Genomic DNA, 70,725 nt, shown 5'->3' with positions numbered 1-70,725 from the left:
GGTGTGTGGAATGAGTGGCCAGGGGAGACCTACGAGGATGTTGCCTGGGTAGGGAGCGTGCCTTATGAGAATAGGCTGAGTGAACTCGGCCTTTTCTCAGAGCGACGGAGGATGAGAGGTGACCTGATAGAGGTGTAGAAGATGATGAGGGGCATTGATTGTGTGGATAGTCGGAGGCTTTTCCCCAGGGCTGAAATGGTTGCCACAAGAGGACACAGGTTTAAGATGCTGGGGAGTAGGTACGGAGGAGATGTCAGGGGTAAGTTTTTTACTCAGAGAGTGGTGAGTGCGTGGAATGGGCTGCCGGCAACAGTGGTGGAGACGGATATGATAGGGTCTTTTAAGAGTCTTTTGGATAGGTACATGGAGCTTAGTAAAATAGAGGGCTATGGGTAAGCCTAGTAATTTCTAAGGTAGGGACATGTTCGGCACAACTTTGTGGGCCGAAGGGCCTGTATTGTGCTGTAGGTTTTCTATATTTCTATGAAATGGCACAGTGGGTACAACAACATTTAGAAGACTTTAGACAGACACACAAAAAGGAAGTTTATAAAGATAAACGTTATTATATAGCACTGTGCAATGGTGTTGGTCACTTACATATAAATTGCGAGGCACAGACCTTTGCTCAGCACTGTAGTAATTTTATGTATTGCACTGTACTGCTGCCACAAAAAAACAACAAATTTCATGATGTGCGAGTGATTCTGATTCTGATACGGGTCTCCATTGTGGACTGAGAGTGGGAAGGGGGCTGGGGAGGGGAATTGTGGTTGGGAAAAGGGGAAGGGAGAGGGAAGCACGAGAGAGACATTGCCCAGTGTCTCAGGGTTGGGTGCGTCTGCACCTGTGGCACACCCCTCCCTTGGCTCTCCTTCTCTGCCACACCCATCCCATGGCACTCCACCCTCGCCATTCCCAACCTTTGCCCCTGCCAGATTCGCAAACTTGCTCTCTGCTCCACGTTGACGAATGTGGTGCTGTTCTAGTGTCTTAGGCACCGGAGCTGTTTATATATACACATACAAACCCAAGACTTTTGCACAGTTCTGCAGATTAGAGGGAAATGATGTGAGTAAGTGGGACTAGGATCAGATGGGCACCCAGGTTGGCATCAGCGAGATGGGCCGAATGGCTGTATGACTCTAAAAATACTGACTTTTACACACAAATTGCTGGAGAAATTCAGCACATCAGGCAGCATCCATTGGGGTGTCAGCCCAAAATGTCACCTGTTTCTTTCCCCTCCACGGATGCTACCTGACCTGCAGAGTTCCTCCAGCATTGTGTGTGTGTGTGTGTGTGTGTGTGTGCGCTTGTGCGTGTATGTATGTGTGTGTGCGTGCGTGTGTGTGTGTGTGTTTGCGCATGTGTGTGTATGTGTGCGCGTGCGTGTGTATGTGTGCGTGTGCGTGTGTGTGCGTGCGTGTGTGCATGTGCGTGCGTGTATGTGTGTATGTGTGTGCGTGCGTGTGTGTGTGCGCGTGTGTGTGTGTGCATGCGTGTGTGTGTGCATGTGTGTGTGTGCGCGTGCGTGTATGTGTATGCGTATGTGTGTGTGCGCGTGTGTGTGCGTGCGTGTGTGTGCGTGCGTGTGTGTGTGCATGCGTGTGTGTGCGCGTGCGTGTGTGCGCGTGTGTGTGTGTGTGCATGCGTGTGTGTGCATGCGTGTGTGTGCGCGTGCATGTGTGTATGTGTGTGTGTGTGTGCGTGTGCGTGTGTGTGTGTGCGTGCATGTGCGTGTGTGCGTGCGTGCGTACGTGTGTGTGTGTGTGTGTGTGTGTGTGTGTGTGTGTGTGTGTGTGTGTATTGCTCTGGACTTCCAGCACCTGCAAAATCTCTCGCGTCAGCCTAGCGAGTCTGCTCCACCATTTTATCATGGGTGATCCCGGATCCGATTCAACCACGCACCTGCCCTCTCACCATGTCCCTCAATGGCCTGACCAACCAGGAATCTATCAACTTCTGCTTTGAATATACCCGCATGCTCGGCCTCCACCACAATCTGTGGCAGAACATTCCACAGATTCACTACTATCTGGCTAAAAAAACTTCCCCACCAGAGGGAACATCCTCTCCACATCCACCCCATCTAGTCCTTTCAACATTCGGTAGGTTTCAATGAGATCCCCCCGGCAGTTTTCTAAATCCCAGTGAGTACAGGCCCAGAGTTGCCAAATACTCCTCATATGTTAACCCCTTCTTTCCCAGAATCATCCTCATGAATCTCCTCTGGACTCTCTCCAATGACAACACATCCTTTCTGAGACATGGGGCCCAAAACTGTTGACGATACTCCAAGTGCAGCCTGACTAGTGTCTTATTAAACCTCAGCATTAACTCCTTGCTTTTATATTCTGTTCCCCTTGAATAAATGCCAACGTTGCCTTTGCCTTCTTTACTACAGACTCAACCTGTGAATTAGCCTTCTGAGAGTCCAGCACGAGGACTCCCAAGTCCCTCTGCACCTCTGATGTTTGAACCTTCTCCCCACTTAGATAATAGTCCATACTATTGTTCCTTTTACCAAAATCATACATTTCCCAACACTGTATTCCAACTGCCACTTTTTTGCCCATTTTTCCAATGTCTTGCTGCAATCGCATTGCTCCCTTAGCACTGCCTACACCTCCACCTGTCTTTGTATCACCACAAAGCCATCGATTCCATTATCTAAATCGTTGACAATGTGAGAAGTAGCGGTTCCAATCCGGATCCCTGAGGAACACCGCTAGTGTTCACTGTGTTTCACCGGTAGTTTTCTGGCAGCCAACCAGAAAAGGCCCCTGTCATTTCCTCTCTTGCCTCCTGCCAGTCAGCAATCCCTCTCTCCATGCTGGTATCTTTCCTGTGATTTTATCTTGTTATGCACCCTCGTGTGAGGCACTTTATCAAATGCCTTCTGAAAATCTAAGTTACATCCACTGCCTCTCCTTTGTCCACCCAGCTTGTTACTTCCTTGAAAAATTCTGACAGATTTCTCAGGCAGGATTTCCCTTTATAGAAACCATGCTGATTTTGACTTATTTTGTCGTTAGTCTTCAAGGACCTCGAAACCTCATCCTCAATAATGGACTCCTACACTTTCCCAACCACTGAGGTTAGGCTAACCGGCCTATACTTTTGTCCTCCTCCCTTCTTAAAGAGTGGAGGGACATTTTTTCCAGTCCTCCGGGACTGTGCCAGAATGGAGAGATTCTTGAACGATCATGACCAAGGCATCCATCATCTCTTCAGTAACCTCTCTCAGGACACTGGGATGCAGTCCATCTGGTCCGGGTGACTTATCCACCTGAAGATCTTTCAGTTTGACCAGCACTTTTCTTTTGTAATAGCAATGACACTCACTCTTGTTCCCTGACACTGATGGACCTCTGGCACACGGCTAGTGTCTTCCACAGTGAAGACTGATGCAAACTACTCATTCAGTTCATCTGCCGTTTCTTTGTCCCCCATTACTACCTCACCAGTATCATTTTCCAGTGGTCCAAAATCAACTATCACATCCCTTTTATTCTTTATATAACTGAAAAAATACTTTTTTATTGGTTAGTTTGCCCTCCTATTTCATCTTTTCCCTTCTTATAACTTTTTTTACCTGCTTTTTGTTGGATTTTAAAAGCTTCCCACTCACTTTTGCTGTCTTATATACTCTTTCCCTGGTTTTTATGAGGTCCTTAACTTCCCTGGTCAGCCCAGCCGTTTGAGAACTTTTTCTTCTGTGGGACATATCTATCCTGCGCCCTGTGAACTATTCCTTGAAACTTCAGCCACCTCTGTTCTGCTGTCGTCCTTGCCAGAGTCCCCCTCCAGTCGACCTGGGCAAGCTCCTCTCTCGTGCCTCTGTAATTCCATTCCATAGCTCAAATGGCATCTATAAATTTGCTGTTGGCAGAATTTCAGATGGTGATGAGAGGGCATACAGGAGTGAGCTTGATCAGCTAGTTGATTCTGCACTCATCATCAGTAAGACCAAAGAGGTCACTGTAATTCACATTTTTCTCTATTGTTATGTATTGCATTGTACCGCAGCCGCAGAGACAACAAACTTCACGACATATGCCGGTGATATTAAACCCGGTTCTGACCATGACTGCTCCCGCCACACAACACCCACACCCCTATCATTCAATTTGACCATGATCTGTAGTAGAACAAGAATCAGGTTTATTATCACTGATGTGCATCCTGTGGCCACTTTTTTTGGTGCCTCCTGCACCTAATAAAGTAGCCACCAAGCATATATTTGTGGCCCTGGAGGGGGCCCACAGGGGGTTCACGAGAACAATCCCAGCTATGGAGGGCTTACCATATTACAAATGTTTGATGGCTCTGGGCCCATATGCAATGTATTCAAAGGGATGCTGTGGGGTGAGGTGTACCTTGAGGCTTCTGAGGGACCGAAGGATCTGGATAGACTGGACGTGGAGAAGCTGTGTCCATTAGTGGGAGAGTCTAAGACCTGGAGGTGCAGCCTTTGTGCCATCTACAAGTCACAAGTGTGATGGGACTCTCCCCATTTACCTGGGCTGAGTTAGTCCATGCACTCCACATCCGCCACATTATCTGCCCCCATCGACAAGTTGGGAGCGTGACCTCCCTTCACTAAAGTCTACAGAACGGACAGCAGTTCCTCGCCAGCAACAGCTCTGACAACCCTTCCCAAACCCGACCCACTTCTGCCGAGGGCAGTGGGCACTGGGAAGCACCCCTCTCCTAAGTCTCAATCCAGATATCTATTCCTCCATAATTGCTGGGTCTACATTATGGAACTCCCTCCTCTGACAGCCCCTTACCCACACTGAAGGCAGCAGATAAAGTGGGGTGACAGCTCTCCACAACCCTCTCGAGAAGGTAGATGTAACAATGTTGGTGAAGTCGAGAGTCTTAAAACAAAACTAAATACTTATTTAATTGTGTTGTGGCTGAAGCTGTTTAAATAATACATGCTTCGTATTAATATGTACATATTAATAAGCTTAATATGAATATTTATTAGCGCTACGCCCGTTGCTGTGCCTGGGCTAAACCATGCGGTCTTTGAAAAGAAGTCAATAAAACTCCCTTAAGTGTACGGGATTAAATATTGCATCTTTTTATGTAATGTTCACATTTATTATTTTTAGTAGAATGCATTGATTCTATTTTAAAATGGGATTTAAAAGATATACAACAGGTGGTGTTGGTAGGTCACCCCCGCTGAGGAACGGGGAAAGCTAGTGCGCATGCGCAGACGGGAGAGGGGCGGGAAGGCGAGGGCGGTCCCTAGAACGGCGCATGCGCAGTGGGTGGCAGCGGCCGTTGGGATTCAAAGCAGGGAAGGAGAAACCGGTCGGACCGGGAGACGATGGCGGCAGCGGCCTTCCAGCGCTCGTTCGACCCCGAGGACCACGAGCTGGACAAGGGATTCCGGCTGACGGCTCTCTCCGATCTGAAAGGATGAGGCTGCAAGGTCCCGCAGGAGGTGCTGCTCAAACTCCTGCAGGGACTCGAGCCGGAGCCGCAGCCCGACGCCGGGGCTGGCGGCGACGACGACAACAGCCAGTTCCTGGGCACCGTCATGCCGCGGATCGGTGAGGACCCCTTCTCCCCCTCCCCCAGACCTCGGCCTCCCTTGGCGTGCCGGAGTGCGGCTTGTGGACCCGCCGGGCCGCGGAGCCGCCTACCGGCCAATCGGGATTCCATTGTGCGATAGATAGACAGATCAGCCAATGGGGGGATGCCACGTCTGTTTGATCGATGGCTGGCCGAGCCACCCAAAAGCGTCGGCGCCTGACTGACAGCAGCCGTACTCAGTGAGAACAGTTATCTCTTGATTGACGGGCGGCGCCACCAATCATCGGGGGCGGGAGTCCATGTACGAAGGGGATTGGTCTGATACCCTGAGGCGGGCGTTCAGGCTCAGGTGATGGGCAGGGCATGAATGCGCCCTTTGCCCCAGATGGAATCCAGGGAGGAATTTGGACCAGGGACCATCGATCCCCGTCACTGCCAATGCCCCTATCAGAATATTGCTCCTTGCCTCGTTTTTGGATGATCCCCAGCCAGGGGGACAGGAGCCTTCGGGGGGGGGGGGGGGCACGGCAAGATCTCAGGATAGCAGCCCGTTCTATGCTGAAGGGGGGGGGGGAGGACTTTGCCCCAGGAAAATGGCGAGGTTGTGGTTTGGTGGAGGGGACCTACCTCCGAACATGACTGCCATTTCCCTGAAAGGTTGGCCGCCCAACTGCCCTCTGAATTTAAAGGGTGAAGTCTCAAAAACTTGGTGGTTGGGGGGGGGGGGGGGTGATTGCAGTAATTTGTCAATTAGAGGGTCTATTCAATCTCCCAGCCTCTCTTGTGTCCCTGCAAACACTACTATTGATAACATTCGAGCCTGGTAAGCTCGAGTTTTCTCTTGGTGGGTTCTCAGGTGGCTGTATATTGGTGCAGTGTACTCGGAGTGGCAGCCTTGCACTCCCTCCTCCCCACACCGTGCATCTTATTGTCTTGAGGGCGGTGTAGCCAGTTAGCCAACTAGGCCCTGGGACTGCGGTGGAGCAGCCTGCAGGGACGCACATTCTGCAGCACCGAAGTGGTTCCCCTGCCCAGTAGCTCCCCAGGCATTCTGTCAGTCTCTTCATGGCTTCCCCCGCCTGCGGGAACTCTTGAGCAATGCGCACAAAATGCTGGAGGAGTCCAGCAGGCCAGGCAGCGTCTGTGCAGGGGAACGAACAGTCAACGTATTGGAATGAGGCCTTTCAACTCAAAGTAAACTCTCTGTTAAAGTGCATATATGTCACCATACACAGCCTGGGGGTTCATTTCCTTGAAGGCACTCACAGCAGAACAAAGAAACACAAAAGCATCATTGAAAAACTAAGTAAAAACACAAGTAGAGAGGGACAAGAAACAACGTGCAGAAGAAGAGTTACAAATACAAAATCCATGGTTGTGGAATCAGTTCAATGTTGGAGTGAGTGAAGTTATCGACAATGCTTCGGAAGCCTGATAGTTGAGGGGTAATAAGTGTTCTTGATGAGGGAGTGGTGAGGGGCCTGAGGCTCCTGTACCTCGTTCCCTTCATCAGTGAGGAGAGTGTGAACTGGATGGTGGGGGTCTTTGATGGACACTGCTTCTTGTCGATGTGCTCAGTGGTGGGGAGGGCTTTGCCTGTGACGGACTGGACTGCGTCCATCACTTGGGCTTCTCCGCTCTTGGGCATTGATGTTTCAATTACCAAACCCCATTATCAAAGAGTCGCCGTAATGACGGGTCTTAGTCTGAAATAGTGACGTTTTATTCTGCTCTATAAACGGTGAGTTGTGTGTGTGTGTGTGTTGTACCTGTAGCAAGCTTTTGCAAATGTTGACTGAAATGGGGGCAAATTAGATACATGGCCAACATTGTGCCCTCAAAGTGTCTGCTGGCTGCAGGAACTGCCCTTTCAAAATATCCACCAGCAGCCGGCATTAGGTTTCACACCCCTGCGGCGCGGCTGATCCCAGGGCCTGGACTGACATCAACCTGACCATCTGTTGCAGGGATCGGGATGGATTCCTGTGTGATCCCGCTGCGGCATGGCGGCCTCTCCCTCGTACAGACCACAGACTTCTTCTACCCGCTGGTTGATGACCCCTACATGATGGTAGGTTGCTGACGTTACCTGCGTCGTCTTTCCACTGGGTGGGGCAATTTGTTCACTTCAGAGTTTCCTTTCATACATCCAGCTATTGAACCGCATTCAGAGCCGCTCTGAAAAAACCTGCAGGGTGCACTGTATTAGGGGTGAAGTGTAAACTGTCACTGTGTAACACCAGGGATGGGTCAGTGTGACACCGGGGTACGGTACCGGTGGGGACGGGTCTGTCACTGTGTGACACCGGGGTACGGTACCGGTGGGGATGGGTCTGTCACTGTGTGACACCGGGGTACGGTACCGGTGGGGACGGGTCTGTCACTGTGTGACACCGGGGTACGGTACCGGTGGGGATGGGTCTGTCACTGTGTGACACCGGGGTACGGTACCGGCGGGGATGGGTCAGTGTGACACCGGGGTACGGTACTGGTGGGGACGGGTCTGTCACTGTGTGACACCGGGGTACGGTACCGGCGGGGACGGGTCTGTCACTGTGTAACACCGGGGTATGGTACCGGTGGGGATGGGTCTGTCACTGTGTGACACCGGGGTACGGTTCCGGTGGGGACGGGTCAGTGTAACACCGGGGTACGGTACCGGTGGGGACGGGTCCGTCGCTGTGTGACACCGGGGTACGGTACTGGTGGGGACGGGTCTGTCACTGTGTGACACCGGGGTACGGTTCCGGTGGGGACGGGTCTGTCACTGTGTGACACCGGGGTACGGTACCGGTGGGGACGGGTCCGTCGCTGTGTGACACCGGGGTACGGTACCGGTGGGGACGGGTCCGTCGCTGTGTGACACCGGGGTACGGTACCGGTGGGGACGGGTCCGTCACTGTGTGACACCGGGGTACGGTACCGGTGGGGACGGGTCCGTCGCTGTGTGACACCAGGGTACGGTACCGGTGGGGTGGGGATGGGTCTGTCACTGTGGAACACCGGGGTACGGTACTGGTGGGGTGGGGACGGGTCTGTCACTGTGGAACACCGGGGTAAGGTACCGGTGGGGACGGGTCCGTCACTGTGTGACACCGGGGTACGGTACCGGTGGGGACGGGTCTGTCACTGTAACACCGGGGTACGGTAACAGTGGGGTGGGGACGGGTCTGTCAGTGTGTAACACTGGGGTACGGTACCGGTGGGGACGGGTCTGTCACTGTGGAACACCGGGGTAAGGTACCGGTGGGGACGGGTCCGTCACTGTGTGACACCGGGGTACGGTACCGGTGGGGTGGGGATGGGTCTGTCACTGTGGAACACCGGGGTAAGGTACCGGTGGGGACGGGTCCGTCACTGTGACACCGGGGTACGGTACCGGTGGGGACGGGTCCGTCACTGTGTGACACCGGGGTACGGTACCGGTGGGGTGGGGATGGGTCTGTCACTGTGTGACACCGGGGTAAGGTACCGGTGGGGACGGGTCCGTCACTGTGGAACACCGGGGTAAGGTACCGGTGGGGACGGGTCCATCACTGTGTGACACCGGGGTACGGTACCGGTGGGGTGGGGATGGGTCCGTCACTGTGTGACACCGGGGTAAGGTACCGCTGGGGACGGGTCCTTCACTGTGTGACACCGGGGTACGGTACTGGTGGGGTGGGGACGGGTCTGTCACTGTGGAACACCGGGGTAAGGTACCGGTGGGGACGGGTCCGTCACTGTGTGACACCGGGGTAAGGTACCGGTGGGGACGGGTCTGTCACTGTGTGACACCGGGGTACGGTACTGGTGGGGTGGGGACGGGTCTGTCACTGTGGAACACCGGGGTAAGGTACCGGTGGGGACGGGTCTGTCACTGTGTGACCGCAGGGTTGGTCTCTGCACATTGCCTTGCCAGCCCCCTCACGGTTGAGGACCCATCTGCATCCGGTCAGCGCCTTGTCCTAACCATGTGACTTCTCCCTCTCCCTTGCCCCAGGGCCGTATTGCCTGCGCCAATGTCCTGAGCGATCTCTACGCCATGGGCATCACGGAGTGCGACAACATGCTGATGCTGCTGAGTGTGAGCCAGAAAATGACCGAGAAGGTGAGGTTGCCGAGGGGAGAGTGAGGGAGCCTCCACTCTCAGAGTGCCTTTGCAATGTACGGTGAACCTCAATGAGTCACAAAGATACTGGGGTGACCTGGTGGATGCATTGAGACCATTCCTGTCTGGGTACAGGAACTGCTCTGCCTGTGATATGAGAAATTGCAGCCCTGCCTATCACTTCTATCCAATACCCATTAACCAATTAAACATTGCAAAGGCTAGATCAGGGGTTCACAGATAACTCAGTTAACAGTAAGGCTGCATGGCAAAAAAAGCTGGGAACCCCTGGCCTAGATAGAGTGGATGTTTCCAGTAGTACGGGAGTCCAGGAACAGCAGTCACAGCCTCAAAATACTGGGACGTCCCTTTAGAAGAGAGAAGAGGGGTGAGCTTCTTCCACCAGAGGGTGTTGAATCTATGGAATTCATTGCCATTGATGGGTGTGGAGGTGAAGTCATTGGGTATATTTAAAGCAGAAGTTGTTGGGTTCTTGATTAGTAAGGGAGAAAAGGCGGGCAAATTGGTGGGGGGTGGTTCAGATGGATAATTCGCACTGCTGCATGTAAGGAGTTTGTACGTTCTCCCCATGACCATGTGGGTTTCCTCCCACAATCCAAAGATGTGCCTGTCGGTTAATTGGTCATTGTAAGTTGTCCCGTGGTTAGGCTAGGTTTGCTGGGCAGCTGGAAGGGTCTGGTTAACGCAGTATCTCAATAAAATATCCAGTCGGCCCTCCTTATCCGCAAGGGATTGGTTCTGGGACCTCCCGTGGATACCAAAAAACGCGGCTGCTCAAGTCCCTTATATAAAATGGTGTAGTATTTGCATATAACCTACACACATCCTCCCGTATACTTTAAATCATCTCTAGATTACTTATAATACCTAATACAATGTAAATGCTATGTAAATAGTTGTTGTACTGTAATGTTTAGGGAATATTGACAAGAAAAAGACTACATGTTCCTCTTGCTCACAACACAAGCAGCAAGCGAGGCGAACAATGATCAAACGACGAGTAAAACTTTTAACCATCTCTAGATTACAGAACTTGTAACACATAATACAGTGGAAATGCAATGTAAATAGTTGTTACACTGTCTTGTTTAGGGGATATTGACAAGAAAAAAATTGTACATGTTCCCCTCGCTCACAACACAAGGAGCGAACAATGATCAAACGAGTAAAACTTGTAATACCTGTACAGTAGTTGTTACACTGTCTTGTTTGGGGAATAAGGACGCTTTGGAGGAGGCTCAATAATACTAAAGTATTAATACGAGATGTGAGGCGAATGATGCTCGAAGAACGATGGACAACAATGCTGGAAGAACTCTTCTAGGTTTTCTCGATTTCCGGTTGGTTGAATTCACGCATGTGGAACTCGGATTAGGAGGGCCGACTTAATATTTAAAATATAGTAAATCAGCCAAGATAGAATAGCGGTGTAGACTTTATTTGGCTCCTTTGACAAGGTCTTCTCAGCAGATCAGGGAGGCAGCCAGCGTTATGAAGGACCCCTCCCACCCTGGACATTCTCTCTCCTCCCCTCCATCAGGCAGAAGGTACAAATTCTGAAACACCTTCCACCAGGCTCAAGGACAGCTTCATACCCTCCTGCTATTGAGATTCTTGAGCGGACTTTTCACACGCTTAGTGATGAATCTTTATCTCAGCCTACCTCATCCTGGTGACTTTGCAATCCAGAGTTTTGAAAGTCAAGAATGAGGCATAGAACTTTGTTTCTGGGAATTGTAAAGTTTGATGCTGAAAGTTTGCAGCAAGCTGTGGTGCAGAGGGACTTGGGAATGATTCGCGAAAGGTCAGTTTATCAAGGTTATACTGGACATCAAATAATTTCAAAATTGTTTCTTCCTTAGAAACTTGCTTTTGTTTATGATAGACCACTTGGAGCTGAACACACATAGATCATGTAGGAATTTGGAGAAATAACCGTTGAATGTAATTTGGATGTGTACATGGATATGGTGCTTCTAATGTCCAGGTGCATGTGGACGGGTCTAGGCAGGATAACAGATTGCTGTGGACCAGATGGGCCTGTTCTTGTGCTGTAGTGCTCTTGGCTGTAAGATCTGGCAGACCAAAGAGCACCTTTGATGATCTTCCAGGCGCTCTTGACGTTTGTCTCTGCACCCCCGCTGGAAGACAATCCGTAGAGCGCAGAGGCAAGTCTCAAGGACCTTCCTTAAAAAACAACTTGGTCTGTAAGGAGGGAGGTGCTCGTCTCAGCCTCATCACAGCCGGCCCAGGGAGAGCCCGTGCTTCGGAGAGGCGGGGGTTGAGATTCTGACTACACGGGAGGGCTCCCCTCACTGCCAAGTGGGGCCTTGGTGCTTGCTAGTGAGATGTCTGATACTGAAGGGGGGGCATTTAAGGTGGCCGGGGCAAAGTTCAAAGATGTATGGGGTCGTCCTCACACAGAGGGTGGTGGTAGAATGGGATTGCAGGGCAGGTGGTGGAGGCAGATACAATAGAGGTGTTAAAGAGCTGTTAGGCAGGAGCGCCAATGTGCAGAAAATGGAAAGATACGGGCGTTATGTGATAGATCGGCATTTTGTGTCACACATGCATCACAACATCTAGTGAAATGCATCTTCTGTGCCAACGAGCAACACAGTCGGAGGACAGCCTCCAGTTCCGTGTACGCGCAGAATAGACCCTTCTGGCCCTTCGAACTGTGCCGCCCAGTGATCCCCAGTTTACCCCTATCCTAATCACAGGAAAATTTATAATGACCAATTAACGTGCCCACCGGTAGGTCTTTCGAACACGGGGGGGGGGGGGGGGGGGGAGCAACACAGGCAGCGGCAGGAATTGAACCCGGGTCTTGGAATGTGGGAGGAAACTGGAGGAAACCCATCAGGAGAATGTACAGACTCCTTACGGGGAGCAGCGGGAAAGCGTTACGCTAACTGCTACCGTGCTGCCCTAACTGAGAAGCTTCTAGAAAACATAGATTCGGCTATATTACTGGCAAATTCACTAAACAATTATGCATATACACAGGTGACTGTGTAAACATTACTAGCAAGCAGAGGAAAGTGAAATTGCCAGAGAAGTAACAATTCTACACCCCAATCAACACGTGACAATAATAAATTTCTTCACATAAAAGAATCTAGATCTACCTCCGGGGTGGAGGCAGATCTGGAAATTCAGGATGGATTGGTGAGGGTGCCCTCCCACAAGGTGCGTCTGGGAGTGGCGCTGTTGGGGTGGGGAGCAGTTCTTGGAAGTGGGGGGGGGGGGAAACAATGTGACAGCGGTTAACGGCCTCTTCTGCCGCAGGAACGGGACAAGGTGGTGCCCCTGATGATCCGGGGCTTCAAGGACGCAGCGGAGGAGGGCGGCACCTCGGTGACCGGCGGGCAGACGGTGGTGAATCCGTGGATCATCATTGGCGGTGTGGCCACTGTGGTCTGCCAACCCAACGAGTTCATCATGTGAGTTGGGCTAGCGGCACTCTCGTGCGTTTCTCGCACTCTCTCTCGTAACGGGGGCTGCCAGAAGAGCCAGCAGCAGTGATTGGCTGCCGGTTCATGATGACCCCTTTCCGTTGGTAAATTTTTGTGTTCATAAACAATAGATTCAATTGTTATTTAAATAATGAAAGATTATACCGTGCTGTTAAGCGGAGGGACTTGGGAGTGCTGGTGCGTGAATTGCAGAAGTTTGCTTAGCGGGTGCAGTGGGGTATCATTGCCAGAGAGCTTGATAGAGGGAGGTTGTGCTGCAAATGGACTGGGTAGTGCTGAGGCTGCACCTCGAGTACTGCGTGCGGTTACAGTCTCTGTACTTGAGGGAAGATATATTGGCTTTGGAGGCACTGGTAAGTGAGACTGGAAGCAGGGGACACAGCCTAATGATTTGGGGGGAGATGAGGAAGAACTGCTTTTCTCAGAGAGTAGTGTACCTGTGGCATCCTCTGCCCAGGGAAGCAGCAAGGGCTACCTCATTAAACAGATTTAAGACAGAGCAGGAGAATCGAGGGTTATGGGGAAAACGAGCCAGCTCAACCGTGATCTTACTGAATGTCGGTGAAGGCCGACCTGCTCCTATTTCTTATGTTCTGCTGTTGTTTCCCAAGGCCCGACAACGCAGTCCCGGGTGACGTGCTGGTGCTGACGAAGCCTCTGGGGACGCAGGTCGCCGTGAACAGCCACCAGTGGTTGGAGAACGTGAGTTGCGGGACGGTGCTGTGATGCGTTTGTGGGGGGGGGAGAGGGGTAAGATGTGTGGGAGGGTGCCATCTTGGAGTGGGGATCCCTTTGCTGACTGACCCACGGATGATTTGCAGGTCTGACCTCGTCTTCGACTGGGGTGAGCTGCTGGTGATTCAGAAGGTCCGCCCCAGCCCCGGGATCTCCACGTCCCTCTGATTCCGGCTGCTCGCAGCTTTCAGCCTCAAAGTAAAGCTCACTCCCTGGTGCACAAATACGTGTGCGTACAGATGCAATTAAAAAAAAAATGCATGCTGCAGTCACAAGCACACAGAATACACAAGGACAACATCAGCTACGCATAAATTTTACAAGAAAAAGCAGAGTTAGAACAAAAAAATCATCTTTTTTGTGCAAAGTGATCATAGTGATCTATATTGTTGCCTGTAGTATTAACTGGCGTTTAGAAGAATGTGGGGTGGGGGAATCTCATTGAAACATTGAATATAAGGCCTGGATAGAGTGGGTGTGGAGAGGATATTTCCTGTAGTGGGGGAGTCTAGGACCAGAGGATGGTGAATCTGTAGAATTCATTGCTATAGACGGAAGCCAGATAATTTATATAAAGTGGAGGTCGATAGGTTCTTGATTAGTTAGGGGATCAAAGGTTACGGGGAGAAGGCAGGAATAATAAATTGAGGGGAATAATTAATCGGCCTGATAGAATGGCAGAGCTGACTTGATGGGCTGAATGGCTTAATTTCGTTCCTTATGTCTTACGATCTTACTGAGGTAGTGATTAGGGTTGAGGTGGTTAGTCCATAGACTATAGAACAGTACAGCACAGTATGTGTTTTCAGCTCATAAATACTGTAACTGGTGTATATAAAGCTACACAATGTACACAAAGAAAACATAATATAACCAATCCTTTCCACATGGTCTGTTTTTCTATCATCCACATTATCTGTCTAAGATTCTCAAGTATTATTAATGTATCTGTCTCTACCTTGGCAGCACGTTCACCCACCACTATCCCCTAAATATTCCTCCTCTCTCAAATGGGTTTCCTCTGGTATTGGTTACTGCTGCCCTGGGAAGAAGATGCTGGCTGTCTACTCTTATCTATGCCTCTCATAATCTTATACACCTCTGGCAAGTTGCCCCTCTCATCACCTGTTACTCCAAAGAGAAAAGCCTTGGCTCCTCCAGGCTTTCCTCTGAAGAAGTGCCCTACAATCCGGGTGAATCTCCGCTGCAGCCTCCTGTTCAGAACTGAGTAATTGAAGGTTTCAGCAACCGAACAGCTGAAGGGAAGTAGCTGTTCTTGAACAAAACAAACATGGAGCAGTGCAGGGCCTTCAGCCCTTGATATTGTGCAGACCCCTTGACCTACTCTAAGATTAATCTAACCGTTCCCTCTCTCAGAACCCTCCATTTTTCTGCCCTCCATATGCCTATCTACGGGTCTCTTAAACCTCCTCAGTGTGTCTGCCTCTACCACCACCTTTGGCAACACGTTTCATGCACCCACCACTCTGTGGGTTTAAAAAGAACCCTATACCTTTCATTCACCTTAAAAGAATACCGTGAGAAGAAGGCTGTCCACTCAATCTAGACAGCTCTTGTCAAACCACATCTCATCCTACTTTGCTCCAAGGAGAAAAGCCCTTTCCCCTTGAAACATGTTCCCAAATCCGGGCAGCATCCCGGTAAATCTCCTCTGCCCCCTCTTGTTGCAGAACCAATAGAAGGGTTCAGGAACCTAATGGTTAAAAGGAAGCAGCAGTTCCTGGTGGTGTGGGACTTCCTGAGTTTCTTCTACTTCTGTTTTATCGTAGAAAAGAGGTTTATTGTCCTCATTCTGTCCCAATTTCTGATTGCTCTGTCCTCAGCCAGGAGCTCCTCTCTCTGGGGATGACAGTTGGGGTGGGGGTTGGTGGATTTTGTGCCGCCCACCCTTCAGCCCCCTACTCCTCTCGAGCACTAACCCCGTCTCTCCCCGTCTCTCCGCAGCCCGAGAAGTGGAACAAGATCAAGCTGGTGGTCTCCCAAGAGGACGTGGAGCTCGCCTATCAGGAAGCCATGTTCAACATGGCCCGGCTAAACAGAACAGGTAACTCCCTCCATGCTGGCCACCCCTCCTCCCCTACACGCGTGGCTCAGCCTCTGGGCTGGCCAGGACCTTTTCTCTGTATACGTAGTGTTCAGTGCAGGACATCCTGTCGGTATGATGGATCCCGTGAGATGGGTCTTGGGATTGGCAGGGGACTGTCGGCACTGGAACTAGCCCTTCGTGCACAATGGTGTGTCAAACCTAACCAGACTAATCCCTTTTTTCTATATTTATCACCAATAACCAGGCTCAAATTCCCAGCATCGTCTGTAAGGAGTTTGTCCAGTTGACCATGAGGTCCCCTCTGCGTGCTCCATTGCTCTCCCACATTCCAAGCAGACAGAGATAAGGGATAGGTAGTTCTGAACATGCTATGCTGGCATCAACCTTGGTTGATGACACAAACGATGCATTTCACTGTACGTTTCGATGTACATGTGACAGATAGAGCTGATCGGATACACTATGTCTATAACCCTCCATTCTCTGCACGCTGGCAGCACACTCCCAACATCCACCACCCTCTCTGTGAAAGGAACTGATCGTTTCTCCAGTCACCCTTTAGTATTGGACCTGTTGCTAGCAAGCACAAAGGCCCCACTTGGCTTGGACAGCTGTGATGAGTTCGACCTGTTTGCAGACTGTGAGTTTTCCCGAGGAAGGTCCTTGTCGAGGTTTGTCCGTATGCTGTCCGCAGTGTCCCAGTGGGGTCGTCGGCTGAGGCTGGCTCCGGGAAAGACTTTGATCTGCCTGAACCATACAGTCCGGCTCATCTCGTTTGTGCCGAGTTGTTACTCTGTCTCGTCCGGTCCATAGTCCTCCCAACCAGGTCCCTATCCAAATATCTCCTAAATGTGGAAACTGAACCCACACCCACCACTTCTCACCATCCCCTCAGTAAAGCAGTTGCTCTTAAGTATTTCACCTTTCACTCTTAACCTATGAACTTTAGTTCTAGTCTCACCCTATCTCGCTTGTTCTATCCGATCTTATAATTTTCTATACCTCTATCAAATCTCCCCTCTTCCTCCTGTGCTCCTGTGACTGAAGTCCTCACCTATTCATCTGTTCCCTGTAACTCAGGTCTTGGCAACATGCTTGTAAATTTTCTGTGTACTCTTTCAGTGTTGTTGCTATCTTTGCCGTAGGTAGGTGCCCAGAATGGTGGGTGCACTGTACTCCAATCTGGCCTCATTGATGTCTCATACAACTTAATTGTAGCATCCCAATTCCTGCACCTAGTACAGTTGGCCCTCCTTATCCGCGAGGGATTGGTTCTGGGACCCCTCGCGGATACCAAAAAACGCGGATGCTCGTCCCTTATTTAACATGTCTCAGTGCGGTGGACTTCAGGACCCAGCGGAGCCCTGAATCCGCAGTGTTTCTGTTCACGAAAGTAATCACGATCACGTTTGAAAATAAAGTGGAAATAATAAAGTGATTGGAAAGAGGTGAAACACCATCGGTCATTGGAAAAGTGTTAGGCTACAGTCGGTCAATGATCGGAACAATTTTAATGGATAAAGTGAGAAAGGCCCTGCCATAATGAAAGCTACAGTTATTACTAAGCAACGCAGAGGTTTAATCATTGAAATACATACGTTTTCTAAGTGTTTTATATGCATAGAAAGGTAAAATATATATTCTTTTCTAAGACAAATGTTTGACTGACGCTAAATAATACTGGATGTAGCTGTTCCGACTTACTGAGAACTTATGATTTTTTTCAATCCTGATCCACGATAACCCACGCACATCCTCCCGTATACTTTAAATCGTCTCTGCATTACTTATAATACCTAATACAATGTAAATGGTTGTTATACTGCATTGTTTAGGGAATAATGACAAGGAAAAAAGTCTGTACATGCTGGAGCAACGAGTGCTGGAAGTGCACTTCTGGGTTTTCTCGATACGCGGTTGGTTGAATTCGCGCATGTGGAACTCACGGATAAGGAGGGCCGACTGTACTCTGATTTATGAAGGCCAAGGTGCCAAAAGCCCTCTTTACAACCCCAACTACCTGTGACATAATTTTCAAGGAATTCTGGATTCTTCCACACTCCTCTGTGCATCAGCCCTGCCCTGGTTTGTCCTCCCAAAGTGCAACACCTCACATGTCTTCATTAAATTCCACTTGCCATTTTTCAGCCCATTTCTCCAGCTGGTCCTGATCCCTTTTCCAGCTTTGTAGCCTTCCTCGCTGTGCAGTGTGCCCACAATCTAGGTGTCTACTGCAAAGTTGTTGATGCAGTTTAGCACATAATCATCTGGATCGTTGATATACCTTCCATCATCTACGAGTCAGGAGTGTGACAGGACACTGCCCACTTGCCTGGGTGGAGTTGGTCCATGCACTCCATATCCGCCACATTGCCTCTCCGCCATCTATGAGTCAGGAGTGTGAGGGACACTCTCCACTTGGAGTTAGTCCATGCCATCCACATTACCTTCCCCCAGATTGAAGGCGCACAGCACTTTATCTGTAATTGCTATTATGGCTTTTCCTTGATGTAATTGTATTTGGCACTGATCTATACAGACCAAAGTTTCTCACTGTACTCCTCCACTCACAGCCGCTGGACTGATGCACACGTTCAATGCGCACGCGGCCACGGACATCACCGGCTTCGGCATCCTGGGCCACGCGCAGAACCTCGCCAAGCAGCAACGCAACGAGGTCTCCTTCGTCATCCACAACCTCCCCATCATCGCCAAGATGGCGGCCATCAGCAAGGCTTGCGGCAACATGTTCGGCCTCCTCCACGGCACGTCAGCGGAGACTTCTGGTGAGTAGGCAGGGAGCTTTGCCTTTCCCGGGGGAGCCACGGTACATCTCCTACCGGGGTGGGAGGGTACCAGTAGAATAGAAGAGCCGTGGTCAGCCGAAAGTCTTGGTGCTACGGCCTGTTTATTAGCTGTGTGGTTAGTACCTGCTCCTGCTGTGTGGGTGAGGGTATTGACTTTATTTCTTCCTTCCTTCATTCAGATACACGAGGAGTAAACATCTTTTGTTATGTCTCCATCCAAATGTGCCATGTGCAATCATAGTAATTTATAATAATTAATTATAATTAGAACAGTCAATGTAATGTAGAGTACACTCATCAGCGTAAGTTAATCAATCTGACGACCTGGTGGAAGAAGCTGTCCCGGAGACTGCTGGTCCTGGCTTTTATGCTGCGGTACCGTTTCCCGGATGGTGGTTGGGATGACTTGGGTCCCCAATGATCCTTCGAGCCCTTTTTACGCACCTGTCCTTGTAATTGTCCTGAATAGTGGGAAGTTCACAACTACAGATGTGCTGGGCTGTCCGCACCACTTTCTGCAGAATCCTGCGATTAAGGGAGCTACAGTTCCCACACCAGGCAGTGATGCAGCCAGTCAGGATGCTCTCAATTGTGCCCCTGTAGAAAGTCCTTGGGATGCTGAGGAACTTGAAGCTGTTTACCCTCTCCACCATTGATGTCAATAGGGGTTAGCCCGTCTCCATTCCTCTTGTAATCCACAACCAGCTCCTTTGTTTTTGCGACATTGAGGGAGAGGTTGTGTTCTTGACACCGCTGTGGCCTGTAGGAACTGTTCCCTGCAGGTCAGCTCATTATTGTTGAGATAGGGCCATCAATGTAGTGTCATTGGCAAATTTAATTAGCAGATTGGAGCTGTGGGTGGTGACACACTCATTGGTATACGGGGAGTAAAGGAGGGGACTCAGTATGCAGCCCTGAGGGGCTCCTGTGTTGAGAGTCAGAGGGGTGGAGGTGAGGGAGCCCACTCTTACCACCTGCCGGCGATCTGACAGGAAGTCCAGGATCCAGCTACACAAGGCAGGGTGAAGGCCGAGGTCTCTGAGCTTCTTGTCGAGCCTGGATGGAATTATGGCGTTGAATGCTGAACTGTAGTCCAAGAACAGCATTCTCACATAAGCATCCTCCTTCTCTTGATGTGTAAGGACAGTATGTAGAGCAGTGGCTATTGCATTATCTGTCGATCGGTTGTGTCAACGGGTGAATTGTAAGGGGTCCAGTTTGGGTGGTTGTATGCTGCAGATGTAATCGTTGACCGGCCTCTCAAAGCATTTGCTTATTAATGAGGTGAGTGTGACAGGATGCCAGTCGTTCAGGCATGTTACCTTGGTCTTTTCTGGTATAGAGACCATGGTGGATAATTTGAAGCAGGAGAGGGAGAGATTAAAAATGTCAGTAAACGCACCTGCCAGTTGTGCTGTGCACATCCTGAGTACTCGCCCTGGGATGCCGTCCGGTCCCGCAGCCTTGCGACTGTCCACCCACTGGAAACATCTGCATACCTCGGCCTCAGAGATGACCAGGCTGCAGGCTGTAGCAGTGGCTTTCCTCAGAGGCTGAGAGTTGGCGACATCGAGCGGAGCTCAACTGGGAGAGAGGCACAACGTTTGGCTTTGAAGTCTGCGAAGCCCTCGCCACAAGTCATGTGTGCTGTTCATTGTGAATCTTGACTTAATCTTGTCCCTATATTTTTCCACAGCCTTGATAGCTTTGCACAGATCATAGCCGCTTTTCTTGAGCTCTAGTTGATCGCTGCCAATGTAAGCTCGATGTTGTGCTGTAGGTGCTGCTGGCATGGAACTATTGATCCAGGGTTTCTGGTTTGGGAAGACCCTGACCGACTTCTGGGGGACAAGGTCGTCGTTGCACTTCTGGATGAAGCACGCAACTGCATCTGTGAACTCGGAGACATTCTCATCATGGAAGACTTTCCAGTCGACGTCATCAACTATGGTCGCTCTTGTTTCAGCTTCTGCCTGTACGTTGGCAAAAGCAGGATCGAAGAGTAATCTGATTTTCCAAAAGCCGGGCGAAGGAGAGTTTTGTAAGCGTTGCGGAAGGAAGTGTAGCTGTGGTCAAGTGTCTTATCTCCACGAGTGCACATCCAGCTGACTCGATTAGAGTCACCGGCGACGATGAAGGCAGCCTCTGGGTGTGCATTCTCCAGGATGTTGATGGTCTCGTGCAGTTTGAGAGCCGGGTCGGTATTGGCCTGTGGCGGAAAGTACACTGCGGTGATGATAACAGCCGTGAACTCCCTTGGCGGCCAGTAGCACCAGCTATTCCAGGTCTGGAGAACAAAAGGATTTGAGTGCATGCACAATCTGGGGCCAAGCATTGTTGACCCCTCCTCCTTTACTCTTCCCAGTGAGGTTTTTCAACCTGTCTGCCCGGGACGGAGAGAACCCATGGCGTGTTCCGGTCTCCACGAAGCACCAAAGTCCATGGGGGTGGGTGGGGCGGGGAATAAGCCGGCACAGACTAAATGGCCCCACTTTGTGAATGAGTTGTGGAGGAGGGTCGTGGGGCAGATGCCTGGGTCCTTGAGCGTTGCCACGTTCTAATGACTCCATCTTTCTCTCCTCTTCCCCCCCCCCTCCCCTCCGGGGGCGCAGGTGGCCTTCTGATCTGCTTGCCCCGCGAGCAGGCGGCTCGCTTCTGCGCCGAGATCAAGTCCCCCAAGTACGGCGAGGGGCACCAGGCCTGGATCATCGGCATCGTGGAGAAGGGCAACCGGGCAGCGCGCATCATCGACAAGCCCAGGATCATCGAGGTGGCACCCCGTGGCGCTGCCTCACCCCAGGACAACAATGCCAGCGCCAGTCCTGAGACCCCCTCGTAAGGGGGGTGGCGGGAGGGAGGGTGAGTCCCTGTCCCTCGTGCACCCTCCACCTTTAGTTGCACCTCCCTCTTCCCTTTCCTTTGCCACTCCGATCCCCAAATGGGAACCTCCTACTGCCTGAAATTTTTATTTTAAAACCATTGGCCTCCCCTCCTCAAAGTGACTGACTGCCAGAGCAAGGGTTTTCCCTTTGTGAGCCTTCCTTTTCCCCTGTTGTTTCTATTTCCCTTTGTTTTCTGTACTGTAAGCCCCCCCCCACAAACACCCCTCCCCCAGGGGCTCAAAGTGGGGGGGCCAGCCAGCTGCAATCCGCACAGTACCGTAGCATGCACCTTCTGTCTTCACGATTTTCCCCTGAGAATCTGGCTTCAGTCACATGGGGAGAGGATGTGTCGGGGATGGAGGGCCCAAATTACCTCAAGCCTCAGACTCGGCTCCTCCTCGCCAGGCAGTGAGGGAGTTTGGGGGGCAGAGAGGGGCTGAATGTATTTTCATGAGTATGGGAAGCTGGGCTTCGTGACCTCATTAGCCTGCTGCTGACGTTTATTTAAAAGAGCAAGTCCCTCTGCAGCCCCTTCCTCCTGAGATCTGGGTTTGGATGCCGGGTTCCCCTCCTTCCTTGTGTTAGGGGATTATCTGAGCCCACCCCCTCTGTGTCCTTCAGACATCCATACCTCTCTTCCCTGCCTCCTCTCGAAGACACCGGCAAAGAGAGAGAGGCTGTCTCTCCCTCACCACTACCCTCGGTGTAACCGGGGACAACAGGGTCCAGCTCTGGGATCCTGGGTTTTAAAGCAAAAGAGACTGACGCCCTCTTTTCCTTTTCTCTGCCTTGTTTTCCCTGCACCCCACCTCTCCCTCCCCAAGCCAAGTAACTACACCGGCGATCCCCTTCAATAGACTGACAGTGATTTAACCGTAGAGTGCAGAGTTAATTATGTGTAGGTGTGAATTTGAAATCAGGGTTTTCTGATACTGTACAGGGTTCTGTTGTTTAAATGAAAAATACCCCACCAATCAATTTGCTGCAGTGTGCGTTTTTCCCTCCCTCCGAACCCCCCCACATCGCCGCCTTCTGCAGCACGGGCACTCCCTGCTTCCTTTCCACAACCCACCCGCCACCCCTCGTTCCTTGCCCTTGATTGAGCAGCAGGGGCAAAGGGTGAGGGAAGGGCAGGAGGGAAGTGGGCGGGAAAGGGAATGCCTGCTGGCGGCGGGACCCGCCTACCGTTGACCCGCAGCCCCGTTAGACGCCAGCCACGCCCCTCTGCGAATGAAGCCAACCCCCACAAAGCCCGCCTGGTAACGGGGGGCTGGGGGGATGGCCGACACGATGAGCCCAGAGGGGCGTGGTACGTCCAGGCCTGCGCATCGACGGCCATGGCTACGTGCCCCCCTATTGTCAATCAAAGTAATGGACCAATAAATGAGTTTTTTATATAATCTCCCGAGTTTGTGTTTATTGCTGCTGAAACATGGGTAGCCATGTAACTGAGGTGTTTTAAAACACAGTTATTATCAAAGTCTGGATCAATCATACAACTTTGAGATTAATTTCCTTGTAGGCAGCCACAAACAAGAAACCTGAAAGAACCCAATTTTTAAAAAACATTAAAAGTCAGAGAGAGAGAAATTCTGCAAACAGTAAAGCAAACAACAGCATTCAGAACGAAAGTGGGTCTATAGACAGAAAGCCCGGAGCGGACCCATTGTCTCAGCTTCAGTTCATCACACAGCCATGCAAATGGTCGTGGACCTTGCAGACACGAAGCCTGGAGCAGGACACGGCCTCGGTTTCAGTGGTACGGAGAACGAGTATACATCTCAAAGCCAGCCCAACCTTCGCCTTGCCTTTTCAGATCTGACCTGGCACTCATATTGTCCAAACATCAGCTCGGTCCCTGCACGCCGCATCAATACACTGTGGGACTGGACCCTGCCGTCATGTTCCGGTCCACGCCCAACCTTCCCAAATCATCCTGGCACTTAGATCGATCCAGTCTTGCTCCCGGTTTCAGTGGAGGGACTCCGGAGCTCCTCCACTCCAACTCTGTCTCGAACGTGCCTCGACCTTTCTCCGACTTAGCATTGCACCAGCACGCCTTGACCTTCAAGACCGCCTCACCTTTGGTCACCTCTTCATTGTTTGTGGTAATCGTTCAGCACAATTTTCCACAGGAAAGGTGTCATTAATAAAGTCTTCAGTTGTGGTTTTTGCTTTATGAACCACAAGTAAGCCGTCTTCAGTAGCGCTATCTTAAACCAAAAGCCTCAACTGATTAAAGTCACTTGTCTCTTCTAGTTAGTGAGAGAGGGACTGAGAAACATCAGTCATCGGTCAGTGTATAAATCTGCCCACTGCAAGCGAGGGACTGAGAGACACTGGTCAGTGTGTAGACATTGTTACGTACCCCGTAACTGGGTGTCTAACCAGCAGAGAAAAAAGAATCCGTTGGAGGCTGGTGGTACTATATTCAAAAGTGTTTATTAGTAATATAAGCAAATCAATACCAATAATGCAAATATATAGATAACACACGTTAGCAATAATAAACCTAAAAGTGTAGGAATAATAATAAACAAGCTCTATCGACGTCTAGGGGTAAATGAATTGTCATAAAAAAGTATAAAGTTCAGTTCATGCGTGTTGAGGTAGATATGGTTGGTGTGTTGTAATCGTCGGGGAGAGAGTGAGCGAGCGAGAAGTAACAGCTACAGCAGTCAAACCTTCCTTTGCGTTCTTGATCCGTCGTGTCGTTGTGGCCATTCAGTTATGACCCCTCTGTCATTCAGCTAGACCGTTCTTCTGTGGTGGACTCGTCACTCTGGCATGAGTGGACATACACACAAGTCCCAACCGGCCCTGCTATAACACTGAGTTTTACTGACCGACCTTGGTTCGGTCTCCGAAGCCCCACACCTTCCCGTGGGTTCCAACACTCAGTGTCCACTAGTGTGTCTCCTGGTGTGTCTGAAGGGTGTCTCTCCAGAGCTGTCTTTTATCCCTACTCACGGGGTCTCAGCTATCAATCAATTTTGAATGACTGTGTCCATCAAACCAGCCCACTCCGGCTGTCCACTGAGGAATGTTAATGAACAGAATGGTATAAGATAAATAACCCTCGCAGAAGTCATAACACGGTAAATCAACAAGTCTCTCTCCCCTCTCATCTGTAGCAGATGTTCTTGCATGTTTTCTTTTCATCTCTCTCTCTCATGAGCAGCATAGCAACAGTAATGGTTTGTGATTCTCAAAGGGGGGGGAATATGGGCAACTCTGCACCCCATTGTCCATCAGAACTGTTCATCCTTCATAACACCCCCATCCTTCTGGGAATTTTCACCAAGGTGAAGATTAACTAATACAGCATATTACAGAATTACAGAGTTTAACAAAATACAGAAGTGGCCTTAACCATAAAAATAATACAGATACACATTCAAATTAACATCTAGACAGTCAGCAATTACATTGTCACTCCCCTTTATATGTTGTATTTTCATATCGAATTCCTGTAGCAACAGACTCCAACTTAGTAACCTATTTTCATTTTTCATGTTAGCCAAAAATACCAAGGGGTTGTGATCAGTATAAACAATGGTCTCTGTGCTGAACAAATGTAGACCTCAAAATGCTGTATCGCCAAGATAAGTGCCAACAATTCTTTTTCCACAGTAGAGTAATTTCTCTAATGCACATTGAACTTTCGAGAGAAATACGCTACTGTGTGTTCCACTCCATCCCCTGCTTTCTGCAATAGGACTGCCCCTGCAGCCTCATCACTTGCATCAGTCGCCAGGGAGAAAGGTTTCAAAAGGTCAGGTGCTTTTAACACAGGGAGATGGCATAGTATGGTTTTCAACTTCTCAAAAGCTTCCTGACAAGAATTGCTCCACTCAAATTTTTCATCCTTCCGTAGGAGTTTTGTAAGCGGGAGGGCAATATCTGCAAAATTCTTACAAAATTTCCGATAGTACCCCAACTTGCCCAAAAACCTTCTCAATGCCCTCTTATTTGTTGGGACAGGAACCTCGGAAATAGCCTGTACTTTAGCCTGCACAGGAGCCAACTGCCCCTGTCCTACCACATACCCCAGGTACGTGATCGTGGCATGGCCAAATTCACTCTTTGCCAGGTTCACTGTGAGATGGGTTGCAGACATTCTTTTAAACAGGTTTTCTACAGCCTCAAGGTGCTCCTCTCAAGTGTCACTCAAACTACTACATCGTCAATATAAGCCTTTGTATTTGGTAACTCTCTAATCATTGCATCGATCATTTTCTGAAATGTCCCTGGGGCATTTTTCATTCCAAAAGGCAACACCTTGTATTCATAGAACCCGGATGGGGTGACAAAGGCTGAAATTTCTCGAGCCCTGTCCGTTAAAGGAACACACCAGTATCCCTTTAACAAGTCAATCTTAGTGATGTACCTCGCTTTACCCATTTTATCAATGCAATCGTCCACCCTAGGGATAGGGTAAGCATCTGTTTGTGTGACAGCATTCACCTTTCTGTAATCCGTACAGAATCTTATGGTACCATCCGGCTTTGGTACGACCACGCATGGAGATGACCATGCAGAAGCAGATTCACGAATAATACCAGCAGCTAGCATATGCTCGATTTCTTTTTCCACTAGCTTGCTCTTTTCCAAATTCATTGGATAAGGGGATTGCTTATCCTCGGCTGGGCCGAGGTAACAATAACATCATGCTCTGTTCCTTTGCATGTCCTAGGAACGTCTCTGCTCCTTTATAAATCCCCTCCTTGCTACGGGGTAAATCTACCCCCTCTCCTTCACTCCACGATCCTCCGTTTTACTACCCTCTAACCCCTGTTGGTACAGGGTCGGTAAAAACGTCTCAGCCAAATCAACACTGGACTCATTTAAACTGGCTTCTTTCTCAGCCGCCTTTCTCAACATGCTGCGAGTGATTGCGCATGCGGGATAGATCTTAGAATCTAGGGGCGGGTCCTCAGCACTCACAGGCTTGCTTGTTAATTTCACTGCTGAACACATGTCACCACCTGCTGAATCGTTACCAAGAAGGACGTCCACGCCGTCCCTCGGTAATTCCAACCGCACCCCTATTTCGACTGGTCCAGATACCAGGTCACATTTTAAAATGACCCTGTGCAAAGGTACAGCTTCTGTCCCTTTTCCTATACCTCTTAACACAACCTCTCCAGTCTCAGGACCGAAATCCAGCACCTTCTTTAGGATCAGTGACTGATCAGCCCCAGTATCCCTCCAGATCCTCACTGGAACTGGGGTTTCTCCTTCTTTCACAGACACCATCCCTTCCGAAGTAAACTTCTCACGCCCCTCTTGGGCTCTATCCACCTTTGCCTTCCCCATCGATCTACTGACCAACTCAGTGCAACCTGTAGGGACTGCCGTTTTCCCTTTCCCTGTCTCCTTCTTCGGAGCAAAGCACTTAGATGCTATATGACCAGCTTTCCCACAATTATAACAGGTAAAGCTAGGAACCTTCCTGCCAGCCTGCTTTTCCTCCTCACCTTTACCACTAGCTCCCGGTTTGTTCTCTGCCTTAGACGGTGGGCTTTCTCTACCATCCCTACTACCTTTCTTGTAACTCTTATTTGAGGAAAACTTTGTCTTGTGGGTTAAGGCGTACTCGTCTGCTAATTTGGCAGTCGCAGATAGAGTCTCTGTCTCCTTCTCATCCAAGTACGTCTTCATACTTTCAGGGATACAACTTTTAAATTGCTCCATCAGTATTAACTGTAACAGTTTATCATAATCTCCAACAACCCCTTTTGAGGCGCACCAATGCTCACAACACATCTGCATCTCACGGGCAATACGTGTGGATCCACGGCTTTCTCAAGTTGCGGAACTTCTGCCGGTATGCCTCTGGCACCAACTCGTAACTCCTCAGTATAGCCCTTTTTACTTCCTCATAATTCCTAGACCCCTCCATGGACAATGCTGAATACATTTGCTGAGCCTTCCCCCTTAGTACGCTCTGTACCAGAACTGCCCATTTCTCCTTAGGCCAGTTCTGATTCACAGCCACTTTCTCAAAATGGAGAAAGAACTTATCAACATCCGTCTCCTTGAATGGAGGTACCAACTGGATCTCCCGACCAATCTTGAACCCCTCACTTGAGTCTGCCGCCCGGTCTCTTCCCTGCTGCTTTAACCTCTCCATTTCCAGCGCATGCTGCCTCTCTTTCTCCCTTTCCTCCATCTCCCTTTCAGCTTTTTCCTTCTCCCTTTTAGCCTCCAACTCCTTCAGCTGGATCTCATACTCCATTTTCTTCTTTTCCGTGTCCAACCTTAATTTTTCCATCGCTAACTGAACCTCCCCCTCGGCTGGTTTCCCCTCAGGGAACAGGTCCAATACATCAGACGAGAACACATCCTCGGATACATAATGCATGGCTATTACCCTCTGTATATCCAACTTTCTCATTGACGGTTTTACTGCTGAGAGATTTAGTTGTTTTGCTGCCTTGGCACCCTCTAGCGCCCCCAAAGTCGGACTTTCTAAAAATTTGTCTATTTCCATCTCAGCTGGTTTCCCATCTGGTTATCTAAGCAACCAGATCAGATAAGGGACTTTTATCCCGATTCACTGGCCCCCTCAATTGGTAATCAAATCCCGGAAGACGAGGCCCCAGTTTGTTACGTACCCCGTAACTGGGTGTCTAACCAGCAGAGAAAGAAGAATCCGTTGGAGGCTGGTGGTACTATATTCAAAAGTGTTTGTTAGTAATATAAGCAAATCAATACCAATAATGCAAATATATAGATAACACACGTTAGCAATAATAAACCTAAAAGTGTAGGAATAATAAGCAATAATAAACGAGCTGTATCAATGTCTAGGGGTAAATGATTTGTCATAAAAAAGTATAAAGTTCAGTTCATGCGTGTTGAGGTAGATATGGTTGTTGTGTTGTAATCGTTGGAGAGAGAGAGAGCGAGCGAGAAGTAACAGCTACAGCAGTCAAACCTTCCTTTGCGTTCTTGATCCGTCGTGTCATTGTGGCCATTCAGTTATGACCCCTCTGTCATTCAGCTAGACCGTTCTTCTGTGGTGGACTCGTCACTCTGGCATGAGTGGACACACGCACAAGTCCCCACCGTCCCTGCTATAACACTGTGAGTTTTACTGACCGACCTCCTGGTTCAGCCTCCGAAGCCCCACACCTTCCCTTGGGTTCCAACACTCAATCAGTGTCCACTAGTGTGTCTCCTGGTGTGTCTGAAGTGTGTCTCTCCAGACCTGTCTTTTATCCCTACTCACGGGGTCTCAGCTATCAATCAATTTTGAATGACTGTGTCCATCAAACCAGCCCACTCCAGCTGTCCACTGAGGAATGTTAATGAACAGAATGGTATAAGATAAATAACCCTCGCAGAAGTTATAACACGGTAAATCAACAAGTCTCTCTCCCCTCTCTTATCTGTAGCAGATGTTCTTGCATGTTTTCTTTTCATCTCTCTCTCTCATGAGCAGCGTAGCAACAGTTAATGGTTTGTGATTCTCAAAGGGGGGGGGAATATGGGCAACTCTGCACCCCATTGTCCATCAGAACTGTTCATCCTTCATAACAACATGCCCCCGAGAGACGGTCAGTGTAGAGATATTCCCGAGAGAGAGAGAGCAATCAGTGTATCTGCGTCTTGCGAGAGGGGGCTGAGAGACTGGTCAGTGTACAGATCTTCCCCATCGAGAGAGGGACTGAGAAACACCAGTCAGTGTCTAGATCTGCCCCCTGTGAGAGAAAGACCGAGACAGTAGTCAGTGTACAGATCTCCCACTGAGAGAAGGACTGAGAGACACCGGTCAGTGTACAGATCTCCCCCTGAGAGAGAGGGACTGAGAGACACCGGTCAGTGTACAGATCTCCCCCTGAGAGAAGGACTGAGAGACACTGGTCTATGTATAGATTTCCCATTGAGAGAGAGGGACAGGCAGCGTCAGTGGACAGTGGAACAGTTTTTTGGCTGATTGACCTTGTCAGCACTGGGAATGTTAATGAAACTCTGGCATGTTTTAACTTGTGGAGAAGTGGGAGCTCTCAAGAGCCTGGTCAAAGTGCAATACATCGGAGAGTGATGGGAAATAGTTGCTGCCTAGCGATACTGACTGGGTTGTGAAGTCTTGTCTGGGGAACAAGAGTGGAGAGGGGAACCAAAATCAATGCTGGCATCTTGGTTGAAATCAAATTGAAATGTGGCTGTTGTGCAGCGTTTGCCAGGAGATGGGGGTTGTGTCTAGCTAGGGCTGGCAAGACAGTCAGGAACAAAACCTGCAGATACTGCAAATGTCCAGCAGACCAGGTAGCAACCATGATTTCCTTTTTCTCCAAACCATTGACTGCTTCATTCCTCCCATTTGTTTGGAAAGTAATTGAAATGCCAGCCCTTTGCCTAACATGCCACTTGGACACTTCCAGCATTCCTGGCTTTCGTGCCCAACAACAAACTGGATTGGCGGGCTATCTGAAGCTGGTGACTGGGGCACCAGGTTCTCTCTCTGAGGTTCTCTCTGCTGCTTAAGTTCATCTTAGGAATGTGACTTTAACTCTGATATTTTTCCCCCTCACACCTTCACACCCTGGCTCAACAGAGCTTGATCCCAAAAGTGCAGCATCTACCCAGGTGCGGTTCACAACCCTGAGGGGATCGAGCAGGGCGCTGGTGGCTGAGTCTCAGACATTTCAGATAACAAGCCAGTCCGAACAGCAACAAAACAGCCGAGGATTGTTCGGCAGGTCAGGCAGCATCTGCGGTGGAGGCGTCTGTGGAAGAGGGAGGGGCAGACTGGAAGACCTTTCTTCGTAGGTTGATGGGGTGCAGGCTGTCAGCTGATTGTTTTTGAAATCCAGGAATCAGAAACTTTTTTTGATCGTTCTGATCTACCAACATTTCACCTCTTGTTTACAAGTGCTACTGACATGTTTTGCATTCCAGTTTCTATTTAAGATACCCAGCACCGCCGCCTCCTGCGAGATCAGAAAATGCTGATAACACTCAACAGGTCAGGCAGCTTCTCTGGAGGGAAGAGAAACTGTCAACTGGTATGGAAGTAAACGCTTTGACCTACCTGTATGCTGGCCAAGATTCCCATCCACACTCGTGCCACTTGGACCATATCGCACTAAAGCAGGGTTCCTCTGTGAGAGGCCACCAGGGGTTCCATGAGAGATCGTGATTTAAAAAAAATTATTTGAACTAAGCACAATGCGCTCGCAGTAGTGGGCAGTGACCGAGCAGCCCCACTAGCAATCTGTTAGAGGTATCTCAGCCCAATATGGCAGTGCGCAGTAGGACCATGTTTATTTGCTTGAGTCCATTCTCAGTTTTTGACACGAGATAGGGAAGGCCGTTGATGATTGGTGAGTGCTGTATTGCATGGAGGGGAGGACGGCGGGCTGATAACTGGTGGGTGCTGTATTGCACGGAGGGGAGAAAGAAGGCTGATGATCTGAAGTGTGTTTTCGAGCATTGAATGGGCTAGTCCTACTTGGGCTGTGACATCAGCCTCTCCCTCCTGAATTACCTCCCCCAACTTCCTCTTGCGTGCCACCGACTTACTTCTGGGAGCGAACAAACTTCCAGTGTAGTAAAAAATTGGAGGGAAATTTTCATTCTAAAGATGGTCCAGTGTGGCAATTTTTGAAGAGGAGGTGTGAGATGGAAGAGGAAGATTCTAGGCCTAAGGACAATTCTGGTAAGGTTAATGATGAAAAATTACAATCTCCTGAGTTATTTCACTTCACTAGTGCAACAACAGACACACACACACACACACACACAAACAGTACGTCTTCCCAATGAAAGCTACTTCTCAATGGGTTTTATGTAGACTGGTGATCCAAGTTGTCCTAATCCATTGTGCCTAATCTGTGGAAAACAACTTTCAATGTGGCAGTGGCTCCAGCACTCAAGATATGATATACTGACATGGCCCTGGATTTCTGTGAAAGATTATCCTGCCATTGATAGTAAGCTATGAATGCAATGCTGCAGTTTTCAACTTCTTACATGTGTGAGCAAGCTTTATCGAGTTTAACAAGAACCAAGAGTAAGAATAGTAATCTCATTTCAGTTGGTGAACCCCATGTGTGCTTATCTCAAGTTCAACCCAGAAATGAGGCATTTATTATGTTTGCCTTGTGAGTTTTTAAAATTTATGAAAGGGAAGAGATTAATTTCAAGAATGGGAAGCTAAGCTTAACTATCCTTTCTTTCCCCAAGAAAGGTTGGCTAAAAATTCATTCTCTACTCAAAAAATCATTGACAATTATTTTTGGATTATTATATCTGCAACTTACTGATCATGCTAATGTAACATGAGCTATAGATAAGATAATTTTTATGCAGGGGTTCCCTGAGACCTGAAAATTATTTCAAGGGTTCCTCCAATGTTGAGAAGGGCTGCTGTAAATCACAAGAAAGCAGAATCCATCATCAAGGACCCCAGTACAATCCAGGCCATCTCCCCGCTGCCATCAGGTAGGAGGTACAGAAGCAATCGATCACACTCCACCAGGTTCAGGAACAATCATCAGGATCCTGAACCAGTGTGGATAACTTCTCACCTCAACTCTGAACTGATTCCACAACCTACAGACTCACTGTCAAGGACCCTGCAACTTATGTTTTCAACAATATATTTATTCATTATTGGCAGTGTTTGTTTTCTATTGCATGGTTTGTTGTCTTTTGCATTTTGGTCGCTTGTCAGTCTCTGTGTGTAGCTTTTCATTGTTTCCATTGTATTTCTGTAGCTATGAGTGCCCACAAGAAAATAAATCGCAAGGTAGCGTATGCTAATGTTTTGAACTTCCCAATCTATGTACCTGTCCAAGTGTCTCCTGTGTATTGTAAACGTACCGAGCTCAACCTCTTCCTCTGGCAGTTTGCCCCAAATATGGAGCATGCTCTGGATGAAGAAGCTGCCCTTCAGCCTCTTGTATCTCCCCCTCCCCCTCAGGAGTCTCCAGAGATTTGGCACGTTGTCAAAAACCCTGGCAAACTTCTATAGATGTGTGGTGAAAATCTACAGCACATTACAGGCCCTTCGGCCCACAACGTTGTGCCAACCATGTAACCTACTCGAGAAGCTGCTTGGCACTTCCCTACTGCATAACCCTCTAGTTTACTAAGCTCCACGTACCTATCTAAGTCTCTTAAGAGACCCTATTGTATCTGTCTGTGCATTCCATACACCCACCACTCCGTATAAAAATCTTACATCTGACATTCCCCCGTACCTAATTCCAAGTGTTACTTACCCCGTAACTGGGTGTCTGACCAGCGGAGAAAGAAGAAACCATTGGAGTCTGGTGGTACCAAACTAAAGGTGTTTATTAGTAAACTACACAATACAATATCAAAAATGCAAATATACATATAAAACAAGTTAGCAGTAATAAACCTAAAAGTGTAGGAATAATAATAATCAATAATAAACAAGCTCTATCGATGTCTGGGGGTAAATGAATTGTCATAGGAAAGTTCAGTTCATAAATGCTGAAGTAGTTATGGTTGTATTGAAATCGTTGGAGAGAGAGAGAGAGCGAGCGAGATGTAACAGCAACAGCTGCTGCAGCAGGCAAACCTTTTGTGGCTTTCTTAATCCGTCGTGTCGTTGTGGCCATTCAGTTATGACCCCTCTGGTCTTCAGCTAGACCGTTCTTCTGTGGTGGACTCGTCACTCTGGCATGAGTGGACACACACACAAGTCCCCACCGGCCCTGCTGTAACACTGTGAGTTTTACTGACCGATCTCCTGGTTCGGTCTCCGAAGCCCCCACCTTCCTGTGGGTTCCCAACACTCAGTCAGTGTCCACTGGTGTGTCTGAAGGGTGTCTCTCCAGACCTGTCTTTTATCCCCACTCACGGGGTTTCAGCTATCCATCAACTCTGAATGTCCATCAAATCAGGCCACACCTGCTATCTCCTGAGGAATGTTAACGAGCAAAGTACAGTCCTTGTAGTGGAAGATAAATAATCCAGGAAGAGTCATAATACAGTAAATCAACAGTCTCTCTCCCCCTCTTATCTGTAGCAAATGTTCTTGTCTGGGCTTTATCTCTCTCTCTCAATAGCAGCATAGCAACAGCAATAGTTCGTAGTTCTCAGGAAGGGGGGGGGGAATGGTTAACTCTGCACCCCATTTCCATCAGGTCTGTCCATCACTCAACGCAAGCACCTTAAAACTATGCCTCCTCATGTTAGCCATTTCCGCTCTTGGAAAAAGCCTCTGACTATCCACACGATCAATGCCTCTCATCATCTTATACACTCTATCAGGTCACCTCTCACCCTCCAAGGAGAAAAGGCCGAGTTCACTCAACCTATTCTCATAAGGCACGCCCTCCAATCCAGGCAACATCCTTTGTAAATCTCCTCTGCACTCTTCTCTATACCATCCACCTCCTTCCTATAGTGAGGTGAATAGAACTGAGCACAGTACTCCAAGTGGGGTCTGACCAAAGGTTGTATTATAGCTGTAACATTACTGTACCTCACAGTTCAAAGTAAAAATGATTAGAGTACATACATGCCTCCACATACAACCTTGCGAGCAGCTTCAAGCTCCTCGGCATAAGCATCTCAGAGGCCGTACCCTGAGCCCAGCAAGTTGATGCAGTCACAAAGAAGGCACATTTGTGGCTCAGTTCTTTGTGGGTTTGAGGAGATTCGGTATGTTGCCAAAAACTGTTGTGAGTTTCTACAGATGTATGATGGAATGCGTCCTGACTGGTTTCATCACCGTTTGCTATTCGGATCAACCAACAGAAATGTGATCTGAGTGACTGGCAGCGGAATAAACGTTGGTGCCAGAAACTTACTGATCTCCCGGGGTTTTCACGTCCAACAGGCTCTGGAGTTTACAGAGAATGGTGAAAAAACACACACGAAAAAAAACTCCAGTGATGGCAAAAAATCCAGTGTGGGTGAAAATGCCTTGTTAACGAGAGAGGTCAGAGGAGAATGGCCAGACCGGTTCAAGCTGACAGTAACTCAAATAACCACCCGTTACAACAGGGGTGTGTGGAAGAGCATCTCTGAACGCACAGCACGTCGAACCTTGAAGAGGATGGGCCACAGCAGCAGAAAAACTCACTGGGGTCCTCTCCTGTACCTCATAAAATGGCCACTGAGTGTATACGTACGTCAGTCACAATAAACCTGATTCTTGCTTGAACACCAATCCCGCAAGATTACTAAATCACCGGATAGGGGAATCCCTGAGAATTCCATCAAAAGCATTCCAAAAAAAAACCCCACACAACTTCCTGGTAGTTACTTGGCCACAAAACTGCTCTGTTTCCTGACTGAGTTCTTTGAGCGAATGACACAATTTCCTTCTCCCCAAGCACATGCTGACTTTGAGTAATCATTTCCAACTTCGATAATATTGATTTTATTTCTAGATACAGCACGGTAACAGGTCATTCTGGCCAAATGAGTCAACGCTGCCCTATTACACCCCCGTGAGCAAATAACCCGTGAACTGACACGTCTCTGGAACATGCGAGGAAAGGCACGCTGTCTGTCACGAGCAGAACTTACCAACGGCGGCGGAATTGAACGCCGGCGCTGTTATGGCGTTACGTGAACTGCGAAACGCCTTTAAAACATGGCAGGAAAGTGGGGTTGAGGGGGGGATGATAAATCAGCCATGATGGAATGGCAGAGTAGACTCGATGGGCCGAATGGCCTAATTCTGCTCCCATGTCTAATGGTCTAACATAGAAGACACTACACTACAGCCCACGTCGTTGTGCCAACCCTTTGCTCTTCTGCCATCAGGTAAGCGTTACAGGAGCATCAAAACTAAAACCACAAGGCTACTAAATGCTCCTCAGACAGGATGAAGAGGTAAATACTCCCCAATGCCATTAGGCTTTACAATTCTACCGCCAGGACTTAAGAACTTTTTAAAAGCTATTATTAATGCTTTTTGAGATAGTGATTTAGATGCATATCATATTTTTTACTGAGTTAAGTATTGTATGTAATTAGTTTTGCTACAACAAGTGTATGGGACATTGGAAAAAAAGTTGAATTTCCCCATGGGGATGAATAAAGTATCTATCTATCTATCTATCTAAACAGCTTCCTCCCACAGGCAGTCAGACTGCTAAACAGCTGCTCTACCTGACTCTGCTTTGGACACTTTTAACTTGCACTGGACACTTATAACTTGTTTTTAACCGACACGTGGCTGTTGTGTTTTACTATTTATTGTTATGTTTATTATTTAGTGTTGCGTTTGTTATGTTACAACTGCACTGCTCCTGGGAAACGCTGTCTCATTCTGCCCCACAGAGCTGATGTACGGTTAGAATGACAATAAAGTTTTTGAATCTTTGAATCTTCAACCTACTTGAAAATTAAACTAACCCAGTGGCTCCCAGCCTTTTTCACGTCATTGATCAGGGAGTCTGTAGGTTGGGAGCCTCTGATCTAATCCTTTCCTCCTTCAAAGCTTTCCATTTTCCATCCATCCATGAGCCAGCGAAGAGTCTCTTAAATAACCTGAATGTATCTGCTTCTACCACCACCCCCTGGCAGAGCGTTCCACACCCCCCCAACCTCTGACATCCTCCAAACACCTAAAAGTTACGTCCCCCTGTATTAGCCATTTCTGCCCTGGGAAAATGTCTCCGTCCGTGCACTCTGCCGATGGCTCTGGCCATCAAGTCGCCTTTCGAGCTTGCTCAGCCTCTCCTCATTAACTAAGTTTGTTGATTTATTGAGATACAACACTGCCCAGCAATCCCCTGATCTAATCCTAGCCTAATCAAAAACAAGATATTAAGAGGAATGGACAGCCAGCGCCTCTTCCCCAGGGCACCACTGCTCAGTACAAGAGGACATGGCTTTAAGGTAAGGGGTGGAAAGTTCAAGGGGGATATTAAAGGAAGGTTTTTTACTCAGAGAGTGGTTGGTGCGTGGAATGCACTGCCTGAGTCAGTGGTGGAGGCAGATACACTAGTGAAATTTTAGAGACTACTAGGCAGGTATATGGAGGAATTTAAGGTGGGGGGTTATATGGGAGGCAGGGTTTAAGGGTCGGCACAGCGTTGTGGGCTGAAGGGCCTGTATTGTTCTATGTTAATCGCGGGACAATTTACAACCTACCAACCCACACGTCTCTGGACGTAAAGAGGTCGGAGGGAGACCGTACAAACTCCTTACAGGTGGTGGCGGGATTTGAACCCAGGTCGCTGACACCAAGCGTTGTGTTAACCACTATGGGCTGCCCCCAAGACATGCTCCCTAATCCAATTGGCATCAGATAATCTTCTCTGCACCCTCTCTAAAGCTTCCCCATCCTTCTGATAATGAGGCCTCCAGAACTGAATACAGTACTCCGAGTGTTTTATCGAGCTTCAACATTACCTCGTGGCTCTCGAACGCAATCCCCCGACTAATAAAGTCAAGCACACCAAACACCTTCTTAACCACCCTGTCGACTTGGCATAAGACCCATCTTTTTCTCCACACTGTCCCGAACCCTGTATTCTGCCCTCAATCTCAATCTTCAAAAAGGAATCCATCTGCACTCTAACTGAAGTTGAACCAAAACAGGACTTAAGACAATAAACGGCCGGGCCCTGGAGAGTCCGGTGGAAAAGAGATACCGAGAGGTACAGGTACGTGGTTCCCTGAACGTGAAGGGTACACAGAAAGGTCTTCGCCAATCGGAGTTTGGAGTTGGGAGATTATGCTGCAGTTGTGACAGATGTTGGTGAGATCACACTTGCGGTGATGTATGCATTTCTGGTCACCCAGCGACAGAGAGGACTGGGAAGGAGACAGGAAAGATTCACTGGTTACTGGGACTGGAAGGATTGAGTTACAAGGACTGGCTGGGTCTGTTTTCCCTGGAGGGAAGGAGGCTGAGGGGTCACAAAGGTCTGAGAGATACTGGTCAGTGTACAGATCTCCCCCTGAGAGAGGGACTGAGAGACACCGGTCAGTGTACAGATCTCCCCCTGAGAGAGAGGGACAGAGACACTGGTGAGTGTACAGATCTCCACCTGAGAGAGAGGGACTGAGAGACACCGGTCAGTGTACAGATCTCCCCCTGAGTGAGAGAGGGACTGAGAGACACCGGTCAGTGTACAGATCTCCCCATGACAGAGAGGAACCGAGAGACACAGGTCAGTGTACAGATCTCCCCATGAGAGAGAGGAACCGAGAGACACCGGTCAGTGTACAGATCTCCCCTGAGAGGGAGAGGGACAGAGAGACCGGTCAGTGTACAGATCTCCCCCTGAGGGAGAGGGACTGAGAGACACCGGTCAGTGTACAGATCTCTGCCCGAGAGACTGAGCGACAACAGTACAGATATCCCCTGAGCCATTGCAAACATCACCAGAAACATTGTATATATTTTATTAAAATAATACATAGATTTATTAATTAACATATGAAGAAAGACTAATTAATTAGATTGATACCTCTAGCTCTCTGCAGAGGCTGTCTGTTCCAGTGGAGTAATTCGTAGAGTAGAAGTAGTTGTAGGTGGGGTGGGCAGAGTTCCAGGGAATTACCAGAAGTCGTTTCAGACTGTTTTCGAAGTCATTTCACCCACCCCACCTCCCTGTCATGTTTGGACCCCAGTCAGCCCTCCCTGCTCCCTTCCCTACCCGGAAGCAACGATCCAAAGCCTTGCCCGAAGGCTTCACTCTCTGTCGCTCCCCTTCGCTCAGAGTTCCAGAGTGAACGCATTTCGGTCGGGTTATCACTGGCTTAACTTCGGTGCCAGACCCTCCCCCCTCCCCGTCTCCCATTGGAGACCCGCGATTGAACGTATGTATGTATATATATCCACCAGCCTGCCTTTGAAAAACAGTGGTATATCGAGGGACCCAACCTCCTCAGCTGAACGTGACAGCCGTCTGGCTCATCTTATCACCTCCTAATCTTCCTTCCCTCTTCTCTCTCTGCCCTGTCCACCTCTCACTGTTTCTCTCTGTCTGGGTACCTCTCTCGCGCTCTGTCCCTCTGTCCGTTTGTCCCTCACACTGCACACTTAACCACGTGCCGGGGGGGGTGGGGTCAAACTCTCTCACACACACACACACACACACACACACACACACACACACACACACACACACACACACACACACACACACACACACACACACACACACACACACCAAACCAACCACCGGCCCGACTAACCATTCGCTGGGGGTGGGGTGGAATTCCTTACAGCACATCTCTCTGGAAGGCAAGGGGGCTCAGTTCCAGAAACCCTCAGAGATCTGCCAGCTGCGAGGGTCAGGCAGGGGGAAATCCAGAGATGGCCCGGTCCAGACCTGTGGGGTTTAGGGCTCAGATGGTGAAAGAAGGGGAGCACGTTCCTCGCCCTCCAAGCGGAATGGAGTGAAGAATATTAAACTACTACTGTTTTGGGTGTAATCTAGCCCCTAGGTATAGGGTGAGTGGGAACGGTCGGGTCGGTCTACCTGTACACGCGTGCACAAATGGTCCCCTGTGCCGTTACGGAGGGGTCCTTGTGAGAGGAAGAGGTCTGAGTCTGTGAGTCCTGCACCCTCACTGCACACCCATGGCTCTGAAGGATTAAATCAGGGATCACGGGATCTCTCTCCAATACTCTTAACACACACACACACACACACACACACACACACACACACACACACACACACACACACACACACACACACACACACACACACACACACACACACACACACACACACACACACACACAGAGCTTGGTCCTATCCCCCTCCCCCTGAACGGGACACCGGCACAGGCGCTAGGATCTGGGACCTCAGGGGGTGAGCGGCAAGGGGAGGGGAGAGGGGGCCCAAACTCTTGGGGGCAACCCTCCCCTCCCCTCCCCATTCCTCTAACAGCCCATCCAGGAAATGATTTCTCGCACCTTGGCTCACAAGGTTGGGACAGATCCCTCTCAGGGTCCTGGGGCCACCCCCCACACCCCTCCCGTGTGAGAGAGAGAGAGTGAGCAGGATGGGGTAGGGGGGTGCCGGACTTGCAGGATGTCGGCGTTTCACTGAATGCAGTCCATGACGTGTATCTGCAGAGTGTCCATGTCCGGAGCCTGGTACTGGCACTTGGGGCATCGGAAGTCGGGCTGCTCGTCCGGGAACACGTGCCGCAGCGTCGGCTCCGAGGGCACGTTGAACGGGATGGTGCTGCCGTTCGGGAAGTAGTTACCTGGGTGCGACAGGGGGTGGGGGGGGGGGGGGTAGAGAACGAGACCACTTCAGTCATTCGCTCAGTACACGCCATCTACCTCGCACCCCACCCGTCCCTCCTGCCCCGCTCACCTTGGCCGCCGATGGGCGTACGCAGGCTGTCGCTGTGTCGCCGCTGCAGTTCCTCGATATGAGCCCTGGTGGGGGGGGGGGTGGGGGAGAACAAATGGGGAGAGGTTAGTTTGTCCCATCTGGAGGGGGGGGGGGGGTCTGTTTCATTCCACCTCCGCATACGGAGATCTGAAAACTCATCGCACACCATACCCTCCGAATAAAATCAAACCTTTCAGTGGGTCGCTAGCAAGCCCAAGGGTGAGATGGACTCTGGCTGTATGTCCGTGTGTCAGATAGTCTGTCTGTCTCTTTCTCTGTGTCGCTTGTGTGTTTCTCTTCCTATGTGTGTGTCTCTCTCTATATATACATTCATACACACACACACATATACATATATACATCCATATACACACACACACACACACACACACACACATATATACATATTTATGTATAAGAATGAAGAACAATACAGCACAGTACAGGCCATTTGGCCCACAATGTTGTGCCGACCCTTAAACCCTGCCCCCCCCATATAACACCCCCCACCTTAAATTCCTCCATATACCTGTCTAGTAGTCTCTTAAATTTCACTAGTGTATCTGCCTCCACCACTGACCCAGGCAGTGCATTCCACGCACCAACCACTCTCCAAGTAAAAAACCTTCCTTTAATATCCCCCTTGAACTTCCCTCCCCTTACTTTAAAGCCATGTCCTCTTGTACTGAGCAGTGGTGCCCTGGGGAAGAGGCGCTGGCTGTCCACTCTGCCTATTCCTCTTAATATCTTGTACACCTCTATCATGTCTCCTCTCATCCTCCTTCTCTCCAAAGAGTAAAGCCCTAGCTCCCTTAATCTCTGATCATAATCCATACTCTCTAAACCAGGCAGCATCCTGGTAAATCTCCTCTGTACCCTTTCCAATGCTTCCACATCCTTCCTATACTGAGGTGACCAGAACTGGACACAGTACTCCAAGTGTGGCCCAACTAGAGTTTTATAGAGTTGCATCATTACCGTGCGACTCTTAAACTCTATCCCTCGACTTATAAAAGTTATGAAACCTGTGAGACAACTTTCAGGGATCTGTGGACATGTACCCCCAGGTCCCTCTGCTCCTCCACACTCCCAAGTATCCTGCCATTTACTTTGTACTCTGCCTTGGAGTTTGTCCTTCCAAAGTGTACCACCTCACACTTGTGTGTATCTGTCTGTCTCCATCTGTGAGCAAGTCTATCTCTCTGTGTGTCTATTTGTATGTGTGTGTTCTGGTATCTTCCTGTGCATGTATGTGACTATGAGACTTTCTCTCTCTCTATCTATCTATCACATCGAACACAGAATCAGGCTCTTCACTCCAACGAGTCCATGCCAAGCCAATATTCCCATCCTATCCTGTCTCAGTTGTCGGTATTTTTGCATAAGTGCCAGAGCGAGGGTGAGTGCAACCTCTTCCCTGCTTCTCCCCCTCCCTCTGCCGTCCCTCACCTCGCCTCCCCTCCCCACCAGCCCCTCTCCTCACACTCTTCACTCCGCCACCCCTCAGCTCGCCTCTCCCTCCTGGACTCCTCTCCTCGCTCTCTCCACTGCATCCTCGTTCCCCCCCCGTCCCCATCCCCACCTGGTGGCCATGTCGTGCTCTGCCCGCAGTTTATCGCACTCGGCCTGCAGCGCCTTCATCCTCTCCTGCTGCAGCTCCTTCTGTTCGTGCAGTTTCTCGCGGGCCGCCCGCTCCGCCAGGAAATCCGCTTTGAAAACCTCGGCCTGGGGGGGAGGGGGATCCAGTCAGGACAGTGGACGTGCCCCCCCCCTCCCCATCACCCTCCCAGCACAGGGTCTGCTCCTCCGAATCTCAGTCGTAGAATTCCCTGGGACCCGCCCCCTACTTCCCTCCAGACTCACCCACCCCCTGATTACTGTGGCCGATTGGTGGAGCTCAGAATCGAACCTGGATCTCCAGGGCAGTGAAGCAGCAACTACCCCACCCCCCCCCGCCCCGACTCTGTCTTCAATCCCCCTGCAAGTTTGCTCCACAAAATCCCTCCCACTTTTTACCAGCCGACAAAGCAGCTCCACCCTGACTTCTTGCTCACGGGGAGAGGTACTGTGGCGGATGTCGAGCGCAAGACTAACTCGGGCAAGTGGGGAGACACAGGGGGTTGGGGGGGGTGAAATGACAGGTGCTGGGGGTCTGCAGTGACAGACGACCTGCTGGAGGAAATGGGTGGGTGGGTGGTGGGGGGGGGGGGGTGGAGTTCAGGCAACGTTCGCGGTTCCGTACCTGGGCTTTCAGGACAGGAACCGTCTCCAGCTCAGCCTTCATGGTCTCGGCCTCCTCCTTCAGCTTGTCGATCAGGTCCTGCTTAATGGCCAGAGCGCCCTCGGCCTCCTTCAGCTGATCAGCAATGTCCTCTGCTTGGCCCTGAGGGAAAGGACACACGAGGCAGAGTCAGGGGAGGGGGTCGGTGGCAGGGGGCACAAGGGGATTGTGAGATGGGGCAAGGGACGTGAGAAGGAGCGAGGGGGTAGGGGAGAGGAGAAGGGAGGGGGCATGAGGGGTGCAGGAAGTACGGGGGGATGGGAGGGGGGTTGTTGTGTGAGAGGGGGGATGGGGCAGAAGCGCACAAGGGAGGTGGGAGGGTTTGAGATGGGGAGAGAGAGGGGCAGATCCCTCCCACTTACCCTGTTCCTCTTGCCGTCCCTGACTGTGTGGTCGTATTCGGCAAACAGCTGATGGTAGGCAGCCTGTAACTGGGCCAGTTTCCGCCTGTCGAGGAGGGAAGGAGAGAGAACAATTGACATTCAAGATCGGACTCATTTCTGCAGTGTAATGCAGTGTACGGCCTGGATTTCAAAATGGAATTACAGCTGGTTACAGGCTGGGATCTAATCCAGGGGTTCAGGGGGTTTGTATATAGAATATCAGATCCCCAGGACTGGGTTACAGGCTGGGATCTAACCCAGGGGTTCAGGGGGTTTGTATATAGAATATCAGATCCCCAGGACTGGGTTACAGGCTGGGATCTATTCCAGGGGTTCAGACTGTTTATATATAGAATAACAGATCACTGGGAGTGGGTTACAGGCTGGGTTCTATTCCAGGGGGTCAGGAGTTTACACAGCGGCATGCAAAAGTTTGGGTCAAAATTTCTGTTACTGTGAATTGTTAAGTGAGTAGAAAATGAATTGATCTCCAAAAGTCATAATGCTAAAGACAAAACATTCTATTCAACATTTTAAGCAAGGTTAGTGTATTATTTTTGTTTTGTGCGATTTTAGAGTGAAAGAAAGGAAAAGAGCACCATGCAAAAGTTTGGGCACCCCAAGAGATTTGAGCTCTCAGATAACTTTTACCAAGGTCTCAGACCTTAATTAGTTTGTTAGGGCTATGGCTTGTTCACAGTCATCGTTAGGAAAGGCCAGGTGATGCAAATTTCAAAGTTTATAAATACCCTGACTCCTCAAACCTTGTCCCAACAATCAGCAGCCATGGGCCCCTCTAAGCAGCTGCCTAGCGCTCTGAAAATTAAAATAAATGATGCCCACAAAGCAGGAGAAGGCTATAAGAAGATAGCAAAGCATTTTCAGATAGCCATTTCCTCAATTCGTAATGTAATTAAGAAATGGCAGTTAACAGGAATGGTGGAGGTCAAGTTGAGGTCTGGAAGACCAAGTAAACTTTCTGAGAGAACAGCTCGTAGGATTGCTGGAAAGGCAATTCAAAACCCCCGTCTGACTGCAAAAGACCTTCAGGAAGATTTAGCAGACTCTGGAGTGGTGGTGCACTGTTCTACTGTGCAGTGACACCTGCACAAATATGACCTTCATGGAAGAGTCATCAGAAGAAAATCTTTCCTGCGTCCTCAGCACAAAATTCAGCATCAGAAGTTTGCAAAGGAACATCTAAACAAGCCTGATGCATTTTGGCAACAAGTCCTGTGGACTGATGAAGGTAAAATAGAACTTTTTGGCCACAATGAGCAAAGGTATGTTTGGAGAATAAAAGGTGCAGAATTTCATGAAAAGAACACCTCTCCAACTGTTAAACACGGGGGTGGATCGATCATGCTTTGGGCTTGTGTTGCAGCCATTGGTACGGGAAACATTTCACTGGTAGAGGGAAGAATGAATTCAATTAAACACCAGCAAATTCTGGAAGCAAATATCACACCGTCTGTAAAAAAGCTGAAGATGAAAAGAGGATGGCTTCTACAACAGGATAATGATCCTAAACGCCCCTCAAAATCCACAATGGACTACCTCAAGAGGCGCAAGTTGAAGGTTTTGCCATGGCCCTCACAGTCCCCTGACCTAAACATCATTGAAAATCTGTGGACAGACCTCAAAAGAGCAGTGCATGCAAGACGGCCCAAGAATCTCTCAGAACTAGAAGCCTTTTGCAAGAAAGAATGGGCGAAAATACCCCAAACAAGAATTGAAGGACTCTTAGCTGGCTACAGAAAGTGTTTACAAGCTGTGATACTTGCCAAAGGGGATGTTACTAAGTACTGACCATGCAGGGTGCCCAAACTCTTATTCGCTTAGCTATTCACAGTAACAGAAATTTTGACCGGCGTGCCCAAACTTTTGCATACCACTGTATATAGAATCACAGATCCCCAGGAGTGGGTTACAGGCTGGGATCTGACCCAGGGGTTCGGGAGGTTTATATACAGAATAACAGATCTCTGGGGTGGGTTACAGGCTGGGATCTGACCCAGGGGTTCGGGAGGTTTATATATAGAATGCCAGATCTCTGGGGTGGGTTACAGGCTGGGATCTGATCCAGGGGCTCGGGAGGTTTTTATATAGAATGCCAGATCTCTGGGGTGGGTTACAGGCTGGGATCTGATCCAGGGGCTCGGGAGGTTTTTATATAGAATACCAGATCTCTGGGGTGGGTTACAGGTTGGGGTTTAATGCAGGGGTTCAGCTTCCTGACTGACTTGTCCTCCGTTGCGTTCTGTCTCTCTGTCTTCAGGGCAGACTCCGAGTTGTGGACTGCGATCCGGAGTTGGTCAATGGTGACACTTGACTGTTTCTTCTGAGCCTCTGCATCCTTCTCCTGCACCCTCAGCCTCTCCTCCAATGCGTGGCACCTGTGGGTGGGGGAGAATGTTCACAACTGCCCCTACCCCACCCTCCCTCCCTGTCACCTGTGACCCCCTCCCTCCCCTACACCCCTGCCCACCTCCGAGACCTTCTCACTCCCCTACACCCCTCCCCATCTCTGTGACTCCGACCCTCCTTGTCTCCGTGAAACCCCTCCCTCCCCTACACCCTTCCTCCATGTCTTTGTGACCCTCTCCTTCCCCTACACACCTCTCCGTCTCCATGACCCCTCCCTCCCCTACACCCTCCCTCCATACATCCCTCTATTTCTCTGTGACTCCCTCCCTCCCCTACACCCTGCCCCATCTCCGACACCCATTCCTTCCACTACACTCCTCCATGTCTCCATGGCCCCCTCCCTCCCCTACACACCTCCTGTCTCCACTACCCCTGCTCCCTCCCTCACGGATCCCAGCCCCGCCCCGCCATCAGGACACCCACTTGTCGTCCAGGCCAGCGCTCCGTGCCCTCAGTGTTTCCACCGTCCTCTGGCTGTCCTTCAGCTCGGCCAGCAGCGACGTGACCTGTGCCTTCAGCGACGCTCGATCATCGGACAGTTGCTGAAAGAGACACACGCTCCGTCAACGCAGTCCGATCTGTCCCGAAACACAAACGCAAACACACACGCTCCATCAACGCAGTCCGATCCTTCCCGAAACAGAAACGCAAACACACACACACACGTGCACACACACTCCATCAACGCAGTCCGATCCGTCCCTAAACAGAAACGCAAACACACACACACACGCTCCGTCAACGCAGTCTGATCCGTCCCGAAACAGAAACGCAAACACACACACACGCGCACACACGCTCCGTCAACGCAGTCTGATCCATCCCGAAACAGAAACGCAAACACACACACACGTGCACACACGCTCCGTCAACGCAGTCCGATCCGTCCCGAAACAGAAACGCAAACATACACACACACACACGCCCGTCAACGCAGTCCGATCCGTCCCGAAACAGAAACGCAAACACACACACACGCGCACACATGCTCCGTCAACACAGTCCGATCCGTCCCTAAACAGAAACGCAAACACACACGCTCCGTCAATGCAGTCCGATCCGTCCCTAAACCGAAACGCAAACGCGCACACACACGCTCCGTCAACACAGTCCGATCCGTCCCTAAACCGAAACGCAAACGCGCACACACACGCTCCGTCAACACAGTCCGATCCGTCCCGAAACAGAAACGCAAACACACACACACGCGCACACACGCTCCGTCAACGCAGTCTGATCCATCCCGAAACAGAAACGCAAACACACACACACGTGCACACACGCTCCGTCAACGCAGTCCGATCCGTCCCGAAACAGAAACGCAAACATACACACACACACACGCCCGTCAACGCAGTCCGATCCGTCCCGAAACAGAAACGCAAACACACACACACGCGCACACATGCTCCGTCAACACAGTCCGATCCGTCCCTAAACAGAAACGCAAACACACACGCTCCGTCAATGCAGTCCGATCCGTCCCTAAACTGAAACGCAAACGCGCACACACACGCTCCGTCAACACAGTCCGATCCGTCCCTAAACCGAAACGCAAACGCGCACACACACGCTCCGTCAACACAGTCTGATCCGTCCCGAAACAGAAACGCAAACACACACATGCTCCATCAACGCAGTCCGATCCGTCCCTAAACAGAAACGCAAACACACACACACGTGCACACACGCTCCGTCAACGCAGTCCGATCCGTCCCGAAACAGAAACGCAAACATACACACACACACACACGCCCGTCAACGCAGTCCGATCCGTCCCGAAACAGAAACGCAAACACACACACACGCGCACACATGCTCCGTCAACGCAGTCCGATCCGTCCCTAAACAGAAACGCAAACACACACACGCTCCGTCAACGCCGTCCGATCCGTCCCTAAACAGAAACGCAAACACACACACGCTCCGGCAACGCAGTCCGATCCGTCCCGAAACAGAAACGCAAACACGCACATGCACAGAGACACACACACACACAGACACACACACACACACACACACACACAAACACACACACACACACACACACACAGCCCCTCACCTCGACCTGACGGCTCAGACCCTGAACTCTGGCCTCGAACTCCGCCTCCTGCTTCTTCAGCCGCTGCTCCAGCTGTTCCAGCTGTGCCAAGGGTCTCTCAGGCCCGGGGGCTCCCTCCTGCGTCTCCGGCCTCCTGCTGGGGGTGGCACCCACCCTGTGAGAGCTGCCCGCATGCTGAGTGGGTGGGAAGGGCCCACAGACCCTCGGGGATAGTACTGACGGAGTTACAGAGATGGGGGAGGGGTGCAGGGGAGGGTTAGGGTCACCGACGGGGAGGGAAGAGGCAGAGACCCACAGAGACAGGAAAGGCAGTAGGAGTGGAAGGGGTCTGGGAGACAGAGAGGGTTGTAGTGGAGAGAGGGGGCTACGGAGACGGGTTCAGAGAGACAGGGAGGTTGTAGGGGAGGGAGGAGGTCACAGAGTGGGAGGGGTGTAGGGAAAGGAATCAGCTCACGGAGACAGGGATGTGTATAGAGGAGGGAGGGAGTTACAGAGAAAGGGAGGGATGTAGGGGAGGCAGGGGGTCACGGAGACGGGGAGGGGTGTACAGTCAGAGCTCGGGAGTGGTCACAGAGACAGGGAGGGGTCAACAGGGATGAGAGAGGTGTAGGGGAGGGAGGGGGTCGGAGACGGGGAGGAGTGTAGAGTCAGAGCTCGGGAGTGGTCAACAGGGATGAGAGAGGTGTAGGGGAGGCAGGGGGTCACGGAGACGGGGAGGGGTGTAGAGTCAGAGCTCGGGAGTGGTCAACAGGGATGAGAGAGGTGTAGGGGAGGCAGGGGGTCACGGAGACGGGGAGGGGTGTAGAGTCAGAGCTCGGGAGTGGTCAACAGGGATGAGAGAGGTGTAGGGGAGGGAGGGGGTCAAGGAGATGGGGAGGGGTGTAGAGTCAGAGCTCGGGAGTGGTCAACAGGGATGAGAGAGGTGTAGGGGAGGGAGGGGGTCACGGAGATGGGGAGGGGTGTAGAGTCAGAGCTCGGGAGTGGTCAACAGGGATGAGAGAGGTGTAGGGGAGGGAGGGGGTCACGGAGACGGGGAGGGGTGTAGAGTCAGAGCTCGGGAGTGGTCAACAGGGATGAGAGAGGTGTAGGGGAGGGAGGGGGTCACGGAGACGGGGAGGGGTGTAGAGTCAGAGCTCGGGAGTGGTCAACAGGGATGAGAGAGGTGTAGGGGAGGGAGGGGGTCACAGAGACGGGGAGGGGTGTAGAGTCAGAGCTCGGGAGTGGTCACAGAGACAGGGAGGGGTCAACAGGGATGAGAGAGGTGTAGGGGAGGCAGGGGGTCACGGAGACGGGGAGTGGTGTACAGTCAGAGCTCGGGAGTGGTCACAGAGACAGGGAGGGGTCAACAGGGATGAGAGAGGTGTAGGGGAGGCAGGGGGTCACGGAGACAGGGAGGGGTGTAGAGTCAGAGCTCGGGAGTGGTCAACAGGGATGAGAGAGGTGTAGGGGAGGGAGGGGGTCACGGAGACGGGGAGGGGTGTACAGTCAGAGCTCGGGAGTGGTCAACAGGGATGAGAGAGGTGTAGGGGAGGGAGGGGGTCACGGAGACGGGGAGGGGTGTAGAGTCAGAGCTAGGGAGTGGTCACAGAGACAGGGAGGGGTCAACAGGGATGAGAGAGGTGTAGGGGAGGGAGGGGGTCACGGAGACGGGGAGGGGTGTAGAGTCAGAGCTAGGGAGTGGTCACAGAGACAGGGAGGGGTCAACAGGGATGAGAGAGGTGTAGGGGAGGGAGGGGGTCACGGAGACGGGGAGGGGTGTAGAGTCAGAGCTCGGGAGTGGTCACAGAGACAGGGAGGGGTCAACAGGGATGAGAGAGGTGTAAGGGAGGGAGGGGGTCACGGAGATGGGGAGGGGTGTAGAGTCAGAGCTCGGGAGTGGTCAACAGGGATGAGAGAGGTGTAGGAGAGGGAGGGGGTCACGGAGACGGGGAGGGGTGTAGAGTCAGAGCTCGGGAGTGGTCAACAGGGATGAGAGAGGTGTAGGGGAGGGAGGGGGTCACGGAGACAGGGAGGGGTGTAGAGTCAGAGCTAGGGAGTGGTCACAGAGACAGGGAGGGGTCAACAGGGATGAGAGAGGTGTAGGGGAGGGAGGGGGTCACGGAGACGGGGCGGGGTGTACAGTCAGAGCTCGGGAGTGGTCACAGAGACAGGGAGGGGTCAACAGGGATGAGAGAGGTGTAGGGGAGGCAGGGGGTCACGGAGACGGGGAGGGGTGTAGAGTCAGAGCTCGGGAGTGGTCAACAGGGATGAGAGAGGTGTAGGGGAGGCAGGGGTCACGGAGACGGGGAGGGGTGTAGAGTCAGAGCTAGGGAGTGGTCACAGAGACAGGGAGGGGTCAACAGGGATGAGAGAGGTGTAGGGGAGGCAGGGGGTCACGGAGACGGGGAGGGGTGTAGAGTCAGAGCTTGGGAGTGGTCACAGAGACAGGGAGGGGTCAACAGGGATGAGAGAGGTGTAGGGGAGGCAGGGGGTCACGGAGACGGGGAGGGGTGTAGAGCTCGGGAGTGGTCAACAGGGATGAGAGAGGTGTAGGGGAAGCAGGGGGTCACGGAGACGCGGAGGGGTGTAGAGTCAGAGCTCGGGAGTGGTCAACAGGGATGAGAGAGGTGTAGGGGAGGGAGGGGGTCACGGAGACGGGGAGGAGTGTAGAGTCAGAGCTAGGGAGTGGTCACAGAGACAGGGAGGGGTCAACAGGGATGAGAGAGGTGTAGGGGAGGGAGGGGGTCACGGAGACGGGGAGGGGTGTAGAGTCAGAGCTAGGGAGTGGTCACAGAGACAGGGAGGGGTCAACAGGGATGAGAGAGGTGTAGGGGAGGCAGGGGGTCACGGAGACGGGGAGGGGTGTAGAGTCAGAGCTCGGGAGTGGTCAACAGGGATGAGAGAGGTGTAGGGGAGGGAGGGGGTCACGGAGACGGGGAGGGGTGTAGAGTCAGAGCTCGGGAGTGGTCACAGAGACAGGGAGGGGTCAACAGGGATGAGAGAGGTGTAGGGGAGGCAGGGGGTCACAGAGACGGGAGGGGTGTAGAGTCAGAGCTCGGGAGTGGTCAACAGGGATGAGAGAGGTGTAGGGGAGGCAGGGGGTCACAGAGACGGGGAGGGGTGTAGAGTCAGAGCTCGGGAGTGGTCAACAGGGATGAGAGAGGTGTAGGGGAGGGAGGGGGTCACGGAGACGGGGAGGGTCCCGGGCCAGAAAGGGGTGAAGGGGAGGGGGGGGGGTCACAAAGATTGGGAGGAGTGGAGTGAGGGACTCGAGGATCAGCGTTCCATACCTGACTGGTGACTGGCTGGTAGCTTCCTCATTCGGTGCCTTTGCCTAGAACAGACGCACACACCTTCTCTCAGTCGATGGTCCTCCGAGAGGGAAGCGGGCTGTTGCCGGGAGCGCGCGCGGGCGAGAGGGAGGGCAGGGATTGGGTGCCTCAGGTGAGAGGAGGGAAGGAGGGTGCGAGGGCCGCGGGTGAGTAGAGGGAGGGCTGAGGGCGAGGTGAAGCAGGGGCAGAGCTTTGAACGAGCGAGATGGCAGGCGGGAGCAGAGATATGGCAGCGGGTGTGTCGGGCCACAGGGCAATAAGACACTGAACCCCCACCCCCAACTCCCGTTGCACCTGGTCCCCCCCCCCCCCTTACCTCTTCCCGCACGACCACCTGCGCCGTCCCGGTCTGCGCCAACTGCTGCCGCAGCAGCTGGTTCTCGGTCCTCATGACCCGCAGGTCGTCCTCCAGCTCCTCCTTCCGCTCCTTCAGGAGGCGCACGTACTCCGGGACCTCCGCCTGGACATGGTGCGCAGAGGGAAGGCTGAGTGGCGGTGCTCCCCCCTCACCCTCCCCCCCCTCGCCACGCGGAACACCTCCTCGCCTCGTCGTCAAGCAGGGAGGGGAGGGGAAACGGGGGACGTTATCTGACTCTGGTAAGCCGGAGTTGTCACCGGCATCTGAATCCAGTTTATTATCAGTTTGAACACATAGAAGTTTGAATGGTTCGGCCCACAATGCACTGCTGACCTTTAACCTACTCCACGATCAATTTAACCCTTCCATCCCCCATAACCCTCCACGTTTCCATCATCCATGTGCCTATCGAAGAGTCTCTTAAATGTCCCCACTGTATCTGCCTTTACCACCGCGTCTGGCAGGGCGTTCCACACACCCACTGGGGAGGGAGGGGGAAGAAGGATGAAGGGGGAGAAGAGGGGAGGGGAAGGGGGGAAGGGGAAGGGGGGAGGGGGAAGGGGAGGGGGGAAGGGGAGGGGGGAAGGGGAAGGGGGAAGGGGAAGGGGGAAGGGGAAGGGGGAAGGGGAAGGGGGAAGGGAAGGGGGGAGGGGGAAGGGGGAAGGGGGAAGGGAGGGGGAAGGGAGGGGGGAAGGAAGGGGGGAAGGGGAAGAGGGGAAGGGAAGGGGGGAGGGAGGGGGAAGGGAGGGGGAAGGGAGGGGGAAGGGAGGGGGAAGGGAGGGGGAAGGGAGGGGGGAAGGGGGGAAGGGGAAGAGGGGAAGGGGAAGAGGGGAAGGGGAAGAGGGGAAGGGAAAGAGGGGAAGGGAAAGAGGGGAAGGGAAAGAGGGGAAGGGAAAGGGGAAGGGAAAGGGGAAGGGAGGGGGAAGGGAGGGGGAAGGGAGGGGGAAGGGAGGGGGAAGGGAAGGGGAAGGGAAGGGAAAGGGGGGAAGGGAAGGGAGGGGGAAGGGAGGGGGAAGGGAGGGGGAAGGGAGGGGGAAGGGAGGGGGAAGGGAGGGGGAAGGAAGGGGGAAGGAAGGGGGAAGGAAGGGGGAAGGAAGGGGGGAAGGAAGGGGAAGAGGGGAAGGGAAAGAGGGGAAGGGAAAGAGGGGAAGGGAAAGGGGAGGGAAGGGGTAAGGGAGGGGGGAAGGAGGGGGAAGGAAGGGGGAAGGAAGGGGGAAGGAAGGGGGAAGGAAGGGGGGAAGGAAGGGGGAAGGAAGGGGGAAGGAAGGGGGGAAGGAAGGGGGGAAGGGGGGAAGGAAGGGGGGAAGGAAGGGGGAAGGAAGGGGGGAAGGAAGGGGGGAAGGAAGGGGGAAGGAAGGGGGAAGGAAGGGGGAAGGAAGGGGGAAGGAAGGGGGGAAGGAAGGGGGGAAGGAAGGGGGAAGGAAGGGGGAAGGAAGGGGGAAGGAAGGGGGAAGGAAGGGGGAAGGAAGGGGGAAGGAAGGGGGAAAGAAGGGGGAAGGAAGGGGGAAGGAAGGGGGGAAGGAAGGGGGGAAGGAAGGGGGGAAGGAAGGGGGGAAGGAAGGGGGAAGGAAGGGGGAAGGAAGGGGGAAGGAAGGGGGGAAGGAAGGGGGGAAGGAAGGGGGGAAGGAAGGGGGATCACAGGGGATCGTGGGTAGACATGATTCTGAGACTTTTCTGCATAGCACCGTATAAGTTTGTGTCTGCCCAGGTGCAGGGCAAACCCTGCCTGCAGGCACGCAGAACAGTATGGCACAAGCACTGCCCTTTCGTGCCTGTGCCAGACCCGGTGCCAATTTAAACTGTAACAGGCCTGCGTTCCTGCCTGTTCATGCGTTTGTCTAAGTGTCACACAGTACTGAGAGGACAGACAGGAAGGCAGAGGGGCCGGTGTTACTCTGCTGGGAAGAAACAAAATTGACTCGTTTGGAAGAAGTGACTAGGGGTCAGAAAGTGTTAAGAGCCGAGGAACTGCAAAGGAATATACAAACAGCTTATCTACTGGAAACTCAACAAAAAGATTGAGAAAGAAAGAAAGGAAGTGGACACTGAAGAAGTATTTTCCGTCGGTCGTCAACGTGGAAGACACTGTCAGTATGGCGGATGTCCCAGGTGTCGGAGGCATGTGTGAAGTCACCGTTACCAGGGAGGAGGTTCTTGGGAAACTGAAAGGTAGATAAGTCACCTGGACCAGACGGTGTTCACCCCAGGGTTCGGAAAGAGGAGGGTGAAGAGATTGTGGAGGCATTTGTAATGGTCTTTGAAGAGTCAATAGGTTCTGGTATGGTTCCGGAAGACGGGAAAATTGCAGATACCACTCCACTCGAGGAGGGAGAGAAGCAGAAGAAAGGAAATTATTGGCCGGTTAGTCTGACCTCAGGGATTGGGAAGATGTTGGAGTCGACGAAGGACGTGGTTTCAGTGTACTTGGAGGCACACGATAAAATAGGCCAGTCAGCAGGGCTTCCTCAAGGGAAAATCTTGCCTGACAAATCTAGACTGGACTGCCAACACAGATGCCTTGTGCAGGAAGGCACAGAGTCGACTGTACTTCATTAGAAGGTTGGTGTCATTCAATGTCTGTAGTGAGATGCTGAAGATGTTCTATAGGTCAGTTGTGGAGAGCGCCCTCTTCTTTGTGGTGGCGTGTTGGGGAGGAAGCATTAAGAAGAGGGACGCCTCACGTCTTAATAAGCTGGTAAGGAAGGCGGGCTCTGTCGTGGGCAAAGTACTGGAGAGTTTAACATCGGTAGCTGAGCGAAGGGCGCAGAGTAGGCTACGGTCAATTATGGAAAACTCTGAACATCCTCTACATAGCACCATCCAGAGACAGAGAAGCAGCTTCAGCGACAGGTTGCTATCGATACAATGCTCCTCAGACAGGATAAAGAGGTCAATACTCCCCAATGCCATTAGGCTTTACAATTCAACCGCCAGGACTTAAGAACTTTTTAAAAGCTATTATTAATGCTTTTTGAGATAGTGATTTAGATGCATATCATATTTTTTTACTGAGTTAAGTATTGTATGTTATTAGTTTTGCTACAACAAGTGTATGGGACATTGGAAAAAAAGTTGAATTTCCCCATGGGGATGAATAAAGTATCTATCTATCTATCTATCTATCTATCTAAATCTGTCGGGATTCTTTGAAGAAATAACAAGCAGGACAGACGAGGGAGAATCTGTTGGCGTTGTGCACTTGGATTTTCAGAAGGCCTTTGACACACGAGGCTGCTGAGCAAGCTGTGAGCCCGTGGTAATGCAGGAAAGACTCTAGCACGGATAAAGCAGTGGCTGATTGTCAGGAGGCAGAGTGGGAATGAAGGGAGCCTTTTCCGGCTGGCTGTCGGTGACTCTTGGTGTTCCACTGGGGTCTGTGTTAGGACTGATTCTTTTTATGCTCTATGTCAAGGATTTGGATGGTGGACTTGATGGTTTTGTTGTGAATGTTGCAGAAGATATGAAGACAGGTGGAGTGGCGGACAGTTTCGAGGGATAGAGAGGCTACAGAAGGACTTCGACAGATAAGGTGCATGGGCAATGAAATGGCAGATGGAATACAGAGTCGGGGTATGTGCGGTCATTCATGCACTTTGCTGGAGGAAATGAAATAGTTGGCTATTCTCCAAATTGAGAGAAAATATAAAAATCTGAAGCGCAAAGTGACTTGGGAGTCCTTGTGCAGGATCCCCTTGGGGTTAATTTGCAGGTTGAGTCGGTGGTGAGGAAGGCAAATGCAGTGTTAGCACTCATTGCAAGAGGATGTAATGTTGAGACTTTACGAAGCACTGGTGAGGCCTCGCTTGGAGAATCGTGAGCAGGTTTGGGCCCCTCATCTCAGAAAGGACAGAGGAAGTTCGAAGTAGGTTTCTCGAAAATGATTCCAGGATTAAACGGCTCGCCATACGAAGAGCGCCTGACGGCTCGCGGCCTGTATTCACCGGAATTCAGAGGAATGAAAGGTGACCAAGTTGAGACCTGTCGAATGGTGAAAGGCCTTGACAGAGTGGACGTGGAAGTGATGGTGGGACTGGGGAGGCCAGAATGGAGGGGCGTCCTTTTAGAACGGAGATGAGGAGGAAATTCTACAGTCAGAGAATGCTCAATCTGCACAATTCGTTACCACAGGCGGCTGAGGAGGCCGAGTCTTTACGTGCATTTAAGGCAGAGTTTGATAGATTGTTGATTGGTCAGGGCATGAAGGGACACGGGGGCAAGGCAGGAGAGTGGGGACTAGAGGAAAACTGGATCAGCCATGATGAAATGGCGGAACAGACTCGATGGGCCAAATGGCCTAATTCTGCTCCTATATCTGGGATCTTCATTGACAGCTCTCTAGAGGTTATAGAGAATGGTGTGACAGCAAAACAGATGTTGTGAGCAGCAGTGAAAATGCCTTGTTACTGAGAGAGGTCAGAGGAGAATGGCCGGGCTGGTTCAAGCTGACAGGAACTCAAATGACCGTGGTTTACAACAGTGGGGTGCGGAAGAGCATCTCTGAACGCACATGTCGGACCTTGAAGTGGACGGGCAATGGTAGCATTATGTCATGAACAGTGGCCACTTTATTAGGTACGGGAGGAACTAAATGAAGAGTGTCTGTCTCCCTAACGTTATAAACCTCTATCTGGCCACTTCACTTCTCCGGAGAAAACAACCCCAGTTTGTCCACTCACCTGACCCTCGGGCTGCTGTGCGGCGGGGAGGTTAAACATGCTCTGGGTGATGGTGGTGTAGGAGGCGAGGGAGCTCTCTGCACTCTCGGAGGCACCACGGGAGGGGCTTCCTACCGCCATCCCCTGCCGAGAGAGACAGGGAGGGGGGTAGAGGTCAGTGGCAAGGTGGTCTCTCTCTCTCTCCCCACCATCACGTCGAGATCATATCCAAAGCAGAATGTGGAGAGAGGGGGAGGGAGGGCAGAGTGGGTGGGGAAGAGAGTGTGGGGGAAGAGGGTGTGGGGGGAGAGGGGAAAGAGGGGGAGGGGAAAGAGGGGGAGGGGAAAGAGGGGGAGGGGAAAGAGGGGGAGGGGAAAGAGGGGGAGGGGAAAGAGGGGGAGGGGAAAGAGGGGGAGGGGAAAGAGGGGGAGAGGAAAGAGGGGGAGAGGAAAGAGGGGGAGAGGAAAGAGGGGGAGAGGAAAGAGGGGGAGAGGGGAGAGGGGGAGGGGTTCCTCAGAGGGGGAGGGGTGCAGGGGTCCCGAGGTGGGGAAATGTGGGGGGTCCCAAGAGGAGGGGAGGGGGGTTGAAGAGGGGAAGAAGGGGGAGAGGGAAAGGGGGAGGGGTAAGAGGGGGAGGGGTCCCGAGAGGGGGGGAAATGTGGGGGGGGTCCAGAGAGCAGGGGAGGGGGGTTGGAGAGGGGAAGGGGGAGAGGGAAGGGGGAGGGGTCCCAAGAGGGGGGGAAATGTGGGGGGGTCCAGAGAGGAGGGGAGGGGGGTTGGAGAGGAGGGGTGTTTGGTGTTGGTGGGGGGAGGGGGTGTATCAGAATGAGAGAGGGGGAAGCAAGGAGTAGATGAGCAGGGCAAAGGAGGGAGCAGAGGGCCAAGCAGGAGGGAGGAATGGGGACGGGGCCCCGATCCACTCGACGTCTGCACCCACCTCGCTCGCCCTGCGCAGCAGCTGTGCGTTGGCGGCCCTCAGCTGCTCGACCAGCTGCCTGGCCTCTCGGAACCGGCTCAGCACAAACTCCCTCTCCCGCCGGTTCTGCGTCTGGAATTCCTGCAGCTCCTCGCAGCGCTCCCGCAGCGCCTGGTTACTCTGACGGATCGCCTCTGGGTCGCCGGTAGCCGGTGTGTGGGGGGGGCGGGGAGACAGAGGGAAGCAGAAACAGGAAAACATCAGGGCCCCAGTACGAGGATCGGTAACGTTGTGGCTCATGTAACACACTACGACGCCGTCTCTAAAACCTGGGTTTAAATTCCCGTTTCGGTCTGCAAGCAACTTGTACGTCTTCCCTGTGACCGTGTGTGTTTCCTCCAGGTGCTCCGGTTTTCTCCCGCGTTCCACACCCTTACGGGTTAGGGTGAGGGAGTTGTGGGCACGATGTGTTGGCGCCAGAAGTCTGTCGACATTTCTGGGCTTTTCCCAGCACCAGCCTCGGACCGCGTCGGTCGCTGACGTGAATGACGCATTTCACTTAGTGTTTACACGTGCAAGTGACAAACTTGGCCCCACGTTTTGAGCAGCAAGGTGTTAGAACACACTCAGCCTCTTCCCCTCCGCCATCATATTTCTGAACGGACAACAAACCCACACAGACTACTTTGCTACTTCTGCTCTCTTCTTGCAAGATTTATTTAATTTCCGCAGATCTGCACACAGTGGCCACTTTATCAGATACACCTGCTCACTAATGCAGATATCGAACCAACGACTCGATGCGAAAAGCACGCAGGCATGGTCACGAGGTTCGGTTGTTGTTCAGACCAAACATCAGAATGGGGGAAGAAACGGGATCTTAAGCAACTTTGACCGCGGAATGGTTGTTGGTGCCAGACGGGGTGGTCTGAGTACCCCAGCAAGTGCTGATCTCCTGGGACTTTCACACACACAACAGTCTCGAGAGCTTACAGAGAGTGGTGCAAAAACAAAACCAGTTCTGGGGGTAAAAACGCCTTGTCAATGAGAGAGGGCAGAGGAGAATGGCCAGACTGGTTCAAGCTGACAGTAACTCAAATAACCACAGGTTACAACAGTGGTGTGCAGAAGAGCATCTCTGAACGCATGACACATCGAACCTTGGAGTGGACGGGCTCCAGCAGCAGGAGACCATGGACGTACACACAGTACCATGGAGTACCAAATAAAGTGGCCACAATGAAGAGTATTTTCTTATTATGATTTATCGCATATTTTAATGTATTACACTGTAATGCTGCCACAAAACAACAAATTCCACGACACATGTCGGTGACAAATGAAGCTCATCTTTAAATCTTTGTCTTAAAAAAGGCTGATGTGGTAGACAGCGGAGATTATGCTTATTTGCCCAGGGTTCTTGATCAGCTGGGCCGACGAATGGCGGATGCAGTTTAATTTAGGCAAGTGCAAGGTGCTGCATTCTGGGAAGGCTTTCATGGCAAATGGCAGGGCCCTGGGTAGTGTTGAGAGAGCTAGAGATTGAGGTATATGCTTGCGAAGAGAATTAGCAAACGATCTTTCATGAATCACTGGATTCTAGCATGGTTCCAGAGGACTGGAAGATAAAAAATGTCACTCCACTCTTTTGAGAAAGGAGGGAGGAAGACAGCAGGAACTTATAGGCCAGTTAGCCTGACATCAGTGGCTGATGACATGTTTGAGTTCATTGTTAGCGAAACGGTTTCAGGGTATTTGGAGGCACCTGACAAAGTCGGCATAGTTTCCTCATGGGGAAATCTTACCGGACAACTCTGTTGGGATTCTTTTGAGGAAATAACAGGCAGGATAGACAAAGTAGAGTCAGTGGATGTTGTTTACTTGGATTTTCAGAAGGTCTTTGACAAGGTGCCTCACATGAGGCTGCTAAACAAGATGGTATTACAGGAGACACTGGCTGACAGACAGAAAATTAGCTGAGTGGCAGGAGGCAAAGAGTGGGAATAAAGGGGGGAGGGGCTTTTCCCGCTGTTTAATTTAGAGAAATTTAACAAGAATGATCTTTGGAGAGAGAGTGTTAATGTCTAAGGAGCTCGGAGTCAGTAACTGGACGAATGAGGGGGTCTGCTCTCGAGGGCGTGCCTTATTTTGTTATAAGGAGCTTTAATCGCGCTGATTGGTTCATTTAAAGTTTGCGAAGCTCTTTTCCCATTGGTGGGCTTATGGGCGCAAAGGAGGCCACGTACAGAGGGTTTGCTCTCTTTCTTCCCTGGCACCCATGGGTCCTGAAGGACCACTGAGAAAGAGCGTTGTAGACACAGATGGGGTGCCCACCGTTGGGTTAAGTATCCGTCTGTGGCATGCTTACATCTCGGGCTTTATAAATCGGGGATCGTTTAGCAGAGTACCCATTCATTTAAAGGGTAACAGCGGTAGTGGCTTTGGGTAGATCAGACAAACATTCCTTTAGCTGGACGCCCGATTTAGTGTTCCTCTCTTCATAAGTCACTACCTCACATACCCATTTTAAACTCTGTGTCTCCTGTTTCACTCACTGGATCCTCGAACCTGCTCTCCCACGTTACAAGGGTTGGGGGGGAGTCATGTTGAACCCTATCGAATATTGAAAGGACGTTTCCTATAGTGGGGGGGGGGGGAGTCTAACACCAGAGGTCACAGCCTCAGAATAGAGGGACGTCCATTTAAAGCAGGGGTGTCAAACTCATTTCAGGTCATGGGCCGGATTGAGCAAAATGCAGCTTCTTGCGGGCCAGATCAATCGGACGCGTGCAAACGCAGCTTTCGTTGCCTCCGTTTTCTCAGCCTGCTCTCATGTGTCTCAGTCTCTGCTATAACTACAAAGTGTTTCACTTTACAAATTCCGTTTCTTATGAAGAAGACTGCCGAGCAAGACTGCCGAATAAACACTAAAAACCCTGAAAACCTGGTACCTGAATAAACTCAGCATTAGCCATATCATATGCCATAGGCGCTTCGATTACTGGGGCCAGCTTTAATAGTAATTAGATATTATCTCGCGGGCCAAAGATAATTCCACCGCGGGCCGGATTTGGCCCGCGGGCTTTGAGTTTGACATATATGGTTTAAAGAGATGAGGAAGAATTTCTTTCGCCACAGGTTGGTGATTATGTGGAATGTGTTAGCTGTGGAGGCCACTGTGTATATTTAAGGTGGAGTTTGATAAGTTAGTCGGGATGTCAAAGGTGACGGGGAGAAGGCAGGAGAATGGAGTTGAGAGGGATGATAAATCAGCTGTGATGGAATAGTGGATCTATTCCAGATGCAACTGGCTGGGTGGCCTAGTTCTGTTCCTGTGTCCTACGGTTTTCCGAAAGCGTCGTCACAGATAGAGAGGGCGGTCAAGCAGGTATGAGGCGCGCTGACCTCCGTCAGACAGGGCACCGAGTACGGGAGCTGGGACGTTGTGTTGCAGTCGCAGAAGTCACTCCTGTGGTATCGTGTTCGGTCTGCTCACCCTGCTACGGTGAAGATGCCATTAAGCTGGACGGAGTGCAGAGGGAGATTTACAAGACCATTGCCAGCACTCGAGGGACTGAGTTATAGAAAGAGGCTGGACAATTAGGACTTTATCCACAACTGTTCCCTCTTCCCACCACTATCTACAGGACACATGGCAGCCCAAATGATAGCACCCCACCCACAACCGTTCCCTCTCTCCACCACTGGATGAAATTGGACCATACACTCCGCATCCGCCACATTACCTTTCACCCCACCTACAAGTCTGGAGTATGCCGGGACACTCCCCACTTGCCTGGGCGGAGCTGGTCCATGCACTCCGCATCCACCACATTACCTCTCTCCCCGTCTACAGGTCAGGAGTGTGACGGGGCACTCCCCACTTGCCTGGGGGACAGTGTGGCTCCAACAACTCTCGAGGGGCTCGATACTGTCCGACACACGGCAGCCCACCTGATTCCACCCCACCCACAACCGTTCCCTCTCCCCACTACGTCTACAGGACACATGGCAGCAAATCACCGAGACTCCTTCGTCAGCACTTTCCAGATCCAACACTTCTACTGCGGGGACGGGGTGGGTGGGGAGTAGCACCCTCTGGAAGTTGCCATCCCAGCCACTCAGCAGCCTAACGACAGATTCATGATTTGACCAGCTGTACATCAAAACAGACCGTGAAACGTGTCCAACACAACCCAGGGGTGTACCGGGGGGGGGGCAGCCTGCAAGGGTCTCCACACACCCCCGTGCCAACACAACACAATGTTCAGCAGAACAACACGGCAAATGCAAAGGCGGGCCGACGATACTAAACTGGACTCTGATTCGGGAAAACGGCAGATGGAATTTAACGCAGACTCGTGTGAGGAGTTGCACTTTGGGAGGGCAAACCAGGGTAGGTCCTGCACGGTGAGTGGTTGGACACTGAGGAGTGTGATAGAACACGGGGATCTGGTAATACAGGTCCCAGAATTCCTTGAAAATAGCATCACAGTTAGATAGGGTCGTAAAGAAAGCTATTGGCACATTGGACTCCGTAGATCAGAGTATTTAATATAGGAGTTTGAATGTAATGTTGAAGTTTTATAAGACGTCGTTGAGGCCTAATTTGGGGTATTGTGTGCAGTTTTGGTCACCGACCTACGGGAAAGATGTAAGCAAGCTTGGGAGAGCGCAGAGAAAAATTACAAGAACGTTGCCAAGACTTGAGGACCTTAGTTATAGGGAAAAGTTAAATAGGTTTACTCCCTAGAACAGAAAAGATTTAGGGGAGCAAACACGAGGAAATCTGCAGATGCTGGAAATTCAAACAACACACACAAGACGCTGGTGGAACGCAGCAGGCCAGGCAGCATCCATAAGGAGAAGCACTGTCCATGTTTTGGGCTGAGACCCTTTGTTTTCGGCCCGAAACGTCGATAGCGCTTCTCCCTATAGATGCTGCCTGGCCTGCTGCGTTCCACCAGCATTTTGTGTGTGTGTTGTTTAAAGATTTAGGGGAGATTTGATATACAAAATTATGAGGGGTAATTGCAAGCAGGCTCTTCCCCCTGAGGTTGGGTGAGACTAGAACTAGAGGTCATGGGTTAAGGGTGAAAGGTGAAATGTTTTGGAGGAGCTTCTTCACTCAGAGGGTGGTGAGAGTGTGGGACGAGCTGCCGGTGGGAGTGGTGGATGTGGGTTTGATTCAAGAGAAGTTTGGACGTGCACATGGATGGGAGGGGTACGGAGAGCCATAGTCCAGGGAGTGCGCAGAATAATAGTCTAGCTCGGACTAGAATGGCCAAAGGAGTTGGGGTGTTCTGTGACTCTAAAACGGGAGGACAGGGGTTTAGAAATTTAATGGAAACCCCAGGGGGTAACTTCTCCACCCAGGGGATGGTCCGTGTATGGAGCGAGATGTCGGGGGAAGTGGCAGAGGCAGGTTACGGCGACATTTGAAAGGCAGGTACACGGATTGGAAAGGCATGCAGGCCCGACACGGGCTTCAGTGGGGACTTTGGTCAGTACATGGAACAGTCAGCTCACGAACAGGCCCTTCGGCCCATTAATGTCGTGCCGAACCGATCACATTAGTAATCAAATGGGCGGCTAAACGAATCCCCTCCCCCGCGGTGTCCATTCTCACACGTTCCTGCGCCCATCCAAATGTCTCTTAAACGCCCCTGATGTACCTGCCTGAACCACCTCCCCAGGCAGTGCACTCCAGGTGGCCACCACTCTCTGTGGAAAAACTTGCCCCCACGTCTGCTTTGAACCTACCCACCACAAACCTGAAATGTATGCCCACTAGCATTAAGCTTTTCAATCCACATCAAAAGATTCTGTCTGTCGACTCTATCTATGCCTCACGTATACTTATGAACCTCTATCAGATCGCCCCTCGGTTTCTCCCACTCCAGAGAAAACGACCCTAGTTCGTCCAACCTCTCATTATGGCACAGGCCCTCCAATCCAGGCAGCACCCAGCCTCAGCACAAAACAGCAACTGTTTTCCTCATATCCACAGATGCTGCCTGACTCGCTGGCTTCCCTCAACATTCTGTGTGTGTTGCAGTCTTGTTCACGTAAATTATCAGTTGAGCCCAAGGGCCTGTTTCTGTCCTACGACTCTATTAACCGGGTATTACCACCTCTCTCTGGGATTGAAAACGACGCCCTCCCCCCAAGTTCAATGTTGAGGTCTCTCCGTCTCAACATTAAGTGAGACACGTCTAGATTCACATCCCCACCCCCACATCCCAAAGGTCCTGAAGTCAATTAATGGGAGGTCAACCATTCAGCCGGCACTCAAAGGATGCCCACCCCAGATGTCAAAGGTCAAGGGTCAGCAGTCCCACAGCTCAAACCCCTCCCCCCCACCACTCCAACCAGCAACTGACTCACCTCGGAGGCTGACGTTCTCGCGATGCAGCTGCCGATTGGCCTGGACCAGCGTCTCCATAGTGCCGAGGTCGGCGGGGGTCCCCGGGGTCACTCCACCAACGGGACGGGCGGTCAGCAGGCCTTCCCCGGCAACCGTCTCCGGGTCGCCGTCCACCAGTGCGCCGGGCTGTACCATGGCTGTCACGGGGGAGCCCTGGCCCCGAGACATAGGGTGGGGGGGGGGGGGAAGCGTAGAGGCACTTGGAAAGTGGAGTGGGTGGGGTTGGAACCTGAGGGGAGAGAGAACATTATTGAGAGTCTCAAAAGGGGGAGGGAGAAGGAGGGAGAGGAGAGGGGGAGGGGGAGAGGAGAAGGAGAGGGGGAGGGGGAGAGGAGAAGGAGAAGGAGGGGAGGGGGGAGGGGAGAGGAGAAGGAGAAGGGGAGGGGGAGAGGGGAGGGGGAGAGGAGAGGGGAGGGGGAGAGGAGAGGGGAGGGGGAGAGGAGAGGGGAGGGGGAGAGGAGAGGGGAGGGGAGGGGAGAGGAGAGGGGAGGGGAGGGGAGAGGGGAGGGGAGAGGGGAAGGGGAGAGGAGGGGAGTAGAGGGGAGGCGTGGAGGACAAAGGGCAAGAAAGACAGAAGAGGGCACGGAGAAGGGATGAGGGGAAGGAGTGGAGGGAAAGAGGAGCGATATAGGGAAGAAAGGAGGTAATCCAGAGTGGAGTCTGCCGGAGGTCCCGGTCATGTGACCACTGTGGGCCCTGTGAACTTCTGCCCCCTTTAAGCCAAAACACTGAATCTTTGTGGCGCCCAGCGATTAATCGGCGTCCGTCCCAAATTGCTGCCCCTCGCCCCCACCGTTCTCGGATGTGCCCCGCCGAGAATATGTCGTCTCGTTTGTTTAGTTCCCCCCCTCCCCTTAAATTGGTGCAAACAAGAGGAGAGGCGAAACCACGCACCAGCCGCTGACCTGCGATCAGTCGCCCCTCTGTCTCTCTCTCTCTCGCCCTCCCTTCAGCCTCGTATAAAAAGCAGAAACGGGGGAAGGGGCACAAACACTGAACCCGAGAGGCCTTCGCAGGGAAACAGCGCCCGGAGGAGGTAGAGAACTGGGAACCCGGAAGGAGCGCAGACACAGAGAGAGAGAGAGAGAGAGAGAGGGAGAGGGAGATCGCAACGGGCTGCAGTCTCCGCACGTCCAGCTTGTCGGCAGAGGTGCAAGGCGGCCCGGGGGCAACGGAGCGGGATCCGAGCCCTCCGGACAGAGGCGGATCGCGCAGTGTAAATATCTCCGGAGCAACACGTCAGCTTCCACCCTGTCAGCTACAAGTTACCAGTGTCAGCTTCAGGCTCCGGACCTGTGGCCGAGCCCGCCGCGCACCGGCCGTGACCGCGGGGCTTTCCCTTCACCTGTCGCCGCTCTCGGCCTCGGTGACGGAGCGGAATTCACCAGCGGGCCGCCGCGAGTCCTGGGTCCCGCTCGCCGCCCACCCGAACTTCCTGTCGATTCTGCGGACCGAAAGCGTGACGCCCGCGACGCCGGAATCGCAACAAGGGCTCGGCTCTTTTGGTTTCTCTTTCGTGCCGGAGCCACTCCGGCTCCCTTGGGGGCTGAATCGAGCCAGACTAACAGCCCCCCTGGGATGTTCCCGGGGACCGGCTGATCACAGCAGAAACATACTGACACACGGAATAAACGCTGCACGTTCCCTTCACATGTTTCTCTGCCTGAGGACCACCCCTCAATACCTGTGCACTCCCCGGGACCCCCTGTAAATACCGACACACTCCCCGGGACCCCCTGTAAATACCGACTCACACCCCGGGACCCCCTGTAAATACCGACACACTCCCCGGGACCCCCTGTAAATACCGACTCACACCCCGGGACCCCCTGTAAATACCGACTCACATCCCGGGACCCCCTGTAAATACCGACACACTCCCCGGGACCCCCTGTAAATACTGACACACTCCCCGGGACCCCCTGTAAATACAGACACACTCCCCGGGACCGCCTGTAAATACCTGTGTACTCCCCGGGACCCCCTGTAAATACCTGTGCACTCCCCGGGACCCCCTGTAAATACCTGTGCACTCCCCGGGACCCCCTGTAAATACCGACTCACACCCCGGGACCCCCTGTAAATACCGACACACACCCCGGGACCCCCTGTAAATACCGACACACTCCCCGGGACCCCCTGTAAATACCGACACACTCCTAGGGACCCCCTGTAAATACTGACATACTCCCCGGGACCCCCTGTAAATACCTGTGCACTCCCCGGGACCCCCTGTAAATACCGACACACTCCCCGGGACCCCTGTAGATACTGACACACTCCCCGGGACCCCCTGTAAATACCGACACACACCCCGGGACCCCCTGTAAATACCGACACACTCCCCGGGACCCCCTGTAAATACCGACACACTCCCCGGGACCCCCTGTAAATACCGACACACACCCCGGGACCCCCTGTAAATGCTGACACACTCCCATGGTCCATTGTGGCTGCTGTCATTAACGTGTTGCATGACGTGGGCAATCATGGTCTTGACGATGAATGTTCTTGGCTGATGTTTTCTACAGAAGTGCTTTTCTTTTGGGCAGTGTCTTTATCAGACGGGTGACCCCAGTCATTATCAATACTCTTCAGAGATTGTCTGCCTGGCGTCAGTGGTCACATCACCAGGACTTGTGATCTGCACCACCACCTGCTCCCATGGTTTCATATGATCGGGGGTGGGGGGGGGCGGCTAAGCAGGAGCTACACCTTGCCCAAAGGTGACCTGCAGGCTAGCGTTCGGGGGGGGGGGGGTAACAGCACCTTATACCACCTTTGGTAGAGATGTAGCTCCACCCCGCACACCCCCTGGACAGACCCTAACACACTTCTGTCACCCTTGTATACGCGGAGCCAACTCAAGATCCGACGTTGTCCACAGTCATGATCAGAATCAGGCTTATTATCACCGACATGTGTCGTGAAATTAGTTAACTTAGCAGCAGTTCAATGCAATACCTAATTATATAAAAAATAAATAAATCAACTGATTACAGTAAGTCTATTAAATAGTTGTGTGTATTAAAATTAGGTTGAAACAGAAATAATAGACTGTATATTTAAAAAGCGAGTGGTGTTCATGGATTCAGTGTCCATTTAGGAATCGGATGGCAGATCTGTTCCTGAATCACTGAGTGTGTGCCTTCAGGCTCCTGTACCTCCTCCCTGAGGGTAGCCATGAGAGGAGGGCATGTCCTGGGTGATGGGGGGTCCTTAATGAAGGATGCTGCCTTTTTGAGGCATCGCTTCTGTCACTGAAAGTGGGGCCAGCCTGTTGGTAGTTATAGGTGTGGGGGTGGCTGCTGATGGAGGACTGCACTCTGTGTAAATACTGACACCCCCCCCCCCCCCCCATGGTCCATTGTAGCCTTTGAACAGTACAGCACAGGAACTGTTCCTTTGGTCCAGGATACCTGTACTGAACACAGAAACAAATTAAACTAAACCCCTTCAACCTGCTGGATATCCCCGTCCCCTGAATGTCCATCTGCCTCTCTCTGGTGGTTGTCCGACGATGACAGACAACCTGAGTGGGCAGGTTTTGAAAGTGGAAAAGCCACTGCACCGGGGTTGTTCCGCGCTGACAGCCTCCGAAGCCCGGGTCCGCTGGGACGAGCGTGTCACAAACCGCGGTCTTCCTTGGCGGGTGAGTGTGCTTCACAAGAGCCCGTGGCATTACAGGAGAGCCACGAGCACGGACAGAGCAGAGCATTGGGCGATTGGCAGGAGGCGAAGGGCTGCCGGCCACTAGTGCTGCTCCACAGAAGTCTGCGTTGGGACCGAATCTCTGTACGTTACACGTCAATGGTTTGGGTGACAGAACTGGTGGCTCGGTGGCCAAGTCTGACGAGGGGCAGCTAGTGTTGAGGAAGCACAGAGTCTTCAGAAGGACATACCGTACAGATTAGGAGAAAGGACAACGCAGTGTCAGGAAGTGTCCGGTAGAAGAAATAAATGCGTATAGACTATTTTCTAAATGGAGAGGAACTTCAAAAATCGGGGGTGCAAAGAGTTGGCGCGTGCAGGATTCCCTAAAGGTTAACTCGTACGGTGGTGAGGAAGGTAAGTGCAACGTTAGGATTAATTTTGAGAGGTCTAGAATATAAAAGCAAGGGTGTAATATTGAGGCTGTACTGGTGTGTCCTCACTTGGACCGTTGAGAGCAGTGTGAGCCCCTTATCTAAGAAAGAATGTGTTGACGTTGGAGAGGGTCCAGCGGAGGTTCAAGAGAATGGGAATGAAAGGGTTACTGTATGAGGTCCGATTGATGGTTCTGGGCCTGTACTCACTGGAATTCAGAACAGTGAGTGGAATATCTCACAGATACTTATGAAGTGTTGAAAGGCGTCGATAGAGTGGATGTGGAGAGGATGTTTCCTATAGTGGGAGAGTCTAGCACCAGAGAGCATAACCTCAGAATCGAGGGGTGCCCTTTTAGAACGGAGGTGAGGAGGAATTTCTTTAGCCAGAGGGTGGTGAATCTGTGGAATGCATTGCCACAGACAGCTGTGGAGGCTGAGTCATTGGGTATTTTTAAGGCAGGGGTTGATAGTTTCTGATTGGTTGGGGCATGAAGTGATACGGGAAGGAGACTGGGCTGAGAAGGAAATGGATCAGCCATGATGAAATGGCGGAGCAGACTCGATGGGCCAAATGGCCTAATTGTGCTCCCATACCTTATGGCCTTATGGCATTTTCTGTGCCCTGTGTTGCCCTTCGCTGTCCATGGAACGTTGTTACAGGGTCAGAGATGGCCGGTAATTTCAGTAAGCCAAGGAAATTTCCCAGATTGGAGTCATCGGCTAGCTGAAGTGACTCCCTGTATCCTCGCAAAGCCAGGCTCTGAGTCGCAAGGAATTTTATGCAGTGAAGGATTCCTGTCAAGCACCACTTCTACTTTTCCTTCTCAATCTGTGACTGAAATACCACTTCAATAACTCCTCGCTAATTCCAGCTAAATTTCTTTCCATTTCTTTCCACTGTGTGAAATGGGTAAATTGTAATGGGTATTAGAGTGGGCAAATGTATGGCAGATGCAGTTTAATGTGGATAAATGTGAGGTTATCCACTTTGGTGGCAAGAACAGGAAGGCAGATTACTATCTAAATGGTCAAGTTGGGAAAAGGGGAAGTACAACGAGATCTAGGTGTCCTTGTTCATCAGTCACTGAAAGCAAGCATGCAGGTATAGCAGGCAGTGAAGAAAGCTAATGGCATGCTGACCTTTATAACAAGAGGAATTGAGTATAGGAGTAAAGAGGTCCTTCTGCAGCTATACAGGGCCCTGGTGAGACCCCACCTGGAGTATTGTGTGCAGTTTTGTCTCCAAATTTGAGGAAGGACATTCTTGCTATTGAGGGAGTGCAGTGTAGGTTCACAAGGTTAATTCCCGGAATGGCGGGACTGTCATATGTTGAAAGATTGGAGTGACTGGGCTTGTATACACTGGAATTTAGAAGGATGAGAGGGGATCTGATTGTAACATACAAGATTATTAAGGGATTGGACACACTGGAGGCAGGAAGCATGTTCCCGCTGATGGGTGAGTCCAGAACTAGAGGCCACAGTTTAAGAATAAGGGGTAGGCCATTTAGAACAGAGATGCGGAAAAACTTTTTCACCCAGAGAGTGGTGGATATGTGGAATGCTCTGCCCCGGAAGGCAGTGGAGGCCAATTCTCTGGATGCATTCAAGAGAGAGTTAGATAGAGCTCTTATAGGTAGCGGGGTCAAGGGATATGGGGAGAGGGCAGGAATGGGATACTGATTGTGTATGATCAGCCATGATCACAGTGAATGGTGGTGCTGGCTAGAAGGGCCGAATGGCCTACTCCTGCACCTATTGTCTATTGAAGCATTCCCGATGATTCTTGGCATTTGCATGAACACTAATCCTTTCTGGTGCTTTCCACTGGTTGAATCCACTTTCCTGCTCCAATGAGGACTGATGGTCTGACCGGGAATAGAGAAAACAACAGATACAAAATGCTGACTTTTTATAAGGGAAATAGACCAGCCATGAGCGAGTCCCTTCCTCACCACGGCCGTTTCCCAATTTCCTCTCGAACCAAGTTTTGTCATTGAGCGGTTATTTGTTGGTAGGAAAGGCCCCTCACTGTTCTGGAAATACTTCAAGCCCAGCTTTATTATTTCTGTTCTTAACGCGCCAGGCAGAATTGCTTTTCCAGTATCCTTGTCGAATGTCAGAAGTCCAATGTCATGCTGTTCTGATATGACAGTTCGAGGCTCTTTGACACCATCCAGTTCACTAGGTTCAGTGTCGTCAGGTAAAATCTCGTCAATAAACTCAACACCACCACCATCAACTTCCCCTCCTGTCACGTCCACGTTCTCTGTGGCAGCCTCACTCTTAATCTCATCATATTCGCATTTATCTGATTTGACTTTGTCCTCGGCTTGTGACGCATTTGTACTCGATCCACCTTCGGATTCTAACAAACTTGTAGCAGGTGCGGGCGACTCCATGGAACGTGTCGAACTACTTGCTCCGGGCATTTCAGAGAAGGGCAAGAAGAACTTGCTCCACTTCTTGGCTTCCTCCGCCTCCAACTTTCGTCTCTTCCGTCCTTCAGCTCTCCTTCTCTGTGAAGACACGTTCCATGGTCTCCTTACACAATGCTCTGAAATAAGGCCACCCTAGTGCTTCTCACCCATGATAATCAAAGACAGATCATACATCTGAAGAAAGTTCTGTTTTCACTATCCGAGGATGGCTTAATCGAAGGTGCTCACTGGCACCCTCCCCCCCCACCTTCAGGCGGTGCCCAGGGCACGTGCCATACCCTAGATACGCCACTGCCACCTCACACTCGTCCGCATTAAATTCCATCTGCCGTTTTTCCGAAGGTCCGGATCCCACAGCAAGCTCTGATAGACCTCTTCGCTGCCCACCACACCCCAATACAAACAGTGCAGTTCAGACTGCTTTACCATGGGACAAAGTGCAAATGTGAAAACAAGCGATGAAGAGATGTTAGTTAAAAGCAAGTCTGAATAAATAGGATTTGAGCCGGTGTGTAAATGTGTCAACGACATCTGTATCCCTTGTAGTTTTAGGTATCTTTAGATCTCCGGCCGGCGGTGTGGTGGCATCAGTACTGGACTTCGAGGCAGGTGTTCCTGAGTTCAAACCCCAGCCGGTTCCCAACCTGGGCAGCAGCAGTGTCTGTGCGGAGGAAAGGCCTGGCGATCTACTTCTGTATCTCGCCATGAAAACCCTGTGGACCCCACAACGAGTCAGACTCGACTTAACGACTGAACAACAACAGAAACTTACCGTATAAAAATTCAAAACCTAAAGAGAACCAGGAGTTCAATGCTTCCTTGTTGATATCTAGTCTGCACAGACTGTGGGGATGTCTTCCATGGAGGGTCATGATCTTCTGTTGGTTAACTTTTTCTTCAACGACGGTAATTCCTTCATTTTACTGGGTTAACTGACGGCTGACTGCTGTACCCAGCACTGGCACGGCAACTCCTGCGATGCAGCTGGCACCAAACTTTCATCGTTCCTTTGGACCTGTCGTCAGCATGGGGGGGGGGGGGGGGATACGGATCTCTGTATCAACTCTGCCCTGGCTTCGCTCCAGTCACTACCGGAGGTGCGGTACCCATGGTTGACCATGACCGACAGAGGCCCCCCCCCCCCCCACACACACACACACAGTTAGAAACATATAAAAGCTAAAGTACAATACAGGCCCTTTGGCCCACAAAGCTGTGCTCAACACGTCTTTACCTTAGAAATTACCCAGGGTTACCCATAGCCCTCTATTTCTCTGAGCTCCATGTACTTGCCCAGGAGTCTCTTAAAAGACCCTATCATATCCGCCTCCACCACCGTCACCGGCAGCCCATTCCACACAATCACCACTCTCTGCGTAAAAGAACTTACCCCGACATCTCCTCTGTACCTACTTCCAAGCATCT

General features: G+C 51.4%; 2 protein-coding genes across 10 annotated transcripts; one reads left to right on the top strand and one right to left on the bottom strand.

Moving 5' to 3' along the window:
* The first annotated feature begins 5,271 nt into the window (after window positions 1-5,271).
* On the top strand, window positions 5,272-23,038 carry LOC140716053 (selenide, water dikinase 1-like). Its single transcript, XM_073028738.1, has 8 exons — window positions 5,272-5,573; window positions 7,524-7,627; window positions 9,539-9,646; window positions 12,959-13,113; window positions 13,758-13,848; window positions 15,847-15,946; window positions 18,523-18,735; window positions 21,369-23,038. The coding sequence occupies exons 1-8, from the start codon at window positions 5,561-5,563 to the stop codon at window positions 21,593-21,595; spliced, it is 1,011 nt and encodes a 336-aa protein (XP_072884839.1). The 5' UTR covers window positions 5,272-5,560; the 3' UTR covers window positions 21,596-23,038.
* Window positions 23,039-37,981: 14,943 nt separating this feature from the next.
* ikbkg (inhibitor of nuclear factor kappa B kinase regulatory subunit gamma) lies at window positions 37,982-64,470 on the bottom strand. Of its 9 annotated transcripts, none has more exons than XM_073028732.1 (14): window positions 64,065-64,470; window positions 62,732-63,000; window positions 56,366-56,538; window positions 55,451-55,573; window positions 50,733-50,876; window positions 50,375-50,418; window positions 47,106-47,241; window positions 45,467-45,585; window positions 44,860-45,012; window positions 42,596-42,680; window positions 42,195-42,335; window positions 41,535-41,677; window positions 39,932-39,996; window positions 37,982-39,818 (listed from the first exon to the last, which is right to left on the bottom strand). In XM_073028732.1, the coding sequence occupies exons 2-14, from the start codon at window positions 62,937-62,939 to the stop codon at window positions 39,652-39,654; spliced, it is 1,701 nt and encodes a 566-aa protein (XP_072884833.1). In that variant the 5' UTR covers window positions 62,940-63,000; window positions 64,065-64,470; the 3' UTR covers window positions 37,982-39,651. The 9 variants fall into 9 exon arrangements, with proteins under 9 accessions (XP_072884833.1, XP_072884829.1, XP_072884830.1 ...); XM_073028728.1 differs by having other exon boundaries at window positions 64,041-64,385; XM_073028729.1 differs by having other exon boundaries at window positions 64,117-64,385.
* Window positions 64,471-70,725: the final 6,255 nt, after the last annotated feature.

This window comes from Hemitrygon akajei, chromosome 24, assembly GCF_048418815.1.
Source record: "Hemitrygon akajei chromosome 24, sHemAka1.3, whole genome shotgun sequence".
Classification (NCBI taxonomy): domain Eukaryota; kingdom Metazoa; phylum Chordata; class Chondrichthyes; order Myliobatiformes; family Dasyatidae; genus Hemitrygon; species Hemitrygon akajei.
Note: the sequence above shows the minus strand (reverse complement) of the source record. Positions and strands in the feature narration are given on the sequence as shown.

Coding starts and splice junctions, on each gene's coding strand:
- LOC140716053 (XM_073028738.1), top strand. Junction 15,947..18,522: donor GGCCCGGCTAAACAGAACAG/GTAACTCCCTCC, acceptor CTCCACTCACAG/CCGCTGGACTGATGCACACG. Junction 18,736..21,368: donor CACGTCAGCGGAGACTTCTG/GTGAGTAGGCAG, acceptor CCGGGGGCGCAG/GTGGCCTTCTGATCTGCTTG.
- ikbkg (XM_073028732.1), bottom strand. CDS start 62,939: ATGTCTCGGGGCCAGGGCTCCCCCGTGACAGCCATGGTACAGCCCGGC. Junction 45,013..45,466: donor AGCGCTGGCCTGGACGACAA/GTGGGTGTCCTG, acceptor CCCCACCCACAG/GTGCCACGCATTGGAGGAGA. Junction 42,336..42,595: donor GGGACGGCAAGAGGAACAGG/GTAAGTGGGAGG, acceptor CCTTTCCCTCAG/GGCCAAGCAGAGGACATTGC.